Here is a 72089-nt window from a genome sequence, read left to right as displayed (position 1 = left end):
AGTGTTGATTTACTTACTCTGCTCTACATGATGCTGCCTGCATAACCTCCGAGGCAGTGAAACAGTCAAGTGGAGAATCAGCCAGTAACTGCAATGAGTGTGGGTGCTGGCTGCAGTTACCCTACCATAGAAGGCAGTGTGGAGGTTCCCTTTCCACGAATCCTGCCCCTAGCTCCTTTAATTAAAAGTAGAAACTTTCTAAAAAAAAAAAAAAAAAGAAATAGACCTGAAGTCTTGGCAAACGTCCTGTGCTACAGTACACAGTCAAATTATCCAACCAGCAGTTAAACATGATGGTTATAACATGATCCCCGGGGCTGCTTTGGTGCCCGAGGACCAGGATGTCTTGATTTGATTCATGGAACCATGAATTCTGCACCGTCAAGGCTTCTGCAGGCAATTTAGTGTTTGTACATTTTGATCAAAATTTTGATCTAACGAGTCTGCTCACGTTTCTAGCACAACCCATTTAGAGTTTTTTTTTTCCCTCCTTCAAATAACTTTTTTTTTTTTTTTGGGGGGGGGGGGGCACTGCTGTATCAAGGGGTAACAATTAATTGGGTCGGAGAGGCCCTGGCTTCACCAATATAATGGGTTCACTCATATATCCATCCATCTGTGAATGTTGCTTGTGCTCAGGGCGAAGGATCAGAGCAGGAAGGGCGAATCTCCACACTCCTTCAGACTCCGGTTGCACAGAGGCTAATGGCTCCTATTATTGTTTTAGGACTCACCCAGGCCGACTCCTCGCTGCTCGGGCTCCGTGGCAGCTCTTGATATGGCTTCACTGGCCTCTGGCCCCTGAAACTTACCACTGGACTCAAGTTAGGGCTTAAGTCCCAATTAGCTGTAATCATGTCTCCCGTAAAGTGTCTAGAATTTCTGAAGCGGGATATTAACGGGCCTCTTCAAATGCCAAAGATGTGAATATCTACGGCAGAGACAATAGTTCAGATATTTTAGCTCTGTTCGAAACTGTAATGAAGGCCACAGTGTGTTCTAGAACGGTTAGACATTCACGGTTATGGCATTTATTGTTGGAGGAGTCAATTCACAGTGCTGCAGCTCAGGGTATGCATATCAGTGTATCCAGTGTCTCTTCCCCATAGCAACATTACATACTAACACTGAACTAATCGCTGCATTCAAGGCAGGAAAAAACAAACGCCCATAGCCTCTGCTCCACACCCTCTTTGCCTCTTATAGATTGCACAAACATAATTCTGCGATACTTGTGATCGGGCCATTAGTGAACTTAATGAACATCGTTGTCGTGATGGGACTGTTGTTGCCATCCCTCAGCGCTGTAACTTTGGGAGTGGAGGGACGACCGTCTGCACATTTCACATGCACAAAGTGTCTTTAAAACATCTTTAAACATCTTTAAATGTCTAATATTCAGCAACAGTTGTATGGTCCTTATCATTTTTTTTTTTTTTAGCACTCAGATGTCAGTTTTTTCTCAAGCTCTCAGCTTTTGCACCAACCTCTGGTGGGCAGCCACTCTACAGAACCTCAGGACCAGAACCAGACCGACGCACATCGTCGAGGGCGCCGGGCTTTGATATTAACGCGGCAGGCTACATGTTTTTGATGGTTACGGTTGGGAGTGGCGGGCGAACCGGAGCGCCTGCAGGAATCTGGCACACGTTGGGAAGAGCAGCGTGCGAAGCGAACAGAGGGCCGGCTTTCTGCACGGGGTTTCCTGACTCTCGCCGTGTCCGTGTGAGGTTTCCTCCAGGTGCTCCAGCTTCCCGCGCTATCGTCCTCATCAAAAACATGTCCAGGGTTAACATCCAGTCAGCGGCCCTGACCGAAGGCGTCGATGGCGATCTCGCATGTGGTCCTAGGGTGCTGCGGCACAGCGGCTGCACAGCGCTCCTCTGACAAGAGTGGGTCCCATGCAAGTTTCACTGCAGATTGCTTTTGAAAAAAATGTGCGGCGGATTTTATGGTAGAATGAAAGGGCCTTGCTTAACCATCGTCTGTTTTTTCATAGTTCACTGCAGTCTCGTGAAAATGTGCGTCAGCGTATTCAGAAAATACAGCAGGTTTTTCATTGACGCATTCGATGTTTTGTTCACTTTGCTCTTGAAGGGATGGACGTGGGAATTTTAGCGGTGACCAGGCCGCCTATATTTCTAACTACTAGGCGGGGGGGATGGGTTGGAAAAAAGCTTTTTCATCACAACCAGGACTGCTTTCTGAATGAGCGCCGGAAAACCCAGTTTCGTGGACAATGTCAGCGGATCAACCAAGTCGCGAGTGTGCGGCAATCCTGATTGAGGGCATTTAATAAAGCAAACAGAAGCCACACTGGATTGTAAGCAACAACGCGGATGGAAACACAATTACGAACCCGGCGTGATTACGATCAAGCGACAACAGTTTGCGAAAAAAGAAGAGTGATAAAGATAACGAGAGACACAAGGTGAGGAGCGAGCGGCTCCTCTGCGACAGCAAAGAGCCCGAGTGTTTTGAAATGTTTCATGGGATTGTATGATTGGCAGTCTGCCAGCTTGTCAGCAACTTTTTTAGTTTACCGACCATTGACAGAGCAGAAAGTTGATCTTGGCCTTGCTATGCGAGCTCAGCAACGGATTTGTTACTTAGCCTGCATTGGCAATAAATCATTGCCGCATGGCTTAGTCGGTTCAGTGGTTTTTCTGTTGGCGAAAAAGAAAAAAAAAAATTCTATCTCCAGATAGAGAAAATATAACAACGTCTAGAGTACGGTTGTCGTTTTTTTTGAGATGTGAAAAGGTGAAATTCAGGTTTGTCGCCGATTTTGATCATTTCAATTCAGTCCATGTCCATGCTCTTTTGTCCATGTCCGCGTGCAACCTCAATTGGTATTCACTGCAAAACAACGGCAACAAAAACACCAAGAAGGACACCGTCTGGTTGCAACATAATGTTCATGCTTTGTCCTTTGACATTGTGGCTAAATGGTGATGAACATGCCGTGGCACACCACTGCATCTGTCTGCCATGATGCAAAATGTAACCACTCAAATGACACTTTTATTGCCCCCCTGACGTTAAACTTCAGGGTGCTGCATTAATTCCAGTGCACGTTGCCTTTCCTGACCGCGGCTGAAGAAATCGAACTGAAAACAAACAGCACAGTTGAGTCACGCTCTATTTGCTCGAAACTGTTACTTTTGATGACTGTTAGCGTTGACCTCGGTCTTGTTTTGGTCCTTTATTCTTCTCCTGAGGCGGAAGGGGGGGAGAGGCCAGCATTTATTCATTTAAAGCTGAACGATTCTAGCGTTGAATTTCAGAGAGACAGATAGGAAATCACACCAAAAGAAAAAAAATAGAGTGGGGGGAAAAAAAAAAAAAATCTCCCTTTTCTGGTGAACAACCATCTGCCCAACAGTCCGGTCCACTTGAGCAGACTTGAAGCCTCTAGGGAGGAGGAGAGAGTCCCCAGCTGAAAGGGTCAAGCTGAGGCCTTTAGTCTGGTCTATTCCAGAGAGTCCTTTCCATTCAAGCCCAAATGACACTGCTAAGCTGTTGGGATGTGCTCAGATTCTCTGCTCGGTTTGAAGTTGAGCGCTCTATTTTCACATTTTTCGACTTCCATGGCATCGTCATGGAAAATGGGGAAAATCTTCCTCGGTTTCGTCAATGCCCGGACAAAGCATTGTCTGCGATGAAGGCACCAACGATTCGGTTGGAAATGTCGGGTTGTTTTTCAGGTAGGAGCTAGTGACTGTTTGGGCAAATTGAGGGAATTTGAGAGCTTCACTAGTCTGTTTTCTGTTTTCACTTTAACTCTAATTTTCTGTTCTGGCTTACAAAGACGTGTTGTTATCCAGTGAAGTGTTGGTTTTCAAAGCCTGGCTTCTATATTGAGTTGAAATACTCACTGATCAGGGGAAAGTGTAAAGATGGGACTGAAACATAAACACCGAGTGCAAAGTGATGTTGCAATAGTAAATAAGCAGAGTGTCCCTGCCTAGGCAAGTTTAAGAACTCAGTCAAATCACTTCACAAAAATAAATATTCTTTTTTTTTCTTTCTATTTCTCCTATTAAAAAAAAAAAAACCCAAATAACTGACCACTGCGCACAACCTGCGTCTTTCACAAGACATTCCCAAACAGTAGGAGGCAGTTCAGTGAACAGTTTGGTTTCAATAATCTATTTTTGGATTACAGACACTTTGTGCTCCCAACGAGAAGAAGTCACACAGAGAACTCTGCATTTTGATAACTGGTGTATCAAGATCAATTGCCATTAGGCTTTTCTTTTCTTCTACCCCATGCTTAATGAAACGGATAATTGAAAAATGTAAAATTAGTATCAATGCGTCCCTCGTGTTTCCGAAGGCTCTGAGCTTCCACCTGGTTGGTTGCAGCAACTCAGTGTTGTGGCCTGTCAAGAGTGATTAAGTGGGGGAAATGTATTTTGGTAAACTGTATTTCATCTCAGCTCATGTGCTGACACGTCGCTTTATTCAACCTGCTTTCATCAGCCAATGGGATCTTAGTGAGGGAGCTCAAAAATAGATGAGGAATATTGCAGATTTTTTTTTTTTTTTTTTTTTAATTTATCCAACATGAAAAATGAAATATGCCCTGAAAATGCCAATATATATTCCACTCAGCTCCAGCTCAAATTCTTATCCTGCAATATTTATTTTAAAAGCTACAGGGTTGAAATTTTCCTTTAAAGGCACCAGGTTGCAGCCTGTTTGCCTGATCGAGCAGGTGCGTCACGGTGGCAAACGCCCAGTGAAAGAGCGTCACATATGTCCGACGCTGCTGCTCCGTTTCAGCTCCTCTGGCTCGGACCCAGTCTTGTCAGCTAATATGACTCTAATGTATTTCCCTGCCTTCCCACCGCTTTGACTCGTATCCATCTGTTCTCACTCAGCGAGACGCTGGAGATGGTGGTGGGCAGGCAAGGTTGAAAAAGCAAACAGCTGGTGACCTTTTGTGAAAAGCCTGCTGCACGTCTTCTCTTACCGAGAGCAAAAATGCCGAAGATTTAACAACAAAAGCAGATTAACGGCTGAGGTTTTTTTTTTTTTTTTTTTTTTCCCCTTCCCGTGGCAGCTGTGAGAATAAACATCCTCCAGGCTCACCAATCAGAGGGCCGCGGCTTCAAACGTAAACTTAACAATATACATTTCCGAAGGCGGCGTCCCAGTTAATGCTCGCCGCGCTCGCTCTCGCCGCGCTCGCTCTCGCCGCGCTCGCTCTCGCTCTCGCATGTCATTAGCGCCATGCGACGCTCCTATATCAAAGATTCACGACGATCAAATGGCTCTTTCAAGATAACAACCTGTAATGCTCCTCAAACAAGATAATTACAAGTGTTTGACTGAAAACACATCAAAGTGAGCAGCGCTCCCTTGATGAGTTGGAACTCGGGTTCAGGTTTGCCGAGGGAAGAGCCGCCGTCTGCTCCGAGTGGCTCCGCCGGCCGCGCTCCGCTCGTCTCTTCGCGCCAGGTCGCTCGGAAGGTAATCACAGTCGCGGCGTCCAATCAGACGGGATAATGAGCCGCGCAGATTCCAGGGGGATCCCTCCGCCGCCCCACGCTGCGCCCATGTCTGTTCAAAGGAAACATCTGGCCTTTATCGACTCCCGGGCCCCCGTCGAGACCTCCTCCTTTGGAAAACCCTCACGCGGCTAAAGCGGAGGGAATCTCACCGCGGGAATCAAAGCGCCGCTCCCAATCTACCACCTTACACTTGTAAACAAACGCGTGTAAAGAACACCGGGAAGAGCAATATTTTAGGGGCTGTTTACCAAAGTGAGTGGGCGGATTATTCTCCCGTTCCAAGAGCTCAAAACAAAAAAGGGCGACGCGCTGTAAATCCAGCGAACTGAGGAGGCATCGTAAAATAAACTAAGCTGGGGACGGGGCGAGTGTCACAACTGCACTTTTGAGTCGATGGGTTTAAGTCCAGGAAGGATTGAAGGATAAACATTCCCTTTGACAGCAGAAGAATACTGCCGGTCTCTTGTGCCTCTCTAAGCTTTAACTCTGCAGCCAGAGGAAAAAACACACACGCACAAAAAAACAAAAAAACAAAAAAACAGAACAACAGCATCTTGACTGCGAAAGGCACGACTTGGGGATGCTGTAATCAGGTCGGCTTCCCCTCGTCACTGTGGTTCCCGGGTTCTGACAAAACAAGTGTTGACAAACAGGAATGGAGCTGCCACGCTGGGACGAGGAAGTTTGATGCACAACGAGAAACCTTGGAGAGAAGCAAATTACTACATAAGTTTCCTCTGCCAGTTCTTGGTGGCAGTATAGCTCAAGTGCTGAACAAAGTGTGCGTACGTGTGTGTGTGTGTGTGTGTGTGTGTGTTTCTGTGTGTGTGTGTGTGTGCAAGCCGGTGGGTTCACCTTTCTCTGTTCGTTCTCGCCAGATATATTCCATCATCGTTTATTATGACATCTGTTTATTCAGTGACTAAAGCTGCAGCTTGCTCGCCTTGCAAACAAGAGGCTTTGGCCCCGGCTCTATCTTTTTTGTTGTTATTGTTGTTGTTGTTTTTTTTATGTGACGTCAGCTTCTGTTTTCATTGGGATCATGCAAACCTCAAATGACACACTGTGTGTTTCATTTCACATTTAACAGTCCACTAAAACCTCCTCTTCTTTATTTTCCCATCAGCAGCCGCTCGTTTAATTGAACTATTAGGAATCCCTTAAATCAGGAGTCTGTGCGAAGCCCTCCGACACGGCTGGGCCTTGTACCCTTAAACATCAACAGCGGGGATCAAAATTTGGACTGGATGATGTGCTGAACCAGAATTTGCTTCATATCAGCTCAATGATGCGCTAGATGGAAAGGTCTGAAGTAGCTTATCCATTTGATCTCTGAATCCTCCCGTTCCACTCCGCCGAGCACGGCCCTCTTATTCCTCCGCTTGCCCACTTTATACTGCAGATTCCAGCGCAAGCCTCTAAGGTATGCAGCACTGCAGCGTGTATTATCCCTTTGGACTGCTCATTTTTGCCAGCATGGAACACAACATTTTGAATTCTGCAGCCCACGCTGGATTGACCCTCTTTCTATGGCCTGAAGTAGTTTTATTTTACTCGGCGCCGCATGAGCAAATGCTAAATGAAGCATTGTGGGCCTGCGAAATGAGAATATTGCTGTATTGCCGCCGCCTTGGCTGGGTCCATCATATGGCCACGCGTGCGTTGAGGTGTTTGTGGTAAATGCGCGGGGTAGGCTGTCCCCTGAGATGCACGATTAATAACGCAATTGGCTGAACTAATAAGCCGTTTTTCCTGCGCAGATGCATTTGACCGTACGATGTATGTCACCCGGCTCAGTTACTCCACCGGCTCCCAGTCACGCAATTTGACAAAACGCCACAGCAATATCTTCAATTGAGTAAAGTTGTGAAGCCGGACTTTAATACGCACTTGCGTTACGCTTGTTCTTGATGTTGTCTAGAAGTGTACAAAGCAATAGATCATCATCTCAGTGTCTGCAGTGCTGAGGCTTGTGTTTGAATAAATCACTAATTGCCATCAACAGTAATGCCAAGACGCCCAGAAACACAATTAGTGGGCTGTATGCTTCAAAGCACTTCATCATCAGAATGAAAAAAACAAAAAACCTGTTCATTCAGTAAATGGCCATGATAACGATACATAAAACAAACATACAAGGAGCCAACAAACATTGCGTCAGTATTATAATAAGATTGTAAGCAATTAGTTTTGATAACATTTTGCAAATGTATGGCAGGCTCGGCGCGTCTGATGATTAATAAGACGCAGGCTTGCTCCGCATTGAGAATTACCGGCTAGCCTTTCCCCTCACATATTTTGCCGTATTCAGCTATCTGCAAAACTCTGAGGGCCGTTGTAATTGAAAACAACACTTTCTAACAAGTCCAAGTCGTGTTGCTTTTAACTGCTGTTGCGGCAAAACGTACATCAGGGAAGAGATGTTGTACGAGGCACCAAGACTGGAGCTACCGAAACGTTCCAAGAGGAAGAGAAAATGCACCCCCCCTCCCTCCCCCCGGCCAACGATCGTGTTTTTTTGTTTGTTCGTTTTGTTCTTTTTTCGAAAAAACTTGACAGAGGCAGATACTTTGATTCCGTATACACCAGTGAGCACAGTTAATTAGTATGTGCGCGCACCCAAGAGGAGACAAACAGAAGTTGCCCATTCTCAACATGGTGGCATTTTCAAATCCACATAACCACCCTGGAGTTTCACAGCAGGAACGTGTTACACCCTGTAATCAAGTCTGTTGCGACCAAACACCTCTGTAAATGAACAGATGGAACTGAATTACACATCTCCATCGGGCTCATGTCACGAAGTGGGCAGAAAACGCGTGGATGATAACATCCTGTTTTTATTGAATTGCCGCCCGCGGCCTCTTAGCTGCAGCACGGGCTCACGTGGCTCTTGCCGGTATTGCAATTTTCACACGGCACGTAAAATAAACTGCTGTCTCAAAGCTACTTATGGGTGAGAGTCAACAGTGTCCGCTTCCTCTGAAAACACATGACTGCTTCAATACAAACAGGTACCTCCAGCACAAGGCTAACAAGAGCGTACCTCTGCTAACTGGTTACGAGAGCTTGGGAATATCACAGAAGGCTCCACTGGAACTGGGCCGAGTTTCGGGTGATCTGTTCCGTCAAGTCCTTCGTCTCAAAAAACGTGGAGACGCGTCTTTAATCTTTAGCTTGCAAATACAGACAGACGTGATTCCGATCAGATGCAGGCACTCACTCGAGAGTCAGTCAAGTGTCGTCTCCAAGCTTCTTTCTAATGTCTTTAGTTTATATTTATCAGTAGGAGCAGTAGTGGGAATGAGGCGGCTGAGTAAACGCACAACCTGCGCGCTTCCTTGAGTTGCCTCGCGCCTTCAGCCGAGGCTCTTGCGATACACATCGCAACGCAGCTGATTCTCAAACAGCAGCGGTTGTCGGTTCCTGCTTGTCCTCACCCACGCAGACCCAGATGAACTCTGGAATCTGTGTGTGTGTGTGTGTGTGTGTGTGCGTGTGTGTGTGTGTGTGGCTGCTCATTGCCGATGCAAATGATTTCTTTTGACGCCCCTGTGCAATGCACTAGAAGGAACGCAGCGAGAGATTTTGGCACGGTGAAAAATGGGGATGCTAATCATTTTGCCTCTAGGTGTGAACAGTTGACGAGAGAAAAGTGCCTTGAACGCAGCATCGCCGAAACGGGGCAAAGCTGCTGAACTTGGAGAAATGGAGCAAACTGCATTACGTAGAGGGCCTGCGTGAATTAGTAAGAAGCATTAATATTGTAGAGACGACTGCTAACACTGCTTTGGTTGATCAATTTTGCAAATAAACAATGAAGGGAGAGTTTTAACTATTTAATATCCAATTACGACAACAGCGGAATATCCGTTGTCGAAGATCAATATTACGAAAATAAAATATTTTTTTTACCATTGTTTTGGGACAAAAGTATGTGGAACGAAAAAGATTATTTGGTGGTGCAACCCACGTGCTCTACGCTCGTCCCACATGCGCATGTTCCACACATACGTGGCACCATTTAAAAGAGAAACAAGCAGGCTTTCCAATCGGATGAGGTGTGTTGCCAAGAAGCGTTGCCGCGGTGAATAAATAATCCACCAATCACAAATGTCCTTATTTCATCTGTGAGCGCAAGAACACATCTCGCGTATTGGAGTTGGGCTGACACTCAGGAAGTGTTCCAGACTGACTGATCCTCCACGAGCAGACCAGGCTGTAGGGGAAACTTGCTCCTCCGAGATAAGGCCTAATGCAACAAGCTGGCAGCTCGCATGAGATTTTAGCTGAGGTTGTATGAATCAATAAGCTGCCAGTAGATTCAAGGTAGCGGCGAGGAAACCAGACAAATGATGTAAGAATTGTTCCTCTCGCACACAGCTCTCGACGCAGCGTGAAACATCGACCTCAGTGTTAATTCAATGTTTTCACTGTTGCGTGATTGTCATGTGAAGGGTCATGATGGAAAACCAAGAGTGGTTTCCGCTCTTCCGATGCAGCTTTTTCCAGCTTTCTTCCTGCAGTGTAACAGGGATATATATATATGTACTTGTTTTTTCAGGCCAATAATGAGATTTTCTCCAGGCAATAAACAGTTGCATTTCATATGTAGTGCTCTCAACATATATATATATATATATATATATATATATATATATATATATATACATGTATATTGTTAAAATCAGCGGAAGGCAAGATGTTGCTACTTTTACCTCATTTTGAACACACACGCACGCACATGCACGCACGCGCACCCGCACGCACGCACACACACAGACACACACAGACACACACACACAGCTTTACAGGGTGAACTAATGTGTTGCCGTCTTTGTAAGGCAAAATCATAAAAAACAAACAAGATAATTTGCGCATGTTGAGTTATTTTTTGAAAATACCATTATAAACACACGCACACACAACAACACCAGCTGATTCATGGGGCCGGCAGCAGTTGATTTGTTTACTCAGGAATGACTTCTACTTTCAAACAAATACCATTAAACTCAAAAGAAATGGACAAAAAGGAGCATTTAATCAATTATAATCATACTGCCTCTTTCATCTTTATGTCAGTTGGGACCCCTGTTGGTGAGCAGTATAAATGTACTCCATACACATACTCACATACACACACACACACACACACACACACAATCACACACAATCACACACACACACACACACACACACACACACACGCATACACAAAGCCCTTTATGATTTACTGCTCTGTACACATTGTGCTGACACCGAAAATCACACTTGGCATCACGGCATCTGATGAATAGACCTCGTGTGAAGTTATAGTTGGGTTGTAACCACCGTGATATATGCGGCTTCCAAAGCTGCGTGGGGACTGCTTATGCATAAAATAGTTTTTTTTTTTTTTTTTTTTTCTGGAACACTGATAAAATTGGGGAAGCGCTCCCACCCTGGTTTGTTCTCAGACCCGGGTGGTCGACAACACATTCAACCTAATCTACAAAGGGTGAAGTAATAAGCAGCTCTTGAAATTAAAGCAGTAAATTTTCAAGCTGAGAGTGAAAACACATTTAGAATGTGTTTTCACTTGAGTACTCTTGACTTACTGGGATTTAAAAAAAAGTAAAATATGGCTTTTTAAATGAGATTTTTTGGGGGGAGGAATTTAGGAATTAGTAGCGTACAAGTTTTTTTTTTTTTTTTTTTTTTTAACAGCATAGTGTTTAAAATTGAATGTCAAGCCAAACTGCTTGCCGACTGCAAAAACTCAAACAGCTTAGACTCCAAAAGATTTTTAATGAGCCGTGTGCGAGCAGGAGAGTTAACAAGTTAAATTCATGCATTTGTGAAGCTGTCTCAAATACACAGGTGGGAAACGGAACAGCTCAAAATGCTGGTTTTACTTCACCGTGCTTTGCATCAGCAGTAAATCTGTGCACCTACCGCTCACTATGTTTGACTGGTGTTCCTAAAAATGATTTAGCCTCAACCTCTTGGACTCTTCCAGGAAAACACATCTCTGAAAATGCAGGGGACTGTTAGCAGCGGCATTAGTGATATGCGCTAGGTCACTATTATAAATGAATATTCCTTTACCAGCGGTGTTTAAAAAGCATCAAGGCCACAGTAGCTGAGCGACTGCGGCAGCGAGTTGGAAAACAAGCTAAAAAAAAAAAAAAAAAGACACATCGCAGCCCATTCCTCACAATTGGACACGCTTCTCGCTCGCTAAAAGGATTTAAGAAGCGATAATGCAGATAAAAGGAAGACATTAATTATTTTGTAATGTTAATTAAAGGCAAGAGGATTAATAAGAACACACGAGCCTTATAAAGCAACGAACAGACGGGGACTTTGTCATTTCCACAAATAATACATGAATTTGGATGAATTTCAATAAATCATAGAAAGGTAAACATCCATCCATCCATTTTTTTTTTTATTAGTGCTCCTCCTGCACTCAGGGTCGTGGGGAGTGATGGAGGCTGTTCCAACTGTCTTTGGGGAAAGACGGAGATACACCCTGGACAAGTAGAGAGTTTTCAGCCAATTTAGAGTCCTTAACTCACATGCATGTTTTTGGAATGTGGGTGGAACACTGAGTGACCCGACAGCACCCATGCAGACAGGGGGAGAAAGACCATGTAAAGTAACAAACAAACCAAACAAAACGTTCCAAGTTATTGTATATATTTAAACATACAAATCTGTCGTACTCGCCAAGTGACTTTTCAGTGCGTCGTCAGGGAGAATTCCAGCCAGCGGGAACCAAGTGTCCGTAAGAACTGATGATCCAGTTTGACGTTAAAGTGCGACATTAGCGCTGATGTGAGGATTTCAGCCACGGTATTTCACGTCGAGTCCGCAGCAACTGCAGCTGCCTGAGCAAAATCAGTGAGGAGTAAAAAATGAAACATCTATAAGCAAGTGGGCTTCCATCTGTCTCTCCGGTAGCCTATATACCAAGCAACTTCAAGGATCTTGTAAACACGGGCAGCTGCGTCAGCTGATGTGGCTGGTCTATCCCTCTAATGAACAGAGCGCGGTCGGCAGTGACGTAGCTCTGTAAAATCAAAGCCATTGACGGACGTCTGTTTCATGTGACTTCTTATCGAAAACGCCGTCGAAGCTTTCGCCCTGAATACGTTTGACCCCCATCTCGGACAGTCCGAGAAGTTGGGAGTCTACTACAGGCTACTATGTGGAGAAAAAAAGGGTGCATGTTTGGAATTGCAGCACTCGCTGCAGACGTGGGGATTGATTGAAGATGGTGACTTGGGAGGAAAAAAACCAAGCTCATCAACATATCTCTAGATGATAATACTCGCCATATTAGCGAGCAATTCAAGACAGACTATTGATGAAACTGTTTAAGGCCTTAGTTGGCCTTCATTTACATCAAAGCAATCTAAACACTAATGCATATACGGTATGGGTATATTCATTTCAAAGCAAGCGTACCCCAGAAGATCTGGAGATAAGGCTTTGATAAAGACTGCGCAGTTTGGGGATTAGAAGTGTGATCTTTGTCAATGCAAACCAAAGGAACAAACTGAGTTTGTAGATTTTAAATGAACCTGGGGAACCATTCCAGCGTTTCTCCTCACACAGCACATGGGATTTGTGCTAATCAGATTGAGGGATCCAATAAAAAAAAAAATCAATAAAGTAGCAACAGGAAAATGGTTTAAATTCAGCAGACTATTAATATTTGAATTTTGTTTGGTTAGAAGGAATGAAAGACTTAGAAAAAACAAACAAAGAAAAAACTCTGATTGTTTCATTATGTTGCTCCCCTCACGCATTTCCACTTCTGCAGATTCTAGGGTCATTTTGTTTTTATGTTTTTTTTTTTCTCCCTATGTACTTAGAAAGTCCTACATAATATAATGCTAAAATACTTTCGTAGAGTTTGTTTTAAATAAAAGTTTGATGAGAAATAATGTTTTTCTCTCCAATTGGAGTCGCAAGTTCCAACACTTTACTGCTTAATAGCCGACTACCTCACCTTTATGGTGACAGCAGAACCACGGCTGCTGCTGTTCATCACGTGACCATGTAGCCGTCTTCTCTGCTAGCTAGCGCAAAGTAGTGAGCGATGGGCCAATCACAAGGTGGAGTCACGTGTGGACCGGGAGGCTGAGTGAAAGAACCAATCGTGCCGTAAGACTTGAACAACCCAAACTGGGAGTTTTTCGAGAGAACACGAGGTGTTTTTAGGTCACGTACTGCTTGCTGGTATTACAGCCAGATACTATCCACAATTTCGAGGCAATTTTCAGACAAACCTCCTTGTTTACCTTCCTTCTTCATTCGTGATGCACCTGGCGTGTAATGGCCTTCAGGGTATATTTTTTTCATTCAAAGGAAGAAAAAAAAAAAATCATATTTGCTCTGTGCCATATTTTAATACACCGACTCTTTGTCTGAACAGCTGGGCCTATTTAGAGAATACAGAGCATTATTGAAATCGTGTTTACACCTGGGCAGTGGGCGGCACTTGCCATTTAAACGATTCTAATTTCTAAAGCATTTGAATAAATGTCACAAACACTGTATTCAGATATGGGATTGGCTGCCTGTGAACAGCTGGCACGAGCCTGGAGTCAGTCTGCCACAGCTGATGGCGCCTGAGCTCCTACTCCTTTGTTTCATCTTCTGTTTTTTTCCCTCTCCATATTGGACATAAAAAGGTTTCTAAATCTCACCGAAGAAGAAAAAAGGCCTTTCGCCCGCCCCGCATTGGGGAAGTCCTGGATTGTCTTCAGTGCAATTGGAGGCAGGTGGCTGCACCGGGGATATTAAGAAGTCGGCGTCTGATCACAGGAAATATATGACGGAGCGGGAGGAGTTGGGTAACGAGCCGGGTTGTGTGAATGGCGAGGACTCGCTCCCATGTGGAGGTAGAGAGGTGTGAAGTGAGTGAGGTGGCAAGTAGGCTGACCCTCTGGAGAGCACACCTCGCCCCTGGACATAGCCATAAAATGTATGAAAAATGATTAGGCTCTGACTAATTACCCATTTAGTGTCGCCGAAAGTTGTTAAACAGACCATTGCCTTTTAATACCTAAAGTAAGGAATGGGATTAATTAAGCAGAAATGTATTTCTCGACTGTTCCAGGTCCCTTTTCTCAGTGCCTCGGAAAAAAAAAAACACCTTTTGAAGGGGGTCTGCCCATCAGGGGGATCGCTGGTAATGACCTGAAAAGAGGGGGACCTTCTTTTCTCAAGTCACTCCTTGCTCCTGGCTGGATGACTGAGTGAGTTCCAACCTGAGCAGCTGTGCCTGTAAAATGGAAGGCAGAGTTCAAAATGGAAGTTAAAGAGAAAGGGGGGGAAAGGATTAATGGCTGCACAAATGTTCCATTAAAAAGAAAGATGGAAAGATCTTAAAATATTGGCTTTCAAAGGTCAAATCAATGAACTTTTTCCAATATTCTCGGCAACATATAATTCTAAACAACATTGGTTGTGCGTCCAGAGGAGTGAAAAACTGCATTTATACCTTTGACTGGTGGATATTTCTTTCCCTGTATTCTGCTGCAACAATTCATTGATTTGTTTTATTATTGTCTTTCTGGATATTCTGAGGTTGACAATATCCTCGAGTGGATGACAGTGACTGCAGCAAAAGGTTAAACAAGCTGACAAATGACGCTGCCAGTTCTAAAAATTTAAATACGCTGCTTCTACTTTTAGACATGCTTAATAAGCATTTCTTTCAAGAATTGAGTGAATGTCACTTTTGGGATAAAATGAATCTGAACTTGGTGTCAGCGTCTCATCACAGGAACTCGCAGACTGATTCTCGGGCCTGTAACTCTTTCCACCGTTGGTTTCGTATTTCTGGAGTGACAAAAACTACTTCAGGCGAATGACTCCCAGATCCTGCTGCCTTCCTGACACTTCTGTTTGATACCTGTGAGCGTGCTGGTATCAGGTGAGTGGTGCTACTGCGATGCCACCTGTACTAGCATCAACTAGGCTTCTTTTGCATGCTAACATTTTGTTTACAACACGGCTGCTGGCTTCTCAATAGGAAGCCGAAGGCAGGAGAACGTTGCCTTTCTTAAAGCCTTGGATTGAATTTGAATTGTGCTAATATTACTTACCTGGGGGGGGGCGCGGGATTTATTATCTAACAAAACTTTGTATGTTTCAAAAATACATAATAAACAGACAAAATGTTATCTTGTTATACTGATTAAGAAAAAAAAAAAACAACAACTGTGGTTTGAGCACCATAATAAGCTCAATGTGTCTGGGCCACATTAGAGCAGAATAAAACTGGAGCAGCCGCAGTCATTATTTGACACTTTCATTAGCGATGCCTGCAGCGTTGTCATTTTAATTGGATAAGAAACAGGCCTTGAACAACACATGACACCATGAAACAGCATCGCCGCAGCAAATCACCACTTCTCATGTATTTTTTTTTAATGGCAGGGTAAAATGTTCTTTGGAGGAAATTGTAGCTTGACAAATTTTTAAAAGTTTGACAAGCTATTGATGTCATCCATTAAATATAAACTAAAGCTGTCTTTATGAAAACTGTTTATCAGTTAGTACAATTTCACCAAGTATTTAACAAAAAACATATTTTTTCAAAAGTAACAATAGGCTCATTCATGTTCACTCTGTCTGCTTCCCTATGTGTCTGTGAATTATTACAATCTGGAAAATAAACGTCAATTTAGAAATGACTATTATTGAGCACTGCCATTTGCAATGCTTTTTGTCAGTAACACTTTGCTTTAAAAAATTATTTCTGGTTCCTTCTTGTGCACATGAAAGACAAACCCTTTCTCTGACTTTCTCTTCTCCATTTAAGCAACTGTCAGGTGATAATGAAAGACCCAAAGATTCCAACTTGTCACTTTTGTGATTGTCCGTGAGCAGATTTACATAATGTGTACTCAGATCGGGGGGGAAAGAAAAAAAAGTCCTGTGCCACAGCTGGCTTCTTACAGCTCTGTGAAGGGAAGTAAATCCGTTGTGGAGACAGCAGAGATCAATCTGTCAGCCGTGAGATTTACACGTTAACATGCTCTTTAATTCGTGGTCCGACACCGAGGGTGCCAGGAAACCTGGCCAGATTGCCAGACATCCCCCTCACACTGTGCCCACACGGCCATTTAACCGCTCTGCTTTCTAGGCTTTATGGCCGCCGCCGAAGCACTGAGGACACAAAGCACAAGAGAGAGCCGGCTGACCAGCCGCACAAAGGCTGGACGTCTTCATCTGGGACTGCCGCCTGGGCCTGGGTGTAGACTGAACAGAAATATAAACGCAACACTTTTGTTTTTGCTCCCATTTTTCATGAGCTGAACTCGAAGATCTAAAACTCAAAATAATCATTTATCTCAAATATTGTTCACAAATCTGAGATTTGAATCTGAGATTATCTGAGATAATCCTTCCCACCTCACAGGTGAGGCCGATCAAGATGCTGATTAGACAGCGTGATTATTGCACAGGTGTGGCTTAAGCCGGCTACAATACAAATCCGCTCTGAAATGTGCGGTTTTGCTTTATTGGGAAGGCCTGGGGGCCTTCAGAATAACACAGAAAGTAGGAAAGAGAAAGCATTGCAGGAGAAGGTGCCCAATATTTGGACTGGTAGTGTCTATTTTTCATTCTCTCAGCTGCCTTTTGTGTTACAAGCTGTTAGTTTCACCTTGAAGGACCACAGGTTTGTTTGTACGGTTTGCGACCGTACTTGGTCATACAACTCGTCCTCTTCCCTGCTGAAGAACTCATACAGGAAATCATTCCATTGAAACAGTCTGTAGCTCAAGCGCTGCTGCGTCCTCACTGCCGGCACGCAGCCGCGCGACGAGCTGCTCAAAACAGACGATTAAAGACCCAGAACGTACTTGTCGCGCAAAGTTGTCAGTGTCGATGACAACTGGTGTGATGGAGGAGGTGCAACGATGACGCGTGGACAAAATTCCAGAGAAGAAAGGGAAAGGAAGGCCAGAGAATTCCCGCTGAGGAACTTTAATTAGGTTAGTGACGCGTTTCGGGCATCAAGCACTTTCCCAAACTGCTGCTGCTGCTGCTGCTGATGCAAACTGAGAGCTGTCAGTTGAAAGCAGCTTCAAAGGGCACTGCCTTTATAGTTCTTGTTCTTATATACTGTACATCTCTCTCTCTCTCTCTCTCTCTCTCTCTCTCTCTCTCTCTGTACATACAGTATATATATATATGTATATATGTATATATATTTATATATATACATATATATATATATATATATATATACACAAACATATATACAGTATATACAAATATATTCACGGATGTGCACGTCTTGAAAAAAAAATAAAAAATTCCCGCCTTACCCTGGCTGTCTGACTTTATTCCCCCGAGTTAATGGAGTTCCGCCGTTATTTATCTTTTGACAAACTTCCGGGGCGCCTGTCAGCAGGCCACCATGAAGGCGCAAAGGGAGCCTGACATTTAACTAATTGCCGCCATTTTAGAACGATCACCCCCCTAATATACTGGAAATGCACAGCTGCGTGGCACGCAACGCCGAGACAACGCCGCCCCCTTCGCTGTCTGCTGCCTACCCCCACACCTCCCTCCCCTGTCTTTTACATAATACAGTAGCAAAGCAGCTATTAAGCCCCAGAAAAACCCTAAATATAAGCGCGAGGAGGAAAAAAAAAGACCCTGACATGTCGTGAAACGCTGAGAGGGGGAAGCGCCTGTGTTGGCCACGGTCCATCGTCCAGACTTTGCCAGAATATCAACTCCAGCTTTACTTCCCTGCTTTTAGTTTCCACGCTGGAGTGACTCCCACCCACCCACCCATCTACCTGCCTGTCCTCGGCGCCTTGTGGCTTTCGCTGGTTGTTGTTTGATGGAGACCTCAGCCACACACAGCCTCCTTGGGCGGAGATGGGGAGCTCATTACAACCAGCGGAGAAAGAAGAGAGCGCGTGTGATGTGTGTGGAGTGAGCAAGCGAGCGAGAGAGAGAGAGGCAGTATATTGTGTGGAGTGTACAGTAAGTTGTAAATACAGGTGATGGGGGGGGGGGGAAGCCCCTCCAAGGTGAAAGTAAGAGCCGTTCGGGGACCTGCCTTGTACATTGTAGCTGTCTGACTCTCATTTAACTTATATTTGTTGGTCTTGCTGAAGTGTCAACCTCCCCCTCCACCCCTCCCCCACCCCGGTCAGCTAAATGCCCCTACCTGTGAACTGCCATGGAAACGCTGACAGGTTGACAAAAGCGAGCGGCAGAGAAACAACCGCTGCCCTCTTCTCCTTTGACCCCAGCGTGAGCCGTCGTTCGAAAACACTCATTTCACAGCCGCCTCTCCTGATTGATCGTTTTTCTTCCATCTCTTCTCTCCAGAAAGTCGGCGGAAAACTGGTTATCGGGTGGAAGTGCAATTGTGTAAGCGGCGCCACCTATGTTCTACCTAACTGCGAGTGGATTCAGGTGTCCACCGGCGAGTCCAGCACTCAGATGAGCGCGTCACGAGGCGTCGTCGCTGTTGAGTTCGCCGACTCCGCTGCATTGCAGCAACTTCCCTCCGTCTCTCTCTGGTGTTGAATGTCACACAGTAGCTGTGATGCCCGCTGTCACGCTGATTACAATGATTTGTAGCTCTTCAATGGCAATGTGATCTAACGTGACCTGTTGTTCACTCGTACTCTGACTCAATGGATTGGTTACTCAACACGATATGGATGTATTTTCCTCTCGGCACAGAAAATGATGCGTCTTTCAAGCCTATAATCAAGCAGCAGACTGCAGCAACTCTCTTTCTGGGAGTAGTGAAAAGGATAAGAGCTGCTTTAATCATGGCTGAATTTCTTTTTGTCGTTTGACCCGACTTGGCCCTGCCTCCTCTTCAGAGAGCCGAGGATGAAGATCCGCAGCAGCTCTTGATGAGGAAGGCCGTTCACTTCTTGAGTTTTTACAAGCTGGAATTAACGCGAAACCTTGCAGATGATGCTCAAATATTTCAGAAAGTTGTCATGGAGTGTTGAAGGGATGTACTTCCCCGGGTGAAGTTGCAGTCCTTGTGCTACGTATCATGCACTTGTTTCGTACAGACTTCGTAGAGGGACAACACGTATTGTTGAGTTCGAGAAAATGTTTGAACTGCCCGTGTGCAAGTGACTGGAAGTTGGTTTTCTGCTTTATTCTGGAGGACACATTTGTATACTGATTCGTTTTTGCATTTTAAAGTCAGTCATGGTCGGAATATTCAGTAAAAAAACAGCTAACGACAATGAATGGCCAGACACATGCTATATTTTGTAATATCGAAACGCTTGAAAAATCGTGGTGAGCAGAAGGCAGCATTTAGCCCGGGTGTCCTTCACTTGCTCAGTTGCCAAGGCAGCCCCCCTCCACTCCCCACTACACCACCACCACCACCACCACCACCCTCCCAAGTGTGTTTCTGTTTTTTGGGAGCTGGATAAACGCTTGTCGGCCTCGGTTATTTTGGCATGAGCACACATTTCAGTATCTGCAGAAAAAAATGGGGTTTGTATATATTGTTATAACTGGAGAGGAACATCAGAAAAACCCAATATCAACATTATTATTATTATTATTATTATTATTATTATTATTATTATTATTATTATTATTATTTCTCCTTTCAAAACATTATCCCCAACAAACAGCGTCATCTCCGCTCCAAAAACTCATTGTCGCCTTCACTTTTTTTTTACCTCCCACAGATAAATTCTCGCCATTACCTTTTGTTTGTTTTTCTTGACACACTGCTCAATCACGGTGCCGCGTTGTGCGGGAAAGTGACAGAGTTCCCATTAACTTTAATTACCGCATGCCAAATCATCTCAGAGCCACGTTTTGTCCACCGCCCACCCCCGCCCAGCGCCACAGGCCTTGTCCTTCATCAAACGCGAAGGTCTAATCTTATCGGCGGCTGTTGCTCGCCTCTTCATTAATCACTCCCCGGGCGCGATCAAATGGTGACTGATGGCTGACGCGGCCTCGTCCGGTGATTCCTCAGTCGCCGGGACTCGGTCTCGGGTGGCCCTGGGATGCGGTGCCATGTTGATTCTGAGGCTCCCGTGACGGGCGTGTGTACGGAGCTGCACGCCGGCAGTGTGCCCAGCACTTTGCACACACTGTGCCACCAGGTTCCTTGTGCACCTGAAGCCCGATGCTGCTGCTGCTGCTATTGCTGCTGACCTTATCTCATCAGGAGAATAGCTTTTATCCACACTGTGTTTCGGTATCTTTCAAGCTGTGAAATGGGTACAGTGCGTCGTTGCTCAATGACACGAAACTTTCTACTTGTTTGACCCAGAAATTGGAATCCTCCTCCGACACCTTGAAAATAGCAGAGTGTGTTCAGCGACTGGACAGCGGCGAAATGGACGGTGCGGATGGCTGGTAAGCCAAGGTTGCAGGCGGAGTAAAGGAGGAATAGAAATATTTTCTTCTTGGGACTGCAGGTGATAGCGGCACAGAGATAGAACAAATTAACCTCAGGTAGTGCGAGCCTTCCGCTAATCCATAGTAATCAGTGAGGCTGCATTGAGCTCCCTGCTTCATGGATCCTCACCAATCAGCGGAGGAAACTGTGACCTGCCATCTGTTTTGCGTTGCTCACCGCCGGGGCAAAGGGCAGTGAGAGTGATCTACGGTAACCACGTACGGCGGCGGGTTACATTTGGAAGGAGTTGTTTCCACCACGCGGTTGCTGAGGATGAGCCAAGCGACAAGTGCCAGGACAATTCGCTTATCACATATTGCTATTTATTACATATTTATACCTAGGTCTATATCTATATATCAAGAGCTTTGTAAGTAAGTGGTTGTTCACCCTGAAACTCACTCCGGCCCGTCTGCCACTCCATCTACTTCTATCTCTATCGACCTCTCTACATTTTTTCTATTTCCTTTCCACCCCAACCTGTTCATCTGTTTTCCTGGCCACTGTCGCTCGCACCTCGCTTGGTCTGGAGGCTTCACCTGGTTTGCTCCTGATAGTGCAAAGGACTTTGAGGCGCCTTTGGTTGTGATTTAGCGCCGTACAAATACAAGCTGATGAGTTGATACCCTTCACTAAAGTCAGGACACAGATGGCATGAATTACGCTGCTGCCTTCAAAGAACATTCCGTCTAATCGAGTGGTATAGACAAGTTTGGCTGAATGTCTTCCAGGGGGGGAGGCACAGCATCCATACGTATTGATCTCCATTAATTGCTGTGACAGTGAAATATGAAATGGAAAGTGAGGCGATGCATAATTCACAAAAGCTCACCCATCTGTTCACCCAAAGAGTGAGATTCAAAAGGATCTATTGGCATGAAATAGAATAAAAAGTACATGTGTATGACTTGAGTTACACTTAAACGTAAAGAGACTATTGTGCTTTCAATTTGAGAACGATTCGAGTTTTTAATTTTGTGAATAGTGATCTGTTTGTTGGGATTAACATAAACATTTTTTTTTGTGACATCCTTTTCTTTCCACTTGGTGCTATGAAATCTGCCTGCGTGTGCAGCGGTAATGACGGCAAACGCACCGATAAGACACACATCCACGCCATGTGAAACGGGTTCCTATCTGTGGAGAAAATGATCTTCCTGCCGTGGATATAACTTGCACTCAGGTGTCTGTAACCTCTGGATGTCTCCCATTTCCATCCTACAGCCGTCTGAGGACAAAGCTCTGCCCTATTAGTGATGAATAATGAGCCTGTTGGCAAAAGATATCGCCGCTAATGTTTTGTCAGAATTCCTTAAATATGTCCTCAATGATAATGTGTTCCAAGCCTGTGCCAAGCAGCGCCGGATTTGTCGAGGTGATTTAATTGCAGATATGACTTAGAACATTTTTTGAGAGTGGGAAAGGCAAGAATAGAAAGCCTCTCATATTATAATGTCTGGCGGGAATTTAGGCATCACAATAAGGGCTTGATTTGTTTGCCTCTAATTGAAGCTTACCCGTGTGGCAGCGTTGCTTTGTTTGTTTATGCTAATGGCTATGATGACCTGTTAGTTCCCAATCTGGCAGGCAAATGGCAGCCAATGCTTTAGGGAGTGAGCCATTGATCTCTTTTCAGTGCCTTTTACTACTTCACAGGTACTTGGGCTTTAACTGAGCAGAGCGAGACAAAAGAATCACCAAACAGAGCCAGAAATAAAAGATTAAAAGCAAAATTAAAAGTCTCTGGGCGTGCGCATGTACCGCATTTCAGCTCGGGGCTAATGGATGCTCGTGCGGCTTGTACCGCGGATTCCTGGTGTAAATATGCTCACTCTGCTTTGCCTTATATTGGGCTCCCGAGGCTTAATGCTGCCTAAACAGCAGAAATGATATTCCCCCAGGCAGTACTCGGCGCAATAACTGCAATACATGAACACAGAGCCAACGCTAGCTAGGTTATTGCCACATGTTGTGTTTTTCTGCACTGGCCAGTTGAGCGCACAAAAAAACCCAATAAAGTCACTATTTCATAGCGATGGCCGTGTCGGGACTCTGGCAGGAGAATCGCTTAGGCAACTCACAGCACTTGTTAACAATTTGTGGAAAAATAAACTATGGCTTTTTTTTTTTTTTTTTAAAGCCACATTTGCACAGTTGGTTTTGTCCTGCCGCCCCCCCGAAAAAATGTAGAAATCCTTAAGTCTAGCAGTATTATGGAATTAAAATCTTCACATTGTTTAAGCTACTTTTCGGAAGAATCAGATTAATTTCCCCCCCACTGCTGATGTTGGTTTGCTCTCTGCTGTGTGTAGTGGAAGGAGGCACTTAAAGTACGACCCTTTGTGCCTGTTGCTAAAGTCCACATACAGTGATCAGAGGCCAGACTTGAAATCCCTCTCTGAGAATGACATTTAGTGTTTTTTTTTTTTTTTTTTTTCATTTCATACTGAAAAATGCAACATTAGGAACGTAAGAGTAAAGGGAGCAGGGGAGAAAGCTCACAAAGCTTTTCCCCAGGGTGGATTATTGCTCTGTAAAAAATCTTTGGGGCGAAACCACTCTGCGCCCTCCATCAGCTCTCTATTATGCTTCTTCTTCTTCCTCCTCCTCCTCTTCTTCTTCTCCTCTTTTTTTTTTTTTTTAAAATGTCAGTTCTTTAGGGCCACTGTTATAATTTTTTGTTCCACTCAGTGTAAGTAAATACTTCTTACTGTGAGTTTTTGTTCACAGTTCCCCGGAGAGTGGCATGCAGGCTCAGCAGAGAGACCTCTCACTGCAACCTCCCTCCAACATATTGATCAGGAAAGGCTATTGGCGTTAGCCCGCTGAATAAAATGCTGCTTTGTTGACTTCTATTCCCCACAGGGCAGCTGAATAGAGAGTGGAGCCTCGCTATTTAGATCGAATCCTCCGTCTATTGGCGTCAAAGCCAGACGCCAATGGAAAGGAGAAACTGGAAATGTCACTTCTGTTAGCCCAGGGTTTTCACATACTTGTGTGTGTATGTGTGTGTGTGTGTGTGTGTGTGTGTGTGTGTGTGTATGTGTGCAAGTGTGAGTGTTAACATATGTAGCATTTATTGCAGAAAAAAAAAGTACCACATTGTTTTTCTTTTTTAAAAAGAAAAGATATCAAGGGCAGATTAATATTGTTGGCTTTTCTTTTGCCGGCTCCGCACTCGTACTTGTTTTGTGCGTATCAAAGAGAGGAAAAGCAGTGACCTGTGCGTCCGGATAAAATACCATGCTGAAGCGCTGTGCTTTAAGAATCCTCTCAGACATTGAAATAACTGAAACAAAAAACAAAAAAGGACAACATTTATACAGATTGAGGGTACAAAATGTGCAGTGTTTTGTATCCACATGAATGGAACAAGCATTTTCTTTTCTTTTTCTCTCCTCTCGGGACCTAGAACGCAGTACAACGACCTCTCCGTACCTCACAGTGCTCATCACTTCAGAGAGGTAATAACTGCTGTGATGGACACCCCGCATTCCTCTCATAGTATCATCTGCAATGGCCAATCCATTGAAAACCGGGGAGCAGACCTCGAGGTTTAACAGAAGCTTCTGCCTAGTCGGTCGGCTCTGCTTCGCTTGGTCGTGTTTTCCCTGAGCCGCAGAAAAACTGCAGGAAGTCAAGTGTTTGCCATATATCATTTATTTATTTAGTAATTAATTTATTTGTGTATTAATCTATGAGCTATCATTTTAATATTAAATAATGCACAGTCTTCTTCATGAGATTCATGACAAACTAAGGGGGCTCTCTCAGTGGTCCTTTGTTTTCTGTTTGGCTGGAACGTAGGGCAGTACAGTCTGGGTGCTCTTGTCCGAGACAGTCTGTGTGCTGCTATTCCGTAAGAGCTTCTTGCGGCAGCTGGGGTTCAAGAGGCCTTTCCTGGGTAGCGTGTGAGCTCCCGTCATCGCCTTGACCGACGAGGGGACAAAGGAAGGGTCCAGACAGTTGTAGAGGAGCGAGTGCTCCGAGGAAGAACGTTTGGGCGGGGCCAAGCCGGTCAGCAGGCCGGCTTCGCTGTCGCTGTCGGGCGTAGCGCGGCCGCTCTTGTCCTCCCGCAAGTCCTCATGATCCTCCTCCTCCTCCTGCTCCTCCTCCCCCTCGTCGTCGTCGTCGCAGCACAACGCGTGGTACAGGATCTTGTCGCTGAATCGAACTCGCTCTCTGGTGCCGGAGGTCCGGGAAGTCTTGTGGCTGTGCGTGGAGCTGCTGGCCTCCTCGCTGGACGAGTCCGGGGTGATGATGCGGGGTCCGTTGGGGATGGGGAGCCCGCCGTTCATCTGTGAGTAGACGGAGGCAGTGGTGGGCGGCGAGGTGAGGGTCTGCGTGGGGATGGTGCCGCGGCCCGGCTCTTGCCGCAAGTCGCCCGGCAGCTCCCCATGTCTGCGGATGACGGTGGAGGCTGCAGAGGCGCCGCCGCCGCCACCGCCGGCGGCCTCCAGGTAGCTGCAGAACTCCCAGCTGTCCGAAAGCACGTCGGCATTGAGGAAGTCCAGCCTGAAGGCCTCTCCCAAGCCTCGCTCGCTGCTGGACGTGCTGCTGGCTGTGGCCACGGTCCAGTCATCTGGCTCCAGGTCAAAGTCAAAGTCGGACGTTAGTTTATCGATCTGACCCACCACCTGCACAAGACACAGCAGAGGAAAGGCCTGATGAGACACTGTGGCGAGAAGCAACCACCCACTTTGGTTAAACATCAGCAGGACAATGAACGGCAAAGACAACTATGGTCCATGTCCAAAACTGATGACGGGCAGTGACACAAACAAGGACGCCTCCATACAAGTGGACACACTCTTACTTTAAATGCATGTAACATGTCATTTCCATTTCTGCTCAGTAGATTCCTATGAAATGTTCTGCATTTTGCACCAATGTCAGCTTAAGCTGTGTCTTCTAATTTAGACAAAGCCTTCATGTTACTATAATGTTAACAGTGAAGTCCGGATGACAACCTACTTCAATTGTACCATTTTTTTAAAAATTAAATAATTTATTATCATTATTATTATTATTATTATTATTATTTTATTTTTTTTTACAAACGCTTTCAAAAGCACTGCAGGCTCAAACCACAGTGTAACTAACATTTTCCAACGACCCATTTCACAGAAAGTGAAAATATGCGTACAATCCATCCAATCATGCCTGACCATCACTATTTCCGATGGGTTTTCTGAAATTCTAGACCTTCCCCACCCACGCACTGGTTCACCACCTATGGTCCGCAACATGTTCGCTGCTGCCGACCATCCTTTGGCCATGTGTGAAATTTATATGACATGGAGACAAAAAAAAATGTATCAAGAAATATCCCTCCATACGAGACGGAAGCCTTGAAGCTGTGTCAAACTCATCAAAGCAGAGTCTCCAGCTTCAAGAGACAGAAGGAAAGAGAAGAACTGAGGAAGCCTGCTCTAAAAGAAGAGTGATGAAAGTGCTGCGTCTTCCGTCCAGTGGCTGATTCATTTTTTTTTTGTTGCCTTTTTTGATGTGGTTGCAGCTACCTGGATGAATGAAACAAACCCCCACACACACACGCACACACACGCACACACACGCACAGCTTTATGGTACAAACACTTAACCCGCAGCTTTTGATCCCCTTTCATTGATGTATATTTTAATCCCAGCACTTTTCCTTTTTTTTTTTTTTTTCATAACGTCCACGCCGACCACGATATAACCTTAATGCTCACCTATGTATAGGTTTTTATGCGAAAAGGCTTTCAATTCAGCGGCAGCCTCAAAAATAACCCCGTCGCTCGTGTTTGCAGCAGCCACAGTGTGTCGCGTCTGATGAATAAAAAGCACTTCAGCCGGCATTGCGCTTGTTGGCGACCAACGCCTAAAACACAGGCGCTCTATACTTGACACCGCAGCACCTTCAATCAGCATGTTCGCCGCCCGACAGCAGCCAATTGTTAAATGAAAACACTCTGCATGCGCGAAAGCCCCTAAGTGATACATGTCCCCAAACGATTCAGCAATTAAGGGCTTGAATTCCAGACAGGCCTGCGATGTAACGCCACTGAATAATGGAGACAGTGTAGCTCTGCACCGGGAGTTGTGTAAATTGGTTTCCTGCCTTTTTTTTTTCCTGCATTACAATTGGTTTGACATCAACAGAAGAGAAATTGCCACAGCAACATAAAAAAACAAAACATGAATGGTCATGTAAAGTGTTTATTTGTTATAGATTATTATCATTGATAACAAAGGAACATTGTTTGTCCTGATTGTCTTAAGATGACTTGCCTTATTTAGACAGACGGCCTGGTGAAACCTTTTCCAGTTATGTTTGCGATGCGGTTGAAATGCAGAGAGCGCCAGTATTGAGTTGCGACGATTTAAAGGGCAAAACAAACGTGGGAATCAAAATCGAAATCAGTTTCAAGTCTTTTTCGAGGTAAGAAGTTGAAATTCTGGTCATCTGCGCGTTGCCAATACAATTGACATTTACAAGTTGACAGTGATCCAAAAGACCACAGAGTGAGCTTGATTTAAAAAAAAAAAAAAAAAATAGATAAGTATTAAAATCAAATAATAAAAAAGTCAGGTCAGTCTGGTCCATTTTCAGAACTGATAGCAAAAAAATAAAATAAAATCAATTAATCAAACAAATAGCTGTCTTTTTATGACCTTCAATTAGCATCCAACCAATAAAAAACAAACACATGAGGAGAAATGCTTTAAAACAGAGAGAAAAAAGCGTGAGGTCATGTGAAGTACCAAACATGACAAACACCATCCGCCCTCCCATCCATTCAGCCTCAAGCATTTCACTGCGCCACCTGTGTTTGAAGCTGGAATTGTGGCTGTGTAATTACGGCACGGCCTCATCTGTCACTGAGCTCCTCGGCACATCCACTAGTTGTGACATCTTACACCTCATGAGTACCTGGACGGCGCCTCTCTGTTGGCAGTCTGCCTGGAGGGAATTTGGCTGTATGAATCCTCTAATCCTTGAATTACTCAGTGTGTTTGCTCTGTGATTTGTGGACTTTTTGCCTGCGGGGCTGTTAATGTAAAATGCTTTTTTCTTGGCTCGAGGTAGACCCCGATAGCATTGTTGACTTGGTTCCACACCTTGGGCGACTTATATTGAATCAACAAGTAGAGAAATTTATCTGTCAAATGCACTTCACGGGGACGTCTTGACACCATTATAGGCCGTTTGCTGCTTATTGTTGCTGCGGCGTGAGCAGGATTCATTTGTACGTTTTCTAACAGGGACGTCACGGCTGATTAAAAAAAAAAAGCATTTTGGAGCGGTGACTCAGAGCCAACTGGAATGGTAAGAATGTGGCTCCAGGTCTCTGAACATTTTCCAGAAGCTTCTGTGCGGTGAATCATGATCCCGCTTATTTTCCTTTTCATAATGCATTTCCCCGTGTTTGCTGTGCGCCTCTCCAGCTTCCACCGCTGGTTCGCCTGACCCCTGCCTGCGGTATGTTGGCTAATTTAACTTGATAAGTGTCTCAGCTCGAAGGGTTCTGCAGAATCTTTCTAGGTCACAATGCAGCATGTTCTATGCAGCAAAATGAACACTTCCCTCTGCTTCCTCCTGTCAAAGGAATGCGTGATAAAAAAAAAAGAGGGGCGGCTGCGGAGTAAATATCAGGAGCACACTGCTCCAGCTCAAAGCCTACAGTACGCCGGCACGTCGGGAAACAGCCGTTAACGACGCCTGCAATCTGTTCCACCACAGGAAATAAAGCATCACGAGAATCTATTACATTCTAGACGCAAGTGTGTGCATTGTTCGTCTCTAAAATTTGGGGTTTAAAGGCGAGCACTGGGATACCTCTTTGTGTATGCGACTATATCGTGCACTAGTGTTGTAGTCAAGGCCGCACCAACCGAGACCAAGACACGATCAAGACTAGAGAGGATCGAGATCGAGACGAGACCAAGACCAAGACTTTATGTACCAAAGAAAAATAACAACAAAACAGGAAAAAAATGATCCAAAAAATAACTTTGCTTCATTAAATTAAAAAATAAATCAACTAGGAATAAAGTGTTGTGTCACTCTGGGTGTCACAGACAGAGAGTAATACGGCTGCAGCTGGATTCTTTTCCGTTATTATCTGTCATAGTGTTGGCTGAGTCTTGACTGGTCTCGATCAAAAATCCCGAGTCCGTCCAGTCCGAGACCGAGACCGAGCAAAAACACCTCCGAGTCCAAGACCCTTAAAAAGTGGTCTGTAGACCAAGACCGATCTGGAGTACTACCACACTGCCGTGCACTTCATGTGTCTCTGCCCCACTTGGTGATGGCACTGTGTTGGCATTTAACCTTATCAACACAGTTATAACACAATTAAACAGCGAGAGAATGACAGTGCGTGTTAGTGCTGGGGATAGTTCATCTTTGGTCCTAAATCTTCCTCCACAATCTTCACTCCGCTTTCTCGACCGCAAACGCCAGTCTAGTGGAGGCTCCCGGAACTTTCGACAATTACTGTAACAGCAAAGATCGCACGCGTTGTGCATTTAAAAGCAACGAGCGCCGCGCCGTCACCGGAACACTCCGCGACATCTGCTGGCGCTCGCGTAGACCGTACAGAGCAATGAGCCGCGCCTGTAAATGTGTTCTCTCCCCCCCGCCCCCGCCCCCCAACCCCCCTTTCTCGCTACACAGCTACTTCAGCCGGCAGCCAACGAGTCAACTGTGGTCACAGCACCTGATCAGCGCCGAGTTCGGTCATTTGAGAGCCCTCAGAGGTGCTGTAAAAGAGAGGCTGCCTCGGCGGCGGTGGCAGCGTCGAGCGGGGGTTTATTACTGTACCTCAACACCTGTCTGAGATGACTGCGCCGGGTAATTGAGGGTCAGACTGAAAGAGGGCACTTGGAGCCTTGTCCGTGGCAGGAAAGCAGAGTGATGAAAGAGACAGGCAAGGGTGATGGTCAGTAATGCAACTAAAAAAGAAAAAGAAAATAAAAAAAAATTGAAGGGCCTCCTTCGCTGAAGTGGCAATTTGGGAAATAGATTCCACACGGTCCACTATCATTACAGGAGTCGTCCTCTTTAAAAAAAAAAAAAAAAAAAATCCGGCCCCGCCTGCATCACGACTTATTTATTGCCAGTTTGCACCCGTTTTTTTTTTTCTTTTCAGCCTGCCCTCTACTTTCGCTAATTGTGATCGCGCTGGAACATTAGCACTGGAGTAACACATTTAAATTTACTGGTGTCTGACGTGTGCTTGAGGAGCAGGTCAAGATTAACAAATGTGGAAAAATCTGGGTGTGAAATTGCTTCTAATGAGGAATGAGGAAGTCGCCATATGTTCTAATCACTCAGTTGATCTTTGGGCAGATGTTTGATGGGATGAGCTTGTTTTGGGGTGCATGATTACTTCCTGCGCGAGGTGGCGTTTTGTTTTCCCCTGCAAACAGATTGGGTGTGCACATCTCTTCGCCTGCCTTTTCATATGGAAATGATGTCAAGGTTGCAACGAAAACCTGCTTTTTTTCCCCCCTCTGAGTTTGTACAGAGATGCAGAATCCAGCTGTTTGTCATGTTTCCAAACTGTTTTTCAAATGTGGCATCGGCGGCAGTGCATCCGAAACATTTGGAAAAACACATCAGGTGTGAGTTACTGAAAGAAATGAGACATGGCACCCTCGCTGGGTTCATTTGAAATGCAAGCTGTACGAGTGAATTTACTGTGGAACGCTTCATTACGCTGTGTTTAAGTGGCCCCTCTCCATCTGTTTCAGCGCCAGCCGCTCCTCCAGGAGTCATTCTCCTCCAAGACGGGGAGAAGTTTGCACAGCTCGTTTCTTAATTGTGCAGAATGCCGCACGAGTTTGGCCTCTTTTTTTCTTTTTTCAAAAAAAAAAAAAAGGAAAAAGTGAGAAAGAAAACGAGAAATAAAGTGAAATATGTTCAGTGGAGCTTTCAAACACATTTAAAAGTTATTTCTTTCTCAACATGCCTCTGCATACTTTCACCCTGCCCCCTGTGTCGCCTTCAGAAGGTTGGAAGCAGTTTGTGCCAGTTAGGAGGCCTTAGCAATTAACACAATGGCCCGACACGCTGGTTTCTTAAATAAAACATCTGCAAATATAGTTTGAATGCGGTGTGCGGGTTCAATTTTGCACTTCATTCTTTCTCTGCATGACAGACTCATTTAACCAGGCTTCACTTGCTCAAACGTCACATCACGATGGTTTATCTGATCCCCTGGAAGCTGATTTATCGCCCCCTCTGTTCCTCCCAAGCAGGCGCTGGTCAGATTATCACATCATTTATCATTATTTTTTTGTGTGTTTTGTTTTGTTTTTCAGATTTCCTCTTTGCACCCCTTTTTACACAACGCCTGATGTTGCCCAGCTGAACATGCAAAATGTTTCAATTTCAGGCCGGCACTGCGGGCCTTCAGGCTTGAGCCACAGTACATGAAATATTAGGGCAGATTTGTGGAGCAGGAGGTCGCCGCTCTCGCTGAGCCACACAGACTTGTTCACATGGCAGCTTGCAATCTCAACAAGGTTGCTCATGAAGATTGAGCCAGAGGGACCCATTTGGATGCGCTCTGTTGAAAAGTGTGCTGGTTTGGAAAATGTCGAGTGCGAGACGGCACAACTGGAAGCAAGCTGAGGATTTCCACTGGTGTGGGCAGTCCGATGCTGAAGAAGAAGAAGAAGAAGAAGAAGAAGAAGAAGAAGAAGAAGAAGAAGAAGAAGAAGAAGAAGAAGAAGAAGAAGAAGAAGCTATGCATGGTGAAATTTAAAATTGTGGCGTGTTCCCAAATTGACTCAGCAGGCGTGGTTAAGTGTATTACATTAACTCTAGGGGTGTCAGCATTAACACGTTAATCGCGGTGAGATTAAATGCAATGCATAATGCACTTTCTTTTTTAATGGCATTTTAATTGCAAGCCTTTTGCCCATTTTTCCCTTCATGCCTTCTTTCTTGTGGTTCTTCGTGTTTGAATTTCAAAAGAAAAGTGTTGTTAACACTCTCCTGACATGTTTGTTTTGGATTCATGTCAGGGGGTCATGTTTTGTTTTAATTCAACTTCATTCAGCAGAATGCATGTGTAAGTGGGTCTAGGTGCACTGTTTTGAAAGAAATAATAATACAAAAGATTAAAAAGGAAATCCTTTCCTTGTGTTCATTTGGTTCCCAATTAAGACACTCTGGTAAGAATTGCTTTACATAAATAAGGACTTAAAAATTAAAAATAACAGAAATTAAAATATGCAAATCAAAACCCGATTGAATACAGTTAACTATGGAAATTCAGAGCTTAATCGCGATTCAAAAAATGAATCATTTGACAACCCCAATTTAATCCACTCCCCTCTCCCCCGATGGCACGCAACATGCAACTCACGCACGCCTGCTGCACTCGCGCATACATCCTGCCGCTGCGCCTCAGCTCACTTCATTAGCACTCCATGTGACATACTGAAGGACCATGTTTGCACGTGTTGCTGCTCCAGCTTAATTCCTATAATCTTACATAACACGAGTTCTGATGCGGCGGACTCCTCCGAGGTCAAGTAAAGCCGTGGATGAGGGACATCACAGAAGACAGGAGGGAGGACCTGATTTAGGTCAGGCCATCTTGATTGGTGAGATGCCCTGTGTGGTGTTGGCTCAGGGATGAAGTGTCCTTTGAAGTGTTGGCTGCAAGCATTTGGTGTAATTATCCTGTCATGAGAGGGCCCATAAGCCCGAGACTTCATTAGGCACATGGCCCCTGCTTTTTCATCTTTTTCTCAAAAAAAAAAAAAAAATCTTTATGGAGGCCTTAAAGCGCCAAACAACATTGTGATGAGTGTACGCCAAATACATCCTGACGACTCACTAATCAAAAGCATCATTACAGACTTCACCGCATAATGGGCTTCATTTATCCCTCTGGTGCTTGGGAGGAGGTAGCCTTCTGCAACCCTCCAGGTCTGGGCAATCAACCGCATCCTCAGCCAAATTTAAGCCATTAGACTGGGCAGACTGGGCTTATCACCTGCTGTACAGCAAAGTAGGACGCTCTACGGTGGCGCGCTGGAGAGGTCACGGGGTGTACAGTCGGTGGCGGACCAAGAGGAGAACTCGGTCTTCCAGCAACAGGAAAGTACCAGATGTACCGCGCTCCAGTGCCGGCAGACCACGCTGGCCGTTTATTGAGGTTCTCCTTCACTGCTTCCATCCATGTTGAGAGTGCCGGCGCCGGTAATGACCAGGAAAGGATGGTAGTGCCACGCTACGGGACCCTCAGCCCATCTGCTTTCCTGAGATAGTCCCTCGGATTAGTTTGAGCCGTGTCAGGTCACGCCGGTCACATGTGGAATACAAGGTGACCACATGTAGCCTCGGCGTAGCCACTGAGCAACAGTGGATCGCTCAGCAGAGGTTCGCTCCATATTTCTTTTTCTTTCTTTTTTACATGGTTGCAGTTTTTCAGAGTCTGTGTCTTGTGTCTTTATAGTGGTGAGAATGCACAGATATGTAAAAACCAGCTTAAGTCAACGCAGCAGGAGAACCAGTGCTCCTCTAAGGCGACATCTCAAAGCAAGGTACCTGAACAGGTGGTGTGGACTCACACATCAAAATCACTTTGCCTGATGCTGGTTTGGTCAGTTTTTATGCAACTGAAACCCGACAGAGGACATATAGACCTTTCCTGTTCAGAAAGACATATGGAGGTTCAGGGTTTTACAGTTATCATCCCTTGTTTTATTGCAAAGCAGCAAGGCATTTTTGCAGACTTGTTTCACTCGATGACTGTTGATTAACCTTTTTTTTTAACTTTAAACATTAGTGAGGCTGATTCCAATGACAATGTACACACCCGCAGTAATGTCACTAAATCAAATATCAGAGGCTGACGTCAACACTGAGATGCAAGCAGGGATGTTTAAAAGGCAGAGGGTTGGTCTCTAAAACAGAAATATTGATTACAAAGCTATTAAACTGAACTTTTCCCAGGAAAAATATTGATATCTAGATTGCTTCCCTGTACCGCTTGAATCGAGGCCAAACCAAGCAGTGCACATTCCGGGTCCTCAGTCAGGGACTATTTGAAGCTATTTGAGGCAGGCTTTCTCTACGCAGGGCGCCGGCAGACTGTTTTTGTACCCAAATGTAAATAGTTGTAATGACGCTACAGCCAAAACTAGAGCACATTAATCTGTGGCACGCATCTGGTATGCACAAGGCAGAAGTGTCGAGGCTGACGTGCATGTGGAGGACCCAGGAACAAGACACAATGTAGGCGAATCTGTAAAACAAGCTATTTAATGCCGGATGAGGCCAATGTTCATACAGAAGGGCAGGAAGGAACAATGTAAAAAGTCTAAGGTTGAGAAAAGCAACCGCTCTCACCGCAGGAGGCAGTCAGGAAATAACAAGTGACACCAATCAAGAGCATGGACAGCAATCGAAAACAACCAGGAAACACAGGAAGTGAAACTAATCGACACAGGATTACAAAAAGCAACCAGGAAATCACTCATGCAACTGTGTGTCCCGGATGTATAAAATGTATCTATTATTGAGCAAAGTTTAAACACCGAGCAGCAGCAGCAGATGGGTTGTCGACGCCGACGCTGCTGAACACAGAAACGATTTCCTCCCAGTCGTGTCGTTTCTGTCTCCCTTTAATCGCACCTTAAGGCTGACAAGTAGCGCAATTTCATTATTCTCATCTCCTCCTGTTCTGTTATCAGGTTCCAGATCAGACACTTTTCTGTTCTTTACCCTTTTACCCGCGCGTTGTTCACTCTGGAGCTGGGGGCCAGCCGCCAGTGAATGGGGATGTGTCATTTAGACTGGGCCTTGCTGTCAGTCCCTACATTTATCAAAAGCTCATCATTTCGTATGCTCGAGTTGGTCAGATATGCATGCTTAATAAATCACATGTAGCACAAGATTATCTCTGAACGAGTTTCTGCGCTTCTCCTCTCATTTGATAAACGAGGACCAGTGTGCGTCGCAGGAAGAAGAAAAACATTGTAATTAACAACAGCGATCGAAAGAACGGGCAGACGCACATCCTCAAATAAAAAGACCTTGCATTAGAACAGACTCTGGAAGAAAAAAAAAAAAAAAACATTCTTATTAGTACTTTCCAGGGCTGCCGGAGGGAGTTAACATCAGACGGCGTGTGAAGTCAAGCAGACGGTCATCTGATAAAAATGCTGACTGAAAATAAAACAATGTGTGTAATATGTTATTTCAGACCCAGTTGTTTGGATGGAAAAAACAGAATGCCGAGATCTTCACGCTTCACCAGAAGAACTGGACAGAAGGAGGCACGGGTGAACACACACACGCACGCACAAACTCATGTGCACACACACACACACACACACACACACACACACTATATCTATGCATGTGAAGAAAACAACATCACATAAAGAAACATTTTAAAAATAAAGGATGAACTGACTGACAGGAACACGTGCCGTCCTGATGCAACTTTATTTTTTTTACTTTGCTTGTGAAAATCTCGTTATCAGCCTTGTTGCACTGTGTGACGAACACATTGGTACAGCCAACAGTAAAACACCTTTGCAGCTGATTTGCGGCTCACTCACAAGTCACACTTGGGCTCCTGCGCTGATGTGCGCGGCCAACCGCTGCCTTCGTCACCGCGAACCCTTGAACCCAACACGCCGAGAAGCGGAGCCAGAGCTGCACGCACGTCGCAATGAGAGTTGAGAGTCACAATTAAAAAGTACCAACGTCAAGTTAAGTGTTCACCAAATGGTTTAATGATGAAGCTGTGAGCGCGTGTCCTCACTCTGCTGATGAAAAACCTATGCTGGTCCTCACGATAGCATATTGACAAGAACACACACACCAAGGATGCATCTGTATCAGGCAGGTGTTAAAATCATTATCAGTAACTGTGCCAATATTTTTCCGACACAAACCTGAAATCAGATATCTGTAGGTGTTAACAGCCGTCACTGTTCAGCTTCCTTTCACTCAAACATCTCCTATTAAACCGACACTCCAGATGGAACGTGTTCCAAATTCACATCTGGAAAAAGTAAAAAAACAAAAACAAAAACGTTTTGGATGTTGTTATTTTTTTCCGTTGTAAAAGTCGTACGACTGACGCAGCACTGATGCTCGTCTCTCCAGCAGCCGGTGAAACTTCCCTCACCTTCCTCCAGCCTCCTACTTCTGTCATAACTAAACGACCGCTGAGCGGCTCCTCTCTGCTCTAAGGTCAAGGTGAAACTCTCTCATGCTTCCATGATGCATGCGGGTGGAATCTCTACTGCCTCATTAAGAAATGACGCCAGCGTTGTGTCCTTTTCTCGTGACCTATATTAACAGCTGATTGCCTTAAGACGTGGCAGACACAACAACACAGTGACAAACATGCAGTAATTGGCAATGATTTGGGTAACATTGATCTGGAAGGGGGAAATCAAAGTTCTAATGCGACTGATTCTCACCATGGATTTCCCCCGCTGTGCACTTCAATGTGCCACGGCTACCTTAACAGCTGTTCGGCACCTGTATCATTTTTTTTTTTTTTAAATGAACTTTTTAAAAACTCACATACTTATGTTTTTGTTTTTTTTGTTTTTTTTTGCATTGCTCCTTCCTGTTTACTGAGCCGAAGCTTGGGATGAAATGTTGGAAGAGCAGCCGCTAACCCCACTTTTAATACAGGCCAAGCAATCAATATGCCACTGGCATTTCTGGGTTTCCTTGGCCTGCAGCGTTTATCTTAAGTGCGCTCCCATTTTCTTTGAGTGTGTGGAGCTATATATCATTACCCGAAAAATATAGCCAGGCGCTGCACTGAAATGGAAACAATGAGCTTCAAAAAAAGAAAGGGTAAAAAATAACAATGGATTTTTCTCACTTTCGTGCTCCCTTTGCTGGTTTCTGTGATTTGAGCTCTACCTCTATACTACCATCAAAAGAATCTAAGGTCGGGTTCACACCTGAAGGTCAGTTTCCTGGTCCGATGTAGTCGATAATAAATAATAATGATAATAATAATAATAATTACTTCATTTATTTATGTATTTATTTATTGTGTGTGTGTGTGTGTGTGTGTGTGTGTGTGTTTCTGTAGCAGTTGTAAGTTGGTCTGTGTCATGTGAAGCACTAAGGTCTTTATAGTTCTTTGGCCACCAGCGCTGAAGACGGCCTAGTGGTGAACAACGGTGACTCCCAACGCGGAGGCCACAGGATCGAATCCCAGCGTGGACCAGAGGTACAACACTTGTGTGTGTGTGTGTGTGTGTGTATGTGTGTAAAACCAAAACTAAAGAAACCTAAAACCAAACAAAACCCAAAACAAACCTAAAACCAACAAAACAACCAAAACTTGCGTTGCGTTCGTCGAATTTCCGAGCATTTCAATCTTCCGAGCATTTGGAATTTCCTTCAACTGAGATCAACAGGAAGCAGCAAACAGGTAAGTGGAGCTAGCTAACAAGCTAGCTCCCCTTTCTTCTTTCCAAACTCTATTTGAATTCAATTTTAAAAAAGGAGGACATTTTTTATTTATTTACTTATTTTTTTGTCAAAATTTGTCACAAAAGCTTCAGCTCCACTGGTCGAGTTACATCTGTACAAAGTGACCGGCTGTTTATGTCTATCTGCAGCTGCAGTTTATTCCAGAGTCCAGTGGTGAAATCTTGCAATGTCAAAGTCATTGCTGTTTATTTTTGTGCTGATATCCTTCCACAGCTGTCACGAACCTCAGCAAATTAGCTCAGTGGGTTAAGTTGCTGACGCTGGTGTGGGAGACCTGGGTTCGAAACCCAGTCACCACCATGAGAAATTTATCTGTCTTTTAAAGTCAAAGTGAGAGAGAATGGAGATATTAACACCTCATCTCATCAGGACAGACAGCTCAGGCTGGAGGACGCCTGACTGCGGTGCACAAGGTTGTTGGTTCAATTCTTCACCAACACATGTTTTATTTTATTTTTTTTGTCAAAATTGGTCATAAAAGCTTCAACTCCACTGGTCGAGTTACATCTGTACAAAGTGACCTGCAGCTGCAGTTTATTCCAGAGTCCAGTGGTGAAATCTTGCAATGTCTAAATCATTGCTGTTTATTTTTGTGATCTTCCGTTATTCACCAACTTCATTTATTTATGTATTTATTTATTTTGTGTGTGTGTGTGTTTCTGTGGCAGTTGTAAGTTGGTCTGTGTCATGTGAAGCTTCAGCTCCACTGGTCGAGTTACATCTGTACAAAGTGACCGGCTGTTTATTTCTATCTGCAGCTGCAGTTTATTCCAGAGTCCAGTGGTGAAATCTTGCAATGTCAAAATCATTGCTGTTTATTGATTTACTGATATCCTTCCACAGCTGTCAGCAACGTCAGCAAATTAGCTCAGTGGGTTAAGTTGCTGACTCTGGTGTGGGAGACTGGGGTTCAAATCCCAGTCACCACCATCAGAAATTTATCTGTCTTTTAAAGTCAAAGTGAGAGAGAATGGGGAGAGATCAAAGCTTTAACTCATCAGGACAGATAGCTCAGGCTGGAGGAAGCCTGACTGTGGTGCATGAGGTTGTGGGTTCAATTCCTCACCAACACCTGTTTTTGTTTTTTGTTTTTTTCTTCCTAGACTTTACGCTTTTGTCTTTTTCTCTTTTTTTAAGTCAAGGTGTGAGGGAAAGGCAAGAAAATGAACCATCGTCTCATCAGGACAGATAGCTCAGCCTGAAAGACGCCTTACTGTGGCGCATGAGGTTGTTGGTTCAATTCTCCAACCAGAGACGACACTATGACACAAACATGACACAAAAGATGTTTTGATTTCAAACTATCTTAACATTAGATGATAAGATTATTTATGTTCATTCAGGAAACCAATGAGTGTTTAAGCCACACCTACTTTTAATAGATCACCACTCAAATGATGACTTATGACTTAAATTAACAGACACGATTGTCAAATAATAGCTTTAAATGAGCACAAAAACTGAACATGTCTGAAGCTTGCTGAAAAAAGTTAAGTCAGAAATTAAAAAAAAATATATACACTGGTTCTTTTATTTTCTTCTTTATTATTATTTTTTCCTGAAAGGAAACTGAAATCAGAAAAGATTTAGCATTTCACTTATGAAGAATTTCTCAATTCTGTATCTGCTGATCTGTCAATGGCTGGACTCACCCTGACTGGATTTAACCTCACAAATGTGTAAAGGATATGATAAAGGAATAAGTGGTCCTAACTGGGATTTGAACCCACCTTTTCCACACCACAGACAGGTAGTTCAATCTACCAAGCTGACTGGCTTGTTACCTTAATGGCCATGGAGATAAATAATTAGCAGTCACCCTTTCCCCCCCCAAAAAAAAACAAACAAACATTGGTGTCACGACGGAATGCAATTTCTCACATGTTTAAAAATGAACTGCTACTACTCCTGTATTTCATTTTCTTCTGTGAAAAAAATAAATGAATAAAAATACATATTGCGTACAAAACCGTTACATAATATAGACCTGTCGTTTAACACCTGCAATGTTTTTATTTATTTATGCCAAAAGGGCATTCATTTATTTTTGCTGTGCTTTGGTTATTTTGTATTATTATTTTTAACTCTCCTTTCTCTTAACCCACCACACACTTGCCATTATTTGCTTGTGCATGCCTCCGCTAACTCTTAATCAACTAAAGCATTTTGCCCTCAGACCTTTAACTGTGACTCACTGTTTAGTGGAGCTGACATGCTATTATAGGCACCATGACACTCTCCCAAGGCTTGAGCTAGTCTGGGGGCAAACAACACGGTTAAAGAGGAAAGAGGGAAAAAAAAAAATATTGTTTCATCTTCAGTAAAAATGACCAAATACAAGAAATGTGAAGGTCTTAAACGTATGAAGCTTCCGAAGCTTGTTGCTGATCATAATGTCAGGGGCAATCTGCACTGAAAACCTCAGAAGATATTAAAGAAAAGAAAATGGGATATTGAATTTGTGTGCTCATTAAATGTTTGTTTGAGCTTTTACAAGCAAATGAGCTTTATCTGGTGTGGTGCTAGCAGTTACGAACCAGAAAATGTGCCCATATCTCCGTGAAATCACCCTGGCTCCTGTTGCTGTGTTCACAATATCCTCCTCTCACTTACTCAGTGGAGCAGATGGAGTGCTCTCTTGATGACACAGAGAATCTTGACTTTTATTATTATTATAATCAGATGTTTATAGGTCTATTAGAGCTGTCCCAGGTGATATTTTCTAAAAGTATCATCCCAGGAAATGTCTCCAGCTTCAGCCGAGGAGCAAGCGAGTACGAACTAACCTTGGCTTTGCGCCTTTTTTTCTTTTTTTTTTGGTGTAACTGAAGGAATTCAGCTGTGATGTATTTTTTATTTTATTTTTTATTATTTTTTTATTATTTTTAGGATACTGGCACAGCTCGGTTCAAGTATCCAAGCGTCTTCTGGGAGGCCTCGAGCACCCCCAGGTGAAGACTTGCTGGGCAGCTGCAGACTAGAGTACCACTACACTGCCAGAAGGGCATTCAGCAGCTATTGGCAGGTAAAACTTGTTTCAACTCATTTTTTGCAGTAATTGCTTGGACAGAAAGTCAAGGCAGACCTCATAAATAAAGCTAAAAAAAAAAAGAAACCCTTCTGAGATTTACTATATAAAAATGTACAACAAAACATAAAAGCCTTCTTAGAGATCTGCAGCTACTTCAGAGACTGGGAAGCCTACAGATATAATTTACAGAACATATTTTCCAAATTCTGAAAGAAGTCAGGGCAAAAATCCTGGCCACAAATGTGCGGACATTGCTTTGCTCAACAACTGGCCTTTTACGTCACAAACATCTTATTTGCCCTTTCAAAAACTGCAACCTGTGTCGACGTTCAAGGTATAATAACGCCCACAAAGTCTCTGACAGGACACAAAAACAAAAGATCTTGAGCGATGGTGCACTCCCCACCGCTGCAACACAATTTGTCACCGCTTCCAGGGGTTTTTGCCATTTCTATCTGTGACAATCTGCGGGGCGATCACCTCAGAGAGTGACAAAGGCTGTCACCATGCGTCACTTTCTCCGGCGAGCGGCGGGACGCCTTTGAGACCGCAGCACCTTTATCAGATATGGCAGTTCCTAAAGCTCTGCCTGGAACGGCGAGGCCGGTGGAGGAGGAAGAGCCAGCGACTTCGCTCAGGCCTATTTGCAAACAAAATCACTGGGAGACATTCCCCACAAGGCACCATCTGGCAGCCACACTTACCTGCCCGCAACTCTCCACCAACCATCGGCGGTTTATTTATAGACGGTCTCACCGGCCACCCACTCACACAGTGCGTCTTGCGAAAAGGAAAAAAAAAAAAAAAAAAAAAAAAAATGCAAGCGAAAAATGACTCAAATTGATGAATCTCCTCGCAGCGATCAATCACCGGGCTGACAGATGTCATCCTGTCCCTCTAACAGTCAGCTGTCCTTAACACTGGACGAGGAGGGCTGGGGAGGGGAGGGGCCAGCTGGCACTTTGCCAGAATTTGCAGAGATAGCAGGGGATGAAGGTAAGGACCTCTTTTGTCATTATCTGAACTCTTCACCTATTTTTAGCTTGGCTGTAATTTAAGAGTAAGTAGCAAGAAGGGCTGTGAAACTAGCTAATGCACCTACTACATGCAGAGGGCGTAAAAGTGGGTTGTGTTGTGCATAATGTATTTCTTTTTAAAGCAACACTACATAGTATCTGTCCTTTAAAACGAATACATTTTTTTTTTATGATTTATTGACTTGCAATAGAGTGAATGGCACCTCTGTAATTGGCACAGAGTCGCCGGCTGGCCTGGTGTAGGGCTATGCAACCTTGGTTGACTGCCCAGTACTCTTTAATAAGAACCACACACAAAATCACCATCTTCGAAATCAAGCACCATCATTAGTATCCCTCCCCTGGCGAGTCTCAGATCTATTCTGTCACTGTGGACCTGGCAGAGTCACCAGGGGAAAAGAAAGTAGGAGAGCAATGGGCTGTACACGTGTTTAGTTGTACCAGGTTGCTGCAGGCAGGCAACTAAAGTTACATAGTCACGCAGCAGGCCAGTGGGAGCGGGAGTGCTGCGTCAATTTAAATATTTCAGCGTCCAGCACAGTTTTATAAGCTCTCAGTGCTATTGTTAAAGCAATTAGGTTCTCATCTCTTAAAGGAGCATAGGCGGATATCTGGCGACTTCCATATTGTTATTGAAATCTCTTTCCCACAGAGAGGATATTGACTTTGCGGCAGCGTCCCGATAGGTCCCAGGTTGACCATTGATTCGAAGCTTAAAAGCCAGGAACAGTTTCCGTGTCATGCTTCTCCGTGAATACATTTTTTTTTTTTTCTAATGCTGAACCGGCACATTGAGAAAGAGCGATTCTTGTCTTGTTTCTGAACGCAATTTGTGTTTCCTCTTTCCATTTATGGCCGATCAATTATCCCCGCGCAAAAAATACCTTCAGCGAGATTCTGATGTAGCAAACGGCCTCTGAATGTGGTATTAGTCATCAAAAAGCAGATGTGCTGGCGCAGCTCCCACCTAAAAGGCGACATTAGCCTCTCCTTCGCTCCTCTTTTCCTTTTGGATGGATTTCATCAGCTTTCTCTCCGAGAGAACAATTAGTCAATGTGCATGCATTAGCCTCTTTAATTACATATTGAAATATTTCTCATGTGCTCAAAAACATATTGATTGCTTGCCAGGGATCAGTTATTGCATGTATGTCCCCCCTCAAGCAATTACACATTGTAGATAATTATACACCCCCCCCCCCCCGCCCCCCCCTAAAAAATCCCTTTATTCGCATTGCACTGTGTGTGTTTGTATGTTTCTGTGTGCATGTGTGTGTCTCGATAATTAAAGACCGCGGAGAAACAGCAGTGAAACATGATAGTGTGCGGACGACCTCTGCCATACACCAACCTCAAGAGAAATGTGGTCAACATTATAATACCATACCACAATAAAAATAACAATGCTAAAGTTTTTGCTCTCTATTCTCACCCTCTGATTTGTATCCACGCGGCTCCTGTTGTACGGTTATAAAATACGTGATCATTTGATATGGAGATGGTGACTCGTGGGATGAAATGCCTTCACACACAATGGCGCTCTTGCCCATACAATGTCTTTGCAGTGGGCTTTAAGAAATTTGCAACAACAGAATAGTAAATGTAAAGTGGAGGTCCGTCGTGTCAGCCAGGGATATTTTGGTGGACTGCATTGTGCCATTTAAATCTGATTTTGTCCCTTTGCAACACCGTCTTCAGTTGTCTTGTTATGCAATAACCCAGAACGCGGAGGGGCTCTCTACTTGCACGCCGCAAGAACATTAAAAGGGCCAATTACCATAGACAAATAAGCAATGCACAGGAAAGGTGAAGGACAGGAGAGGCAATTTTCTATTCCTTTCTCCTGACTTTCTCGCTTTAAATTGCCAGCCTATAAACAGTGGGCGCATTGTGTTGCGCTGTTGACACAAATTGGAAGGAGTGAGAATGGAGATGTATTATTCCATTTAAAGCATATTTCTCTCTTCAAAAAGTTGGCATTGGCGGGGATGGAACGTGTAAGGCCAAGCGCAGCATGTAATTAGCGGTTCGAGGTAGAGTGTGGCTGCTTTGTTGAGCCATCTGTGGGAAACATTTGCGAGCATTTACGCGGCGCCGCCTTTTCCCTGCGTCGCTCTCTCTTTTTCTCCCCCCCTCTGTATCTCGGGTTCTCTGTGACCCTCTGCCCCGTTTGCTCAGCCTGCTTCCATCAAGCCCATCAAAGCCACTGCAGTGTGCGTCTGCAGGTAGGCATAACACAATAACTGCTTTCCCCTACACCCCCTGGGGCACGCCTTCCCGACAAGGGTCATGAAAAATAGGAAAAAGGGTCCGTATTATTATTATTAAAACAACAGTTGGACAGCACACGCACACCTGCACGCGGAAATCCCGGCACCGATCCACAAGCGAAGCCCCTTGGTAAAGGACCTGTTTTGACAACTTGCTGGGTTTTCTGACAGCTACGCTTTTGATTTATGACAACAACAACCAAAAAAAAAAAAAAAAAACGCCGATGAGGAATGTGCTGGATGGGAAGATAACTGACTGGTTCATAGTGACTCAGTGTGTAGTAGGGAGTCAGTGCGCGGCAGCCCGGAGGAAAAGAGCAAGACGGGAGAGCGAGAGGCTGGGAAGGAGAAGGTATCACAAGTAAAATGAGCCCTCGCTCGGCGCGGAGGTGCTGAGCGCTTCATCATTCGAGGCCTTTACGACGGGAGGCGAACGTCGTGTTTGCGGCAGGTAACCTCTCGGACGTTTGCGGGTGATGAAGCAAAAGACAAACAGAAACAAAGCAAAACAACAACAACCACAACAACAACAAAACATGGCAGCCTCACCAGCAGCAATCTGTTCAATCAATCCACTGTGGGAGGAGAGAAAAGGCGCACAAACAGCGAGCGCTCATGCAAGAGCGCACACCCACAATAGGCGCTGACAAATCTACAGTGCACGCACGCATACGTGCGCCAGCCAATCTCGCGTCTCCTGGCAGCTACTCGCGCACCCACGGAAACACACGCATCAATCAGTTCTTTTTTATCCACCCCTCGCTCAAAAGAATTGAAAGAAAAAAACGCTCTGTCAAAAAAAAGAAGAAAAAAGTAAGAGACGAGGACGCAGCGTCGCGGCGAGTCGGCTACAGCCGCTGATTAGCCCGACGGCGGCTCGCGCGTCTGAACCTTTGGGTCACAGAGTTGCACCGATGGGTCGGTGGTGACCGTCGGAAATGTTCCCCGCACCTCCGGCTCCTCGTACATCAACAACAAGCTCCCTCCCGTCGAAACCTCGATTCTTCCGCCTCGCCTCAATATTCAATATTCCGGTTGCAGAGAACATCAGCAACAGCGAGTTCAGGTCGGCGGTGGCGAAGCAGAAAAAAAGTCCCCCTACCCCCCCCTCGCCCCTTTTGTAGCCATCATTTATGCTTCATGTTTTTTCCTGTCACGAGGTGATGGCTGCCAATGATGTCAGAATTGAGGCGGGTGCAGCGTGGCTTTGGCGCGCTCTCCCTCTTAAAATAGCCCTAGATCTAATCTGCAGACAGCAGCAGAGTTCTGACAGATCTTGCCTCGGTGCTTCCTCCCACTAGGTGACACATTCTTTATTTATTTTTCCTCTCCTCCGCTCTGGTATTCACTCCATGGAGCACTGGCCCCGCAAGCTATTGTCAGTTCTGTTCTCTGTCCATGTCTGAAAAACCAAATGGATTTACAGGGTTTACTGTCAACCCCTCCCTTTTTCATGTGCTTATGAATGTGGCTCTGTCTTCTATCTCTACTTTTTTTTTCTTTTTTTTCATACAGTGTCCAATCCTTCATAGCGTCTTGGTCACTTTCCTCCCCAAGTTGAGCAGCTTGTTGTTGCAATGGCCTAAGTTCACCTTGTCAGGACTGGTACCATCATGGTGTCTTGGACTGCCCATGATGATGATGATGTCCAATGTATTCTAGCAGTAACACAAGTATCCAACCCAACAGTGAATCCCTTAGAACTGAGAAAAGTCTTCACCTCCTTTGCTTGCCATACTTTTCAGAAAGTTTGTGCTGAAACACACAATTCTTGTGTGATGTCACGAGGGGCATTCATGACAGACCGCTCCCTCTCTCATGTTTTGAGATCATCATGCTGTTGCCTCATTTCCAAATATGTGGGAGGTCCAATAAAGCATCATTCTAGTTAGCAAGCTAACACTGAGCATGTCTGTGGGGAGCTGTATACAGAGCACGAGAATGCAGGTTTCTCAAGATCCTCCAAGATCCAAGTATCCTCCTTCATACTATAATATGAGATCATTAAAAAATTTGAAGCAGGTAACAGACTGCTGAAGCCCAGTGAGACTAGAAAGCAGGGAGTAATCATAAGGAGGCCGACTCATCATATGTTGGCTTGCATAACCACACTTTAATGTAAATGCTAAATACCACCTCTCTCCACAGCATGATGAGCAGCCTGGAAATCAGCTAATATGTGATTCTGCACCATATCTGCACCCAGCATTCCGTATTCTGGTCCAGTGAGCCCCTATTTGGACTGCGAAGAAGAAGAAGAAGAAGAAGAAGAAGAAGAAGAAGAAGAAGAAGAAGAAGAAGAAGAAGGAGAAGAAGAAGAAGAAGGAGAAGAAGAAGAAGAAGAAGAAGAAGAAGAAGAAGAAGGGGGGAGGAGGAGGAGGAGGAGGAGGAGAAGACTTATTTGCCTTATGCAATTGTGTAATGACATGGTGAAAGCCACCGCGGTGAGATATTCTCTGGACCCTCCCCACTCTGTGTACTATTAATTTATGATACGAGGGAGAGGCATAAATCCTACATGATTATGCTGTTCAGGATAGCAGCACAGGATATTTTCATTTTCTCAGTACTCAAAAACAGCAGGGGACAGGAAAATTAGTTCTGTGGTATAATGTAGATGCCGTCACTTTTTTTTTTTTGCAGCTTTGACGGAGCTCTGCATTGGAGGTATGTGTGTTGCTTAAGTCTACGCCTGTGTTTCTGCGCATGCGTGTGCACTCGTCAAGGTTATGGAGGAAAAAAAAAAACAGGTGGAAAAACATTTTTTTTTATATTCTTCTAAAAAAGATGATTAAATTTAAGCCGCAGATGCTCTGCGGGTCGCTGCCGACGAGTCTCTCGAACAGAGAGGCTGTGAGGCGAAGCTCTTTGATCGGGAGGTAAATGTGATCGCGGCGCCTCCTCTCTGCCGGGCTCCTCTGAGACACAGGTACAATTAAAAGAGCGGTCGTTGTGCGCTGGAAAGTGGCCAGCTGTTCGGGGTTACTAGATGATGGTCTTGGCCAGACGTCTGCGAGGTGACCGCTAGCTGGCAGCCCGCTGGATGAGGCTGCATATTGTAAGAGGACTTTGCTTCCCTCTGTCTGCGGTTGTCAGCGCAGATGATAAAGCACCCTGAATCTCTCTCCTTTCCCCGTCTTTTTTTCCCCCCACTCCTGCATCTCACCCTTATTCTAACCCCCCTTCCCTTTCTGTTTTTTTTTTCACCTCGCCAAGGCCGAACCGAACGCAGCGCTGACATGTGGACACTGTGTCCCCAACTCCCTCTCTCCTCACCGTAGACCATAAAGTGGAGTGTCTCAATTGACCTGCGGTGGCTGAGGGACCGTGAGGTATCATGAAAAGAAAGAGTGGGACAGGGAGAGAGAAAAACAAGGGTTGAACGCCGTCTTCTTTGATAACACATGGCCTATTTTTTCAGAAAGCGGCACAGCACACTGCCAGCAGCGCTTATTTAGACTGTGTGTAGGGTTGCAAGTACGTGCCCTCAAACTAACGTTAAGGCAGTAACGGAAGAGACCTGCTGTGGCCTGGAATGGCATGAAAAAGCATGCATGTACATTGCTCCAGATATTCACCCCGTGTGTCCCCGTTGCGTCTTTTTATATTTATTTATTTATTTTTGTTCTTCCAAGCGCTGCTCTGCTTAGTGCCTTCGTTTGGCATCCACGCTCATTTTCCATGAGACGGTGGGGGGAAGAAGAAAAAGAAAGGAGCTTGGTTTGCTTGGTCAGCCATAAACACTACTCCTGCTTTTCCCCTGCATGCTTCGCTGTGGAGTTGTGGTATCGATGCCGAACGTAAGTGCTGATCGGAATACAGCAGGCAAAGTCTCGCTGACGTGCTCCCTAAACCAAAATGTGAAGAAAGCCTTTCACGCTGCCACTCAGGGGGTATAAATGATGTATGCGTCACCTCATAACGTGAAAATAACTCAAAACTAGTTCAATTAAATCACCTGAAATTCAACCCAAAGGTTATTAGCAAATTTGCCCCAGCGAGACGACAAGAAAAAAAAATTATTCTTGAATGTGACGAACGCAAAACGCAAAACTCTCAATCATTGCTCCAATTCTTCAATAATGTATGTGAATAACGCTGCACTTTCTTAATATTTAATGCCTCCCAAACAAAAACACAAGCCAAAAGTTTCAGTCGGAGGCCATCAAAATGCATGTGAAATATTCATTTAATTGGTCACTCACATTTGGAAATTCTGGTAGCTTAAAAAAAAGGAAAAAGGATGGCCCTCTGATGTGACATTAAAGTGTCACTAAAATACCTCAGGCGTTTAAGATGCTGCTCATAATTGTGCAAAACGTATTCAATATTTCTCTGGGCTACACTTAAACTTATGGCTCGGCAGCACAATGTCCTGGATGCCTGAAAGCTTTTTGTGCAGATATAGATGAGGAATATCTGGAGAGGAGTCCCTTGCTGCTCCGTCTTTGGCCTCCTAGCCTGATTAGTATTCTTCCTGCAGTGTAGGACACTGGTCTAAATTTAACTTATAAAAACAAGAAGCTGGACTCAGCCTCCTCCAACTCTGACAGAGCAGAGCAGAGGTGACCCAAACTGCTCATTTAAGCTGCTGGAGGCCTGATGTTTGTGGGGTTTTTTTCTCTTTACTTTTCTTGCCTCCGGCCACAATTCTGGCACTTGACCCCAAAGTCCTGCGTGTGGGCTAGATTGGGTGCTTCTAATAACATGCCTCAGTGCCACGGGGTGCTTTGGGGCCCACATTTACACCAACACAGCAGCACTACTGGACCCTGCTCAGATATGGCAAGTCAATAATTACAGTTGCTTGCTCAACTTTCATGTCTGCAGGGATTCACTTTAATTAGTGGTATGAATACATATTTAAGAAAAAAAAGTAACTCAAAACAAAACAATATCTGCCGAGCCACCAACTAGAAAAAATGAACTTATCCATTTGCATCTCAACACAAAGTCATCTGAGGTTCTGGTGACAGAACCTTTACGGAGTTTCACGAATGGAAAGAATTCCACACAATGGATTATCTATGAACACCACTTTAGTGGAGAAAATAATAAAAACTGAATTGTAACATTCCAAGTGCAAGTTACAAAAACGTGTTATTTGGCCAACACGGACTGTCAAAAATGGTTGCAAATGGCTAAAAGTGGCTTGTTGTTGTGCAAAGGTCATACCATTACATACTGGTTACTTTTCTTTTTGTTGTTCACCAGTTCAGTAGACAAGAGTAGCCAGCAAATCAGTGGTAGAGCCAGCCAACATGCTGCACTCATGCTCCAATCATCGCTCACTTCCGGCGCCACCCACTCATCCAAATGTAGAATCATTGGGTTTTAAAAGGAACTGGAAACTCAAGATTGAACTGACCATGAAACCAGTCTCTAGTCTACTACACTCTAAGATACTGACCAGTATTCGGGAAACAACGGGTGAAGTCACAATAACTTTGTCCATCTCTTTATACAGTCAGTCACCTCACATGGTTGTGACGAGAAAAGTATAATATTAAAGCCACAATTTTTCCCATAAAATCCACAATAGCCTCTTCAACAAGGGGCACCGTTTCTGTGAGCACCGCACACGAGATCAGTGGGAATACAAGACACCTGTCTCAGTTTACATGCTTCCACAAGTCACTGTGCTTAGGCTTCCTCAGAGACAGATAGATTTTTATTTTTTTAAATGCTACAGTATATAAGAGATAAAAGATATTCAACATAGGCAAGAAGCTCTCTCGTCGTGCTCACATAAACGCAGCTATGTTTACCTGCTCCCAGACACTGCTGTCTATGTGCTTCCTCAGGGAGAGACGTGAAGAGCTGCTTGTGTAAAGATATTTCAAATGCAACGGTGCATAAGAAGTAGGAAAATGTCAAAAGACTTAAACGTGGAGGCGGGCTTGCCATGCTGTCATTTCGCCTAACGTACGTGCAATCACATGGATAGACTTCAGTCACGGGGAGGATATTCTGTCTGTAAACGTGGTGTTGACAGTGTTTTACTTTACATTGGACCAACGTATCTTGAAACCGCCTGAACGCTGTCTTTTTTTTTTATGTTGTGAGCTGCCGTAGTGGCCCATTGGCCAGGATTCTTTTCATCTCCAAAACACCAGAGCTTGGATTAGAAATTGTCACCAAGGCTTATACTATAACAAGTGAGTGACGTTCCAATTTCTGGTGAACTATGTCTTCAAGGGCCTCCATCCATGGCTATTTGATTGACAACCGGGGTCACTAATGAGAACTGAAACAAAGGACGGAACAAAAGAAGAAGAGATCCCTTGCCAGGAAAAGTCAACCAGCGTCACATTTTAGTTCCTCATCTCTGTGGCACCACTCTGAACATGTCACTTAGCGTCTTCCGACTGCAGCGGCAGATGTTCCTGCATCGCTGCAGTCCACCCAATTCATTAGGGAGAGGATAGCAAGCGCAGATCTCGAAAAAAAAACTCACCGCTCTTCCTTCTGTAATGAATGTGGCAGCGAATGGGCGGCTTTGTTGTAGTGGGGGAGAAACAGCACACAAAAAAGAGGAGTGTGTTCATGCATCAAATAAATGACAGGGGCAGAGTGTGAGTGTGCCATGCATTAAGAGAATCCAATGGCCTATTTTTCCTTCCCCATTGGAAATCAGCGACGCTAAATACAGCATTGGCAGATAAAGGAGGGAAATCCAATACAGAATGAAACGGATGGAAAATACAGTCACTGGCTTGTCACCACAAAATTATCTTCAGTGTTTTTCAATGAATGCTCACCGGTAAATATTTGCTGTGGCCCGCCGGAGCGAACTGTTCATCAACAACAACTACGACGGTAGTAATGATACTGACCTCTGCTTCAAACTGTTACGCCAGATTGTTCCTTTTATCTGTTGTCCTAAATATTGCGGGGACACAGGAACTCCCACAAAGTTCAAGATTTCCTCCTGCAGTTCCGAGGCGGCAGAGACTTCTGACAGGTATTTTGACAGTGTGCTGAGCTGCGAGGGTTAGAATCGGGTGGGTGGTCACAACAATGCTGATAGCCAAGCTGTTGCTTTCACTCCTATCCTCGGCGCTTCTTGTTTGTCTTTAATGGCACATACAGCCTTTCAAAAGATACGACCCGAGGCGAGCCTGGATTGTTTTAATCCTCTCCCTCTGCATTTCGCCCTTGATTTTGAAAAAAAGGGGAAATAAACAAATAAATGAATGAATTAAGTCCGAAACGATCTGCTGCTTCATTTGTCATTTCAAGCAAAATGGACACGTATTGAGAGGCCCATATAAAACAAAAAACAATTCAAGAGTCTTAATGGAGCTCTTACCATACTAAGCCTTTCCAGACCATCATTCCCAGATCAGGTACAAATATGTACTATAATAATACAAAATAATATATTTTCCACCGCATGCCTTATTACCGTGGAGCGTTGACATGACTGTTTGTTTGCTTTAAAATGTGGGGCTTAGAATCACCAAAACCTTTTTGTTTAACTTGGAACTTCTGAATAGTTTTAAGCCAACAGTTTCATTAACCAATACTAGAGTTGTATTTCACATTATAATGAAGTGCTGTTGAATACTATGACTTGAACTGCAACCATGGCAACAGAAAGGACTATAGGTCAGGCTACATTTTTTGCAAAAAGTATAAAAAAAACCAACAATAATTAAAAACAGACATTATACAAATAGCTGAAAACTTTCACAGAACTTTGCTCTCTCGCTGTTGGATTCTGATTCAACAAGGGCTCGAAGAAACAAAAATGGCTTATAGGCGGTTTGGTACTGCTTGTCTCTCCCTTGGCTCCCGCTCACACATACACATGTATAGTGCTGAGGCAAGGGCGGGCTGGCTTGAGAACAGCATGAGGTTGTTTTGCACTGTCTAGATCTAATTGCCCGACCACGAGCAGTTACAGCCTACATTCTAATCCAACGCTGCGTGTATTCCTAAACTGTTTTCCGGCCGTCCACTCTGAAAGCCAAACATGATTGGAGCCCCGCGGAGGCGGGGCAAATGGCCTGTATACCTGCCGTGAGAAGGAGCCACAGCGGAGCTTTATCCGTCTGTCAATCAGGCAGCGACTGTCAGAATGAATCCCAGAGTATTAAGTCCCTGCTTACTCGCCTTCAGAGTCTGGCCTCGGGATGCTTTCCCAGCTGCCAAGGTCCTTGTGATTAGAAGGCAGACAGAGGGGACGGTGGAAGCCTCTTTCAAGTGGTAAATGGGCTAACTCTGGGAAAGAGGGGACTTTTCCATGTTCCAATCCCCATGCAAATCCAAAAAGTATTTGACACCGAAATGAACCAAAAGCAGAGGTCACGGTGTTGTCAGCTTTAAGGCAGTTTTTTTTAAAAAAATTAAACACCCGTACGTACGTCTCACTGTTTCATTTCATACCTCTGAAGAACAATTGACTCTGCTGTGAACCAGACACTTTTGGGGGGGTATTTATGGACTTCGGCAAGAAAAAAGTAGGTCTAAGTGTCAAAACAGTTTATCCCTAAGTTAAGGGGGAAAAAAAGTCTGCGTTCCCTTGAAGTTTTGTCTAAAAGTTTTGGTACCATCTGCCGGAACACTGTTGACAGGAAATAAAACTCTATAAGGATGAGATTTAGGGGGGGAATCAAAGTGGGACATCGTGATGCCGTCAAAGCGGTGGATACAAAGCATCGTGGGACTTAAGACTACACACAAAGACGGGGGAAAACGATCTAAGCAGAGTCGGAGAATTAAGTTTCGTTGGCGACGAAAATGTGCGGGAACGCGGCCGTCGCCAGCAGGAATTTCCTTCATTTAGTTGGGTAGGTTTATTTTGTCATTCATAAATATACATATCGTCTCGTCAAGTAACGCAGGACTGATGTTTTTCATTTTGGACATTTGAAAGTACTCTCAGTGTAATAAGCAGACAATATGGTGTTCTTTATATAAGGACTCTGGAGGCTCATAATCAAAATCCAATCGGAATTCTACTTCAGTTTCAGCTTCTTCATCACACAGAAATCTATCGTCTTCCCAATAGTACTGCATCGGATTACGCTCCTGAATAATCCGAGCACATTAGCTTGACACACTGCATCATCACTAAAGGAATCATTTTGTGTTTTTTGACTTCAAAGGCATTTTTCACCCCCCCACTTACATGCCACAGCTATAATTTCACCCTATTGTCGTCATCAGCATGTGCAGAGAACTGATCCCCTCTGAGTGAGTGCCACAGCAAACTTAGCTACTCGCAGCCCATTTAATATTTGCTCCATTTAGGTCATCAAAGATGTCATTGACTGAATGTAGACCAAAGCTATTTTCGGTCGTTAACAAATGACTCTGCAAAGTAACAGTGACAGAAGAAGGATAGAGCTTTGTTTTTTGTTTCATTTTGTTTTTGTCCCCCTTTTTTTATATGAGGTCAAAGGGCTCATTTAATTCCAGCATCAGACGGGTGAAAAAAAAAAGGCAACAGATGCAAGCGCACAGACGGAGGGCGACAAATCCTTCCCGCTCCTTTGTGACTTCTTGCAAATGTGCTTTGGCTTAGAGGCGCTCCTCTTCTGCTCCTCGTGCAGGTGCAGGAATTATCAGTGTTTAATAGCCTTCTGTGGCTCATCTTTGAGTGCCTGCGTGCGTGTTTGTGTGTGCGGGATTGCGGTGCATTCTGTTCCCGACATACATCGGTAGGAATATGTGACGAACTGCCGACCCTCTGCCTCGGGTCCCTCTTCACAGAGGAAGACACTCGCCATCCTGCGCACGCGACTCCGTCACTGAGGGCTGCGGGCCAGATAACGTGCATTCTTTTTCCTCCTGCTGTATCTTCCTTACTCGTCTCACCCCGTCCTTCCCCACATGGTGTCTTAACTCGTGACTTTGAAATGCGAGTGAACAGAAGTGCAAAGGCCCCGTATCGCGTTTTCCATGGCGAGGTGCGTCGCGGTGAAGTCCATCCTTTAGCAGTGCTTTACAGAAAGTGTGTGTTTAGACAGAGAGTTTTGGAAATTAGCATTTGGTGATGTCACAAAGGGCAGCGATACACACCCACAACAATGGTTTTTGCTCTAGCATCTGAAGCAACTGTGGAAAAAGAAACCTTGTTTCCCTCCTCTTTGTCGAAGGTCCAACAATACACCCGTTTTAGCAGGAAGCTTTAAAAATGGCTGGAGGAAGTCAACAAAGGGCTACATAAACAGGGTTTTTTGTACTACTATGCTAGGTTTATGCGATCACTGGAGGAAAAATACAGTGTCCAAGCTGGTTGTAATATTAAACCTGAGGATGGACATCGCCGCCGTCTGATGCACGGGTCCTGTTTTGCCTCTTGCTGACAAAAATGCTCCCCCACTCCAACCCACAAAGGATGACATGAGTGCCCTCGCCCTCACCGGACTCTGAAAGTCCTGACTGCGACCAAACCACTCCATCAGGCTGCTGCCCTCGTCGCCAACACAAACGGCTGATTCCGAGAGTTACATTTTCAGCCATGACCTCGACAGCCGCCGTGGCGGTCACCGTGGCAGCTCGGCTGCAGCTACATCTGCCCTCCACTCCCTCCTTTTTGTTAGACATGTCAGTGGCTCGAGCACACACTCCCATAAAAAAAAAAAAAGCAAACAAAATAAAGCAAGAATGGGTTTTAAACACAGAGCCAATTAGTCGTGTTTTGCTTTGGCAAGTCACCCATGCACTAGGAATTGATAATAAAGCCCAAGCTGGAGACTGGGGACTATGATTTATGTAGTAATGGGAGAAAACGTTGCCCTCTGAGGGTCATTGCAGTCACGTTTAACTTAAGTCCTTGGACACACATATACACACGTACACACACATTTGAACTCTTTTTCTCCACCCTAAGCTGCAGACTATTCTAAGCGTTCCTCTTTATTTATTGAGCACCGAACCTACCAAGCTACAAATGCATTATTTTGCATGTGGAGCAAATCAGAGTGCTTTCAAAACTGCAGAGATAGTTGTGATTGGATGTTAAGTTTGCATTTCAAGTATCAACCATCTGATTCAAAGGGAATATTCTGTGCTCACTCACTGAGAGCCACAAAACTGCGTGAGTCATAGTTGAATTGAGGACAGTTAGTGCTGCCTTTCCACCCCCCATCAGGCTCTTCAGCTTTTTTCATGCTTCCCCTGCAAACACAGATTCCTCTGTATCGAGGTGAATGCACCGCATGCACGTGCAGCACTTTGCCGCGGTGCAAAATGAAGCCGTTGAAGAAATGACCAAGGTCAACGATCAACTGTGTCACTCCAGACGAGGTATTGACTGCCACTGCCGGCTGTTTTGCTTGCTTGCTCTGAAGAGTGATGGAGGTGACGTTACATTAAGCAATTTAATCAAACTGCCTAATTTGACTTCACCTAAAAGGACATGACCTCGATGTGGCAGGGTGAAGGTGGTATCTGGTGAAAAAAATAAATAAATAAAAAGGGTGTCATTAAAAACCCATTTTTGTGTTGACCTTTATCTTTAAATAAAGCAAACCGAACACCAGGCAGGCGGCAAGGTGGCAATCATGAGACAAAAAAAAGCTGAGATTGATGGCAAAAACCACCAGTTAAGACCGCTGACCTCACAGTCACAGCTTTTATCAGAACCTCAGTTAAACCGGCAAACAATGAAAACATGGAGGTGGTTTCAGTAGTTTGTATTTTTCATAAGTTTGTTTTTTGTATAATTCATTGAATGTTTACTCTACTGAAATAAAGCAGTCTTTGCTCCTTGACATTCTCTTATTGTTTAAAAAAAAAACAAAAACACATAAACAGAGAAAATATTCTCTATAACCCATCTGGTGGTCAGATCACATATAATACCGGGCCAAACAAAACCTGACTCTAATCCTAAACCCAACCCTAACTTTAACCCTAACCCTGCCCAGACTCTAATCCTAACCCAAACTATAACCCTAAACCTAATCATTACCATACCACTAACTGTAACTCGAACCTTTAGAAAGGGCTTCCGGATCATTGTCTGGACAATCAAATCATTTTAAAGTGATTGATATTTGGATTTCACGTTATCATTCCAAATACAGTATGTTCTGTCGTAGAACAACCACCATTATAAAATACTGGTCGTATAGATGAATGAAATCAGAGACCATGTTTATGAGGCTGTGGGTAATTTGATAACCTTAATAAGATTTGGTCTATTTAAATAATTTTTTGGTTTATTGGACAGATAAATCATCACACCAAGTCATGGGAAATTAAGGGTTATCATCTGAAAATGAAATTTGTGTCATCTAATAAACAGGTGTGGCCTCTACAGCCACTGAGCCTCTGTTTAAAAAACACAAAAAAACAACACAAGGACAACAATCAGTTATCCCATCAGTAATGAGATGCAGGCCAGTATCAGTTATCAACATAAGCTGAAATAAATATACTTTGTGCATCCCTGCCTTTAAACATGGGGCTGCTAAACACTTTCCCACAGCTCACCAAACTGCTTTACATGTTAAAATAATGGGACACAACTCATCACTTTACTTTCTCAAATATAAACTGAACTATATATCAGAATGACATGGCGTCTTCTCGCAATGTATTGCAATAATTTGTTTGGTGATAAAAGGGCCATTTGGTAAATGGACCAAACTAACTCACATGACAAAACAAAAACAAAAACAGGAGCATTGCAGACAAAAAAAATACACTCCTCAAGGTTAATAACCTTGCAAATTTACATTAATCACAAATTAAATCAGTAGATTTCCCAATCTGCTTCTCATGTAATCATAGCGAACATTTCTCTGTGGTTTCGCTTTACATCCTTCAAGCTCTCATCCCCTCGTAAGATCCTTGAGATTAACCGCGGACCGAAAACTCTAATTATATTTTGTCACCCGCGCAGACCTTTCTCTATCATCCACTTTGCATAAAAGCCAAGAATCGCGGGTCCTCGCCGTCTCGCCATAAGCCGCTCACTGCACAGGTGACTGCGTCGATGACAAAAAGTATTAATCACCCAAACAGGTTGTTGATGGGCTCTGTCCCCGTCTGCTCTTAGCTGTGTGTCTGAATAATTAGCCTGTCCTCTCCGCTGGGCCTCTTTCATCTCGCGTTGGCCTGCATTAGACGCAGCGTTGTCACGCTTCTGACAATGACAGCGGTGGCAGCCGTCCACGACGTGCCACTGGCACGGTGCGAGCTGCCAGTGCGAGGCAGTGAGAGGAGGAGAGAGACAGCAACTCCAGAAAGGCAGAGAGCTGTTTCGGGGGTGTGATGTTCAACAGGGTGGCATTCTGGTCTGTTTTTTTCTTCTTTTTTTTTATATTTTTATTTTTATCTCAGACGCTGAGATTGTAAATGCGCATTCCGTCCCTTTCTCGGGGGAATCACAGCGAGTCTGGCAAAACACGCACATACATTACAGCTAAAGGTCATGAAAAAGCTAAGGGTGGCGGTGGTGGGACAAGAAGATACAACGACGCATCTTTTTTCTTTTTCAGATGCACAACCACTGCAGAGTTGGGTCTGGAGGTACGGCTCAGCGTCGCGGCCAGCTTCTCCACCTGCAGCCTCAACACCTGCTCGGGTGAACCTTGGCTGGCAGGCAGACCTTGTCTAAGCCGAACAGACCTTCCCTGCTCAGACGCTGTCTATGCAGAACGAAACACCAGTCGGTCTGATTTCCAAACTAAAAATGAGCTACAGAGACGCAGCACGCTAACGTGGAAAATGTTTCTGATACTTAGAAGCTACCAAACCGCTGGTCAGAAGCGATGATGGGCCACCACCTCGATGAACTACACACAATATGTGATTTGTGGTCTGAGGAGACACCTTATGTCAGCTGCACCCATTTTTTGGTGTGTGTGTGTGTGTGTGTGTGGCGGTGGTCAATCCTGAAAATGAACATTCACCATCACATTAAAATTACAAAGTTATTTTTTTCCAATCCCTGCTCCTGTAATTATTTATTCAGATTGTTTTGGTGTAAGCTGCCAGGTTTTTGAAACAAAAAAAAAAAGTTGTTGAGGCATCTGCCTTCTTTTCAATTAATGGCTCGAGGTGGCACTCCTCTGTGGTCACCCTGTGCCAAACAACAAAACAAAACAAAATTAAAAAACACACTAAAAAACAGAGAGTCTGCAGCAGCTTAGAAACCCAACTCAATCCATTTCTTAAGGTACAGAAAATGGAATTGTGTTGAATAGCCCTCTCTTGTTGTGCCACAATTTCAACTGTGCAACAACTGATTATGCTCAATTTTCCATATTTCACTTGCTGTCATATCCCAATGATTTTGACATAGTACATACTTAAATTTTGTCGTTTGTTATTTGGAACAATACATTTTATATATGGGCCAAATTCCTTTCACGCAATTAAATGCAAAACGCTCGACTGCGAAAGGCCGAAAAAATAGAGTAGTTCTACGGAGTTTATTTAGAAGTAAATGCAACATGGAAATGAATTTGCTGCTTTGCTGTCACGGCTCCAAAAACAATAAAAAACTGAGTCAAGGTGAAGACAGGAGAAGCACGCAGATGTTTTGCCAACATTTATAGCCCTTAAAAAAATTGAGCTTTCCATCGCGCAATGTCCTTATTTTGTCCTCTGTGTAGTTTTCTGAGGACAAAAAGAAACTGTGCTCTGGGAAATGGGCTCGGTAATAAATGACCAGACACTATGCGAATGTGTTACTCTGACAACAAGCGTCCTTATACAATCGCGAGACGTTTGTGCTTTGAGATAGTAAAGATCGATCCAGGGAGTAAATTCATTCTTTGAAGAGGCCCAAAATGTATTAAGTGTGTTTAATAATTCTCCTCTCATACAGCATGTGATGAAGACATTTTATCGATGTAAGACCCAGTTGTCCGGCTAAATGTTGCTCTATAATTTACTTCAATCCTTGCACGGTGTCTTATATAATTTGAGAGTGGTGATTATTACTGGTAATTATTAATAATAAACAGTGCACACACGTAACCACTACAAACCCCCAGAACAGGCACACTGTTTGCTTTCTTTCCCTCTTTTCAGATTTTCACATTTTACTAAAAAGCCAGCAAACTCGACATCGTCTTATTATTCAGGTGCATTCCTCGCCATGCAGAGCAAATCACCAGATGAAATACAATTTTCCCATGGTTGGAAAAATCATGAATGTTGAATATTCATCGCACAAAGGCCAGAGGATATAGCTCCTCGCTGTGTGCTATCTCAGCTCAGCTTTTTTTTCTTCTTTTTTTCCCGCCACTGCTGCTGGTTAAAAGTGAACAATCTCATTTGAAAGTGGGTTGATTTATGATGCTTCACGGAATGCGGTTAAAAATAAAGGACGGGTGGAAAGAAAGTAAGAAGAAAAAAAAAAACCTCACAACGTCTCTCTATATGAAACTGTTCCACAGATTGTCGCCGGATTAAGCTGCTGTACTGGTGGCCTGCACTGCCCTGAGCACTTTCCCTCAGCTCAGAGAGATACAGTGTCTCGGAAATCAGATCGCACTATTAATTTGCACTTATTTTCATGCAAAATAAAGAAAATTAGAATAATAATGAAAATGAAGCATTCAGGCGTAGTGAGAGAAACCTTGCGATGGTCCAAATGGGGAGCAAGCTGTCCCTGTGCGTACAGTATGCTTTGACACAACCAAATGATGAAGCTATTCTTGGAGGCTTCTTGTGCACTTGGATGGATATTATTTCTCACACCATTAACTACAGCCTACTGGTTTTATTCACAGCCCAGAGATAGGCCAAAACAATCCCAAACACGCCTACGAAGCAGCGGAATTGCAACAATTGATCTAAGCTGCTCTACCCAGTCTGTCGCAATCCTGCGCAGCAAGACGAGCCGTTATCTCCATCCACCCCTCATCTCTCTCTCTCTCTCTCTCTCTCTCTCTCTCTCTCTCTCCTTTTCCATCCCGCTGTCTATCTTTTCGCTACCTTAAACGCCTTTTCATCCCATTTAGCCCTATCCTTGACCAGGGAGCTGAGGAAAAAGTTTTTTTTCTCAAGTCTTTGAACACAAGTTTTCTTGCTGCTTTATCTGTGACTGGCCCACAGTCGGCACAATAGTTGATATAAATCAATGACTACAACAAGAACATTTTTTCCTCGAGTCTTTACCTCAGGAGAGGTCCGACCCTAAGCCCTCATTACAGTGTATGCTGAGTTCAGGGTACGTGGAGGAGCTCAAAAGGCCAGCTAATCCAGTGGGTCTTACAGGAATGATGCGCTAGTCAATACGCTGGGCCTGCATCCTAAAGGATCCCCAGCTCCAGAGCGCAGCTATAGGTAAAAGAGGCTCATGGGACTGCTTTGCCATGTGCAATTTTATTCTTTGCACAGCTGTCAAGGTTAGACGCTGCTAAAATCTTAACCCCTTGTCTACGATTTTAGCTTATCCTTCATACTACCCACGTTAAAAAAAAATAAAGTGTATAAAAAAGAAATCCCAAACAAGCAAAGATGTCCTTAAATGACCTAGATTAGGTTTGAAAGCATTTTTCCTCCATGTTTTCATCAATGTTTGATGTCAATCAAAGAAAATGCAATTAGCCTCACCTTCGCAATCAAAGGCACGTAATACATTGTTTTACTGTATTAAGCCAACAGAGTTCGGAACTGCCAACGCGAAGCTGCTTTACGTGAAATTGAACAAACGATCAAACTCAAAACATGAGACCCATTTCTTGCCACGCGCCGCTCAACACCTCATCAAATCTTTGCTCCTTTAACGCGCTACCAATGCACACTGCACTTAAGCAAACCAGTAGCCCAAACCCTTGAAACCACACATTGCAGCAGTATGTTGAGTGGCTAGCTCAGATTCTATTTAAAACCAGGTCAAGCAGGAGACAATTTGGCATTTAAGATCAAATCCCAAGCAAGTTTTCATCTGCCCTGGGAATAATTCAGCCTCTAATTCATTCCTAGGACGAGCAAAATTTATGTGGCTCTCAGGGCAGCAACACAAACCGCAACAACGGTAGAACGTTTTGTGTTTAGTGAAGAATTGATAAGGCTTGAGGTGCTGTGTTCTCATTGTTTTCCCTTACTGGAGGCACGTCACCAAGTTTAATTTAGGAATTTAATTTCGACACACAAAAGAGGTCAGGCAAGGAGGAGCAAATTAACAGACCCAGTGAGCGGGGACTTGTCATTGCCGCCAAATGGCTTTTAATGACAAGAAACCCTTTGGCCCAGGTATGTCAGGTTGAAGGGTAGCCTCCTCTGTGAGCGAAGTAACAGGCAAGTGTTACTGGCTTGCAAAGAGAGCTGGTTATTCTTCCTGGTTGGGAACTGGTCAGAACCTGCACTTTTGGGGCCATACTGGGTTGTGCTCCATATATTTTTGAACTCTCCTCAAACCCAAACATTGGTGGTCAAGTCAAAACAGTTGCTTTTTTGAAATTCATCCAAATAATCCACAGCTTTGTTCAACAAAATGTATGTGTGTGTTTTGAACAAATCCTGTGAATAACACAACTCGCATCTCTTACCAGGATGAAGTATTTAACCATATACTGTAAATCATCATTAATCCTCAGATTAAACGTTTTCATTAGTTTTTTTCCCCAAAGTAATCTCATCAGCATTGGCATTCACTGTAAAACATGATTTCTTGATATTGTTTATATACTAGATCATTTTTATAAATGTTGTGATAGACTTGATTTATTTTCAGTTTCTCGTTATATACAATCCACCCTCTGTGTATTGAGTGCACTTGCATGTGCATACAGCTGCTGTAACATTGAATTTGTCCTCCGCAAGATGAATAAAGGTCCATTGAATCTAATCTAATTCAATCTTTTAAATATGACCTTTTTCCCCATACCAATACAATTCTGCTCAATTAAAATTCTGAGTAGCGTCCTTTTTTGCCTTTGCACAAATCATTATATTTCCAAAAATCTTTGCTACATCCTTAAATGTTCACCAAATATCCTCCTCATAATGAGATCGACTAATTGGGCAAAAGTGTTTCCCATGGGCCTTTGTGATGTTCACTGGGCGCAGTGAAAGTTCAAGTCATTACTAGAGTCCCCCTCACAGTTAAATGTTCAAAGTTTCTAGCGGGGCAGTTTTCTGCTTCCTGCCTTGCTCAGCAGCAGCATCAGCAGCAGGGGGAAAACACTGGCTGAGAAGAGGATATGGCCTCCACATAAAAAATAAAAATAAAAATAATGGCCCTTTTGATTGGGGCTCTGTTTTTCCTTGAGCTGCCTTTTGGTAGTTTAGCAGTGAACCTTTCAACCTGAGCAGACAGCAGGACAGTGGCCCACCTATCCTCTACGGTGATGTGTCATATCTGGTTTGAGTCTAGGCAAAGAAAGCCTGCTGGACTGCCGACCTTAACCTCCACATCTACCCTACCTGCATTCAGATGTGCTTCAGAATTGTACGAGAGTGCTTGGAGAATCGAAACATTTACATAGCACTTGTCTGCAACACAATCCTTGACACTGTGCCGAGCGCCTTGTTTTGAGTAGCAGCACGACGGCGGTCATGCATCCGGTGTACCCAATGGACAAAAAGGACATGCCTGTTAATGTTACTGTCGTTTGTTGTGTTGTTGTTTGTGCAAACGAAAGAAAAAACAGCAAGGTTTCATTCTTAATGTATTTCAAAAACATTCTATTCTAGAGATGTGTAGCAGCCTCGTCAGGACTGTTGACCTCTACTGTCAACTCACAGCGGTGTCAGTGGAACATCTGGTGATATGTTCTAATTAATGCAACTGTTCCGGTGTTTTGCAGGGGAGATGAGTGTTGAAATCTATTGTGGCCAAGTCCTTCAACATAACAAACCGACGTAACACATAACTCAACTGTCACTCATAACCAGCTGTCAATAATGTCCCTGTGGTACAGCCACGTGTCTGGAACACACGGTCCAGTTTCACCATTGTTCTAACCACGGTTCTTGCCGTGTTGATGTGGCACCTATAAGAACAGTAAGCAGAGTGGGAATTTTCTTGTGTTGTGTGCTTGTATGTGTGTGTATGTGTTCCCCACAAGTTGGAGTATTTCACCACAATGCGATTCCAATGGGTTGAATTATTTCTCTCTGTGAAACCCCAGAAGGGTTCTATGGATTACAAAATGCCACACGCGGCTCCACTGAGATTAGTGTTGGTAGCAAAATGGGCGAAAAGTATCCTTTTAATATTTTCCTGCTGCCTACTCTCAGGAGTGCTGCTGCTGAGTTGAAAGTACTAGCATTCCTCAGGATCAGACAGAGCATGACTGACAGATCAAGCGCAGTGTTCTGAATGTATCGGTACTTTATTTTTGTACAACCAACTTTAATTATATGGGCACCAATTCCTTTTTTTTTTTTTTCTGAGCTCAGCATGGATCGACACCATCATTTGCCCTCAATACAGATCTTACATAATACCTATAAGCACATTATACAAGTCCACCAGTCTTGTCTAGGTCCATGCAAGGATGTGTACCTCTCTGCCAACTATTTTTTTCCGGTTGTATTCCACTCTACCCTCTCTTCCTCCAGCCTAATTATGTTTTCACCTATGATTTATTCAGTAATTTTAACAAGTCCGTATCGCTCTAATAACCACTCTGAGTGCACTTGCATTAGCAGTTTGTTGGCTGTCCCTATGTTCCGTAAACGCAGTTATGGCAAAATTAAGGCTCTTGTAGATTTGCCTTTAATTTCCTATTATAATACTTAAGAATAGGCAATTTCCTGTCACAAGTTTGAAAATGCCTGTCCAGCTAGATGATTTAGGGTTTTTACACTAAAACTGTTCAGGTTCGCCCTGAAAGCCAGTGATGGACCACGACGTAGCACATTTCCTGCTATGTTGACTTTGCAAATGGATCATTATTACTGTTAGTTCTGTATTTCAAAGCTAACATTAACACAGTCAAGGATCCGTGCATAGGGGAAGGATGAATAAAACCTCAGTGCTCACATGCAAAAATTAAAAGTTTCTTATAATTGCTTTTTAAAAATTGAACATTCATTATTCTAATTTAACAGTTTCTCCAAAGATGACTGTGTGCTGAACGCTTGCGTGAACTTAAATTTGAGCGTAATTAGCAGCTGCTAGATGCTTGCCATTGTTTTAATGCTTCTGCCTTTCCTTTAATATTCCAAAAACCTGAATGCCCTGCACTTTCCACGCACGCCACAAACCCTCTTTTACATGATAGTGATTAAAGTTTAATGGTACCTTCACCGCAGGGTTCGATTAGATGGCACTTAGTGATCTCAGCCCTCTGGTAAAAATGATGAGCCTATTTTTGCCAGCATTAAAGATGTGAGGTTGACACTTGTTCTCCAGGGAAAGGGCAATGAGGATGATGAATTCTGGCAGGAAAAATTAAGGCTCATAGGTGACCCCTTTCTTGAGACTTCTCCATGCAGAAACGCAAGCCACTCTCTGGGGAGATATTTTGCTGCTTTGCATGATCAAGTTCACTGTTTGCCATGCTCCAGTTTATTTAGTTGCAACACACAAATAACACGGAATTCATTTCTGGCTAATGGCTGGTACCATTCTTATAACCTTTGCTTAATTATGACTATATATGTATAAACAGCTCTGGAAAAAGTCATGGGCCATGGCTTCCAGGCGTTGTAAAACAATATGAAACAATCAAGGAAATTAGTAAATATTACCATTTATTTCTTAGAATAAAATCACAGGCAGTGAAAAAAGCCAAAGATTGAGATATTTTTGCTTCAGTTTAGTGGCAATGTCAATATCAAGACTGTCAATGTCTTTACTGTGTGAACTACGCGTGGGTGATCAATTTGTGTAAGTGGCAGTTATTGCTTTTAACTTTTTCTTTAAGAAAATTGCTTGACAAATCCAGATCCTCACAGTACTACAACTGTTTCACTCCTCCTAATTGTAGACAAAACTGGTTTACACATTAAAGATCTAAAGTGTTTTAACAGTTCTGGATTTAGGTTTTGCCCAGTTGGCACAGTGACAGAATGGGTGTGACCCCAGGCGGTGAAAAAAACAGCATGGGAGCAGACCAGTAGCCTCTTTATTTATGGACTGCATGCCTTAGTGTGTTGGCTTTTAACTCCTCAGAGCACTGCAGTCCCCCAGTTCCCCAAAGACCTTGTGGGTGATAATCACTCATTACTGCTCCTTCACTGAGTTGTTTATTTCGCCACATTCACGCAGCGATTCATCATTTATTTATGTGACACTTGTTATCTATTATGTTGTTCCTTTCATGTGGCCAAGAATGAGAGATTTTATGGAACATTAGGCTTCCATGCATCTGATAGCAGAACACCCACTCTGCTTCTTCAGCTCCCCCTGATACAGTCTGCAATCCTTCAGGTCACTTAATTGCAGGATATTGATACGAGACATTATGACCCGCCATGCGGCTAATGTGATTCTTTTCGCCATTTCAATACGTGGGACTCTGCTCTCCCAATAAAGAATGACATTTGAGCCACTGTGAAATGCCCTCTCTAATAGGGTCTGGAATAAGAATGGTAATATGGCAGAGGCACAGACCGTGTTTTTGTTTATAAATAGCTCTGGCCAGCATTATTCCACTCGCAGTCGTCCCATAATCATCAATCACTCCCACGCAGGCTGGCCTCTCCTGCTCACCAGAGAGGAGGCACACGGTGAGCTGTGCCCTTCCACCTCCAGAGGCGCAAGTACATAACGTAGAGCCTGGTCGGCGGATGGGGCTTAGGCGTTTGGGGAGAAAGTGGCGGTGAGTAGAGGTGAGTAATGGGACCTTCGCTCAGGCTGCTGTGCAGCCACCTCCTCCTTAAGGTCATTACATGCACTAACATCTAGCGTTTGACTCTTTCAACACACACAAACACACGCACACAACTGGGGGACAGTCGCAGGAGGATGAGGGGAGTTGGCCGATGGGTCAGGTGCAACGGTTTGGTCAGTCCTCGCCCGTCACTCCCCCTCCAAGTCTTCATCTCTGTCTTTGGAGATGTTTTTTTTTTTTTTTGAGGATGCAGCAGGGGGAGGACCAAGGTCCCAAAGAGTAGGCAAGGGACATTTTGTACCGTCACACGCAACAACGAACGTCCTCTGATTTCCACCACATAGTGCGCACTGTGTTTGAGTCCTTCTCATCTGTGGATGTACGTCAGAAAATATATCCCCCAAGAGCACAGCTGTCCCCCTTTGTTGGTCCTTGTTCAAACTACGCACTGTAAATTTGCAGAGGCGCACACAGACACGCTCGAATCTCCCAGTGTTACCATGGCAGTTGCAAAAAAAAGAGACGAAAAAAATACAGTAGGAATCCAGCTGATCCTTAACAAAATGGTTATATAACTATTGCGCCATTAAGTCTTGTATCTTATCTAAGCCTGCCTCTGCGTTTTCTCTCAGCCCAGCTTTGCTGCTCTTCAACAGCTCTTCATGTCTACTGTACCTCCCACAAGACAACACTGAACACATGAAAAGCACTGGTAATTGGTGATAAACATTTTTTTTTAATGGAAACTGAAAGGGCGAGGGAAAAGAAAAAAAAAGGCTTACCACAGTTTCAATCAACAACATTCTCCTGATAAAAAAAAAAAGATGTTGTGATAATTCATCACTCTAAAATCTTAATCAAAATCTCCACGCTGGAAGAGGAATTTAGCGCTTAATTAAATATAGCCAAGTGGAGAAGCACTCCCAGCTGGCACCAGCAGTCTCCCCCTGTTTCCATCCCCTCCTTGTCCCTCGGTTGCTCTCTGAAATGCACCCCCCCCACCAACCCCCGGCCCCTTCCCCCCTCCCCCTCAAAAAAAAAAAAAAAAAACAATATAGAAAGACCTCACCTCCCGTAGTTCCTTGGCCACATCCTTGAGCTCAATGAGGATACCTTCCAGCTGGCTGATCACCATCTTCATGTGGCTGCGGATGCGTTCTCTCGGGCTGGGGGTCTCAGAGGTGTCCCGGGCCGGAGCTCTGCTGAGGGACATCCTTTACACGGCAATGTGGGGCCAGTGGCCAACAGGCTGAGGGCGTGGGGGAGCCGAGTCGGGGTCCATGTCTTTGGCTACGAGGAGCCTCAGTGCTACTGATCCAAACAAGGGCCCCGGCCACGCAGGAGGACCTCAACATCTTAAAAGCACCTGGGCAGCCAAAACACCTTGCCTCGCCCGCACACTCGGCACAGGGTCACACTCTGACATCCATGCCCTCTGCTGGATGTGTCCAGTAACGAAGAGAAAAGGGGCCGGGGAGAAGTCAAACGCTGTAGATCCATGAAAAAAAATAGAAGGAGGCAAAAATACGCGAGCCAAAAGCTGATTCGAAAAACTCTTACATAATCGTGTTGAGTCAACTCATCGCTCGCGTGTCCGTGAGTTCGTTTGAAAATGTTCCTGAAGAGGGGGACTATTTAAAACACCTGTCTATTCAGGTAAGGGCTGACTTTTCCCACATCCACTTGCCACGTGCGATCTTCTTGACTCCGTCAAACACGGTGACATAACGGGTGGGTTAGATAGAAAAGTAAAAGCAGAAACGGGGGCTCCGTGTTGCCCTGTCATAGAAAAGAAAAAGAAAAGGCTTCCCAATGTGGATAGAAAAATAGTAGTTCCAGCAGCAGTGCCTCAATTTTCAAAATGATGGCGTTCTACATTATTGGCCAGCAGGGACGAGATTTGCCTTCTAAATATAGTCCCTCAGTGAGCTCTACTGTCTTTGGGAGATAAAGGACAGATCCAGTTCGAGGGGGAGGTGACAGAGGGGGGAAAGGAGGGTACTACTCTGTGCAGCGTGGCATTTCTTGCACCGGCACAGGGAAGATGCGCGGGACGCGGAACTTCTTTTTGGAACTCAGCACGGGTTGCACTGTCATCCAAAGAAAATAGAGGCGGAGGAAAGGTGCGGTTCTTTGTGAAAATTATTTTTTATTTTTTCTCAACGCAACTGTCCGGCCACCAGACTCACCCCAAACCTGAAAGCAGGGGCTTATTCCAGGTGGTGTGCGGACAGGACGAATTGGATCCCAAGCCAGCGGAACGAGACCCGCGAGAGCATGGTGTCAGTCAGCCAGTCTGAAGGGGCAGGAAGGCGAAGGAGCACCTTTCCCTGGAATTTGGGAAACTCGTCTCAGCCCAGGCTGGTCTTACGTCGAGGGGGCAGCGAATCCAAGTCCTTGCCGACCGGATCGGACCGTCCCCCGCTGCCTCTTCCCTCGGCAGTCCACAGGGGTGTGCCCGCAACGCAAAGGGAAAGAAAAAAACCACTAGGAAAAGAGAAAAAGAAAAACAGACGCTCCTCTTCTCTCCAGTTGTTGCTAAGGGATCCTGCTCTTCCTCTACTTGTGCTGTGATTGGATAATTATTTCACTTCTTATCCGCGTACTTCTGCGATTTCTCGGCGGACTCTGCTTTCAGAGGGGGAGCGAGCTCTGTGCCATCCAGCGGGAGCGGATAAATCCTCTGAAATCTGCCCAGAGGAGCCCCGGAGAGCGAGCGGGAGGGAGAGTTTCTGGCCAAATCCGGGGCGATGCCACTGCCACGGGGCGCCCAGCCGGCCAATCGCACATGGCACCTGGACAGACCGGGTGGGTGGGGGAGGGGGGAGGGGGAGGAGGGAAAGCAATCACTTATTCTCCTGTGTATCATCCCTCTTTCCTCTCGACGCCCCCCACATCCCATGCCCAACACACACACACACACACACACACACACACACACACACACACACACACACACACACACACACACACACACACACACCTATCCATCCTCCTTTTCTGCAAATCACAGCGGCACAGGGAAAACAGAGCGGAAACTAGAAACCTCGGGAAGCTTCGGCGATGGACAGAAATCAACCCAACCTCTTTTTTTGGGGGGGAGGGACGGACGGATGTTGAAATGTATCTTTGGCTCTCGCGGTTGCAAGCCAAGCCACACGTGCAAGCACACGGACGCGCACACACACACACACACACACACGGACGCACACACACACACACACACACACACACACACACACACAGAGGCCAGAACACACACCAACTCACCTTGGCTGTGCATCACTTTGCTGTTGCTATGCCCGGAGCATTTTTTTTTCCCCCCCTTCCACGCAGAGCAGAAGCGTTCACGCTACACACAAACCTGCCGGCTCTTCACTTGATCCCTTCATCGCAACACACTGACATCCCCTCGCAGCAGTGCTTTCCCTTCTTCCTTCCTCTTTCTCTCTTTCTCACTCACACACGCACGCATACAGACACACACCCTCTCTCTCTCTCTCTCTCTCTCGCACTCCCTCACGCACGCACACGCACGACGCTCTCCTCCCTCACTCCCCCTACTTACTGTCTTGACAGAGAGAAGCTTCTATCAGAAGGGTTATTTCACTCTGAGGCTCCGGCTCGTCGGAGGAGGAGGAGGAGTGGAAGTGGAGGCTGAAGCTGAGGAGGAGGAGTACAGAAGGAGGAGGAGGAGGAGGAGGAGGAAGAAAAGGCAGGAGGCATGAGATGGGAGCGATGAATGGCCCTGATAGCGCTGTGAGGAGGGAGAGAGGAGGCAGGGAGATGACTAACAGCCGGAGTGGCGCGGAGAAGTCCCGCTTCAGATCGCGACGCCGCCGCGGCCGCGGCCGCTGACATCACTCAGATAAACAGTGCTCGCCACCTGTCATCCCCGTCAGCCAGCGTCCGCCTGCATTCGGGGAGGGCGGGAGACAGGAGCGTCTGGTGCCGCTACAGTGCGTGTGTGTGTGTGTGTGTGTGTGTGTGTGTGTGTGTGTGTGTGTGTGTGTGTGTGTGTGTGGAGCGAGGGGGGGGGGGGGGAGAGAAAAAAGGGAAAAAAGGAAAAAGGGAGCTGTTTGATTCCTGTGACAGCCTCCCTCTGCTGGTTCCGGGCTCTCTCTCTCCCTCCCTCCCCTCTCTTCTCTCTGTCACTCTCTCTTTTCCCTTTCTCCGTCCCCGTCTCTCTCCTTCTATCTCTCTCCTTCTCTCTCTCGCTCTCTCTGCCCCGGCGCCCTCGCTGTGTCCTCGCTGACTGCCGGATGAAGAGAAGCTGATGCCAGAGTTTATCTCGGGGCTCGGCGCTCCTGCCAGCGCCACTCGGCTGTGCTGCTCGGCTCCGTGGGAGGGGCGGGGCCTCGCGATTTAAAGGCACAGCGTGTCGCCCGGCTCTCTCACCCCCGCCCCCACAACCCCAGACCAACCCCCTCAACCCCGTTCCCGCGCTCGCGCTGCTCGTCTCTGGCCTTTGTCGCGGTTCTATCAGGTGTATAGCTGTTCTTTTGAGAGTACAGAATCATAAGAATGAGTTCACTTGAAAGATTTGTTCAAAAGATCCATTCACCAAATTGTACATTGCTTGGTGGTAGCCCTGACTGTTGTGCTTGGATTCTTTGCAAAACGTAGTAAAAAAAAAAAAAAAAAACTTTCTCTGTTAATTTTGATAATAATAATAATAATAATAATAATAATAATAATAATAATAATGGATTGGATTTATATAGCGCTTTTCAAGGCACCCAAAACAATTGACATTGAACCCATTATTCATTCACACCAAATTCACACTGGTGGTGGTAAGGTCCATGTGTCCCCACAGCTGCCCTGAGTGAGACTGACGGAAGCATAGCAGCCAATCTGTGCCAAACGGCCCCTCCGACCATCACCAACATTCACTCACAATCGCAAGAGGTAATGTGTGTTAAGTGTTTTGTCCAAGGACACACCGACAGACTGGGATAGAGTGGGATTTCAACCACCAACCTTTCGGTCATTGGACAACCCACTCTACCGCCTCAATGTTCGGTGAAGGAAGCAGTGTCTTCGGGCAGTTTACTGTTTGACTTGCCCGTTCGTCTAGATTCGCTTTCACCTGCTCGCTGCATGGTCACGTTTCGTTCACAGTTTGGTGCACTGGATGGCTGTTTGGTTCGTCTGTGATTCTTTCGCAAAGTTCCGTAGTTCCACATCCCAACCTGCATGCTCGCTGCAGAACTAAAATGAACTGAGAAAGGAACACATCAGTTCAGGAAGTGATCCCAAAAAGTGTTCACGAACAATACAACTCAACTAATCAGGCTGCTGGTGGTTGCGGGGTGGGAGGGTGCCATCGCCTTCTTTAATCACGATGAAGTCTTCTTCCACCGCCCGCCAAGCTGTCTCCAGGGACGGCGTGTCCAAAAAGTCTCTGGCTGCTCCATCATTAATATACATGGCAAGTCCTTGTTTGGTGACCTCATCTGACAGAAAAGACGGGAACAGGGAAGGAAGACCCACAATTTTACTCCCACCGCTTCATCTTTATCAGCATTTCTTTTTCATAAAACCAGTCTTGCATAGGCCAGCAGAGGCATTTAGCCCAGTATTGAATTGGTGTTTATTATTGTTTTTCGAAGGGAGATAATGTCAAGCAAATGCAAAGCAAATTCACACCAACATCTGCGAAAGTAATGTATGCCATTTTCCAGAGGGGTTTTGGCAGATGAGTATGAGTGTATTTAGCAGCTCGAGGGTGAGTGCATTTCCTTAGCATAATTCCACAGTGAAATGCAGAGATACATGTTGGACGGGTCTTCATGCACATAAATTTGTTCTTCGGTCCACTTTGGCTCCGGGCCTTGGCGTCACAGACCCTACACTGGCGATGCAAGGCTAATCGGGCTAATATTTATCCGTAAGATAAATTCTCCTTTCACGTTTTCTTTGATGAAAAAAATAATCCTATCTGACTCCTGAGTAGCATAATAAAGTCCAGCTCGATATTCTACGTCATCATTTTCAACGTCTGCCTTCCGTAGTTGTAGAGCTTCATCTGGTTTTAACATCGGATTCCAGAGCACGTATTGAGCCTGTGCATGGATTTTTGAGACTGGAATGGGAAAGTTTGCCCGTCATTGCATTTGTCCATGGCAGGATGCTTTAGTTCATTTGCTCATTTAAGCATACAAACTTAAACATCCATTTTCTTAGTACAACGAAAAGTTGGCTATGGAATGGGCTTTTACCCTTAATTGTGTTTTTGCTTTATTGTGACTATTCACTTTGTATTTTAAAAGCTTTCCTCGTTTTTTTTTTCTTTTCAGAAGAAAGACTGTAACAGTACTATCATGTTCACGATGCCTTTATTTGGAATTGAATTTGCTCTGACAAAAAAAAAAAAAAAAGCTATTGCGCGCTGCACTCATCATGACTGGTGGGGTTTCATTACGAATCCTGAATGGCTCCAGTCAAAAAATGTTTTCTGCGTCCCTCTCCAAGATTTACAGAGCTATGCTGTTTATTCAGACTGTTTTATAGAATGTTCTCTTCTCTGTGAAGCTCATAAACACATACAGAAACGCACACAAAAGCGAAGGTGCAGAGCCACAAACACCCTTGTAAAAATCCACATAAGCA

At 44.6% G+C, this 72089-nt stretch overlaps 1 protein-coding gene across 2 annotated transcripts; it reads right to left on the bottom strand.

Moving 5' to 3' along the window:
* Nucleotides 1–24590: 24590 nt before the first annotated feature.
* insyn1 (inhibitory synaptic factor 1) lies at nucleotides 24591–69430 on the bottom strand. Of its 2 annotated transcripts, none has more exons than XM_076051350.1 (3): nucleotides 69043–69430; nucleotides 66544–68269; nucleotides 24591–25583 (listed from the first exon to the last, which is right to left on the bottom strand). In XM_076051350.1, exons 2-3 carry the CDS (start codon nucleotides 66685–66687, stop codon nucleotides 24717–24719), a joined length of 1011 nt encoding a protein of 336 aa, XP_075907465.1. In that variant the 5' UTR covers nucleotides 66688–68269; nucleotides 69043–69430; the 3' UTR covers nucleotides 24591–24716. The 2 variants fall into 2 exon arrangements, with proteins under 2 accessions (XP_075907465.1, XP_075907456.1); XM_076051341.1 differs by lacking the exon at nucleotides 69043–69430 and adding an exon at nucleotides 68745–69000.
* Nucleotides 69431–72089: the final 2659 nt, after the last annotated feature.

The sequence above is a fragment of the Nelusetta ayraudi genome, unplaced genomic scaffold, assembly GCF_046127955.1.
Source record: "Nelusetta ayraudi isolate G7.1 ecotype Tasmania unplaced genomic scaffold, CSIRO-AGI_Nayr_v1 ptg000005l, whole genome shotgun sequence".
Classification (NCBI taxonomy): Eukaryota; Metazoa; Chordata; class Actinopteri; order Tetraodontiformes; family Monacanthidae; genus Nelusetta; species Nelusetta ayraudi.
This window is presented reverse-complemented; position numbering and strand designations above follow the sequence as displayed.

Bases quoted from the DNA above. Each gene is read 5' to 3' on its own strand.
- insyn1 (XM_076051350.1), bottom strand. From the start codon at position 66,687: ATGTCCCTCAGCAGAGCTCCGGCCCGGGACACCTCTGAGACCCCCAGC. The intron at 25,584-66,543 runs GTGAGGTCTTTC...TGTCTTGTGCAG, and splicing joins TGGCCAAGGAACTACGGGAG to GTGGTGGGTCAGATCGATAA.